The sequence below is a fragment of the Haliotis cracherodii genome, unplaced genomic scaffold (assembly GCF_022045235.1).
Source record: "Haliotis cracherodii isolate W230 unplaced genomic scaffold, xgHalCrac1.p SCAF_7, whole genome shotgun sequence".
Taxonomy (NCBI): Eukaryota; Metazoa; Mollusca; class Gastropoda; order Lepetellida; family Haliotidae; genus Haliotis; species Haliotis cracherodii.
Window position 1 is genome coordinate 29,802,186 of NW_027266330.1, and position 72,089 is coordinate 29,874,274.

At 41.2% G+C, this 72,089-nt stretch overlaps 2 protein-coding genes across 2 annotated transcripts; one reads left to right on the forward strand and one right to left on the reverse strand.

Annotated features, from left to right (window-relative positions):
• Positions 1 to 486: 486 nt before the first annotated feature.
• Positions 487 to 31,037, reverse strand: LOC139447179 (UV radiation resistance-associated protein-like). The gene is made up of 16 exons (XM_071228385.1): positions 30,882 to 31,037; positions 24,067 to 24,187; positions 23,416 to 23,450; positions 22,605 to 22,668; positions 21,321 to 21,418; positions 20,904 to 21,014; positions 19,832 to 19,938; positions 19,611 to 19,716; positions 17,999 to 18,125; positions 17,173 to 17,257; positions 16,468 to 16,558; positions 15,430 to 15,490; positions 11,790 to 11,955; positions 8,757 to 8,835; positions 7,559 to 7,650; positions 487 to 6,307 (listed from the first exon to the last, which is right to left on the reverse strand). The coding sequence occupies exons 1-16, from the start codon at positions 30,939 to 30,941 to the stop codon at positions 5,515 to 5,517; spliced, it is 2,196 nt and encodes a 731-aa protein (XP_071084486.1). The 5' UTR covers positions 30,942 to 31,037; the 3' UTR covers positions 487 to 5,514.
• Positions 31,038 to 31,262: 225 nt separating this feature from the next.
• LOC139447438 (ragulator complex protein LAMTOR4-like) lies at positions 31,263 to 39,608 on the forward strand. Its single transcript, XM_071228784.1, has 4 exons — positions 31,263 to 31,423; positions 34,835 to 34,912; positions 36,083 to 36,200; positions 37,674 to 39,608. The coding sequence occupies exons 2-4, from the start codon at positions 34,835 to 34,837 to the stop codon at positions 37,769 to 37,771; spliced, it is 294 nt and encodes a 97-aa protein (XP_071084885.1). The 5' UTR covers positions 31,263 to 31,423; the 3' UTR covers positions 37,772 to 39,608.
• The last annotated feature ends 32,481 nt before the right edge of the window (positions 39,609 to 72,089 follow it).

Here is a 72,089-nt window from a genome sequence, read left to right on the forward strand (position 1 = left end):
GTTTACCACTTGTGAAACCCACGAGCACGGATATGGAGCTGACAAATCTAGAAACATAATCAGGGCGAACCGGGATTCGAACCCACAGTTATAGGGTTCTGGCATGCCCAAAGGACGCAACTCTGCACAGCGAATCGTGGCGCCTTGGACCCCTCTCGCTTAAGAGTGTAATCTGATTGGATGGCTATTTTTAAAAAAGAAGAAGATGGAGCAGCAAGTCCATGGTAGTTATCACAAATATGACACCGTTTTTAGCAATATTCCAGCGATATCAGACATCAAAAATGAGCTTCACACATGTACCCATGAGGGAAACGAACTGGGACTTCGGCATTTCTAGCGAACACTTTAACCACTAGGCTACACAACCGTCCCTATACAAGGGAGATAATATGGACATAATCAAGGATGAAGACAGCATTGCAATGTCTTTTCAAAGGAATACTAGTTACAAACTGAAGTTCATAAATATTGATAATATTGGAAAATGTACAAAGATATGTTTATTGAAATATGCATCAAATGCAAAAAGGAATACATTAAAATCATAATCTATCTTGTCCCAAATGAACTTTGTGTAGAATTAAATTAATATTATCATAATTCTAATAAATAACTGGTCAATCTAGAAATAAAATAGGAACAAACACATCATATTTGTATGTGTCACAGACAGTATTGCACACTTGTGTGAAAAATTTTATCCACTGGACTGGTTTGGTACAAGCAATATATGTATCTAGTGTTAGGATATTATCCATAGTAAACGAAACTTAGAAAAATAACACTTTACACTCAGTTACAGATGCTCCTACCATTGTGTGATGTCAAAGTTTCATTCAAATGGGGATTTTTTTCTCTTGCCGAGGATAGTAATTCGATCTGACTATACATTACATATGAATATTTGACAATATATTTTAATCATTTTTATTGCCTTGAAATAATTTCAGTTTGTAAATATGGATATACCCCACCAAATCATCCGCAAAGGCAGATTTCCAGATTAAAAGGGTTCAAAGTGGCTGAATATTCATCTTAAACAAAATCAATGCCAATCTTCATATAATTATTAAACACATCTGAAAGGTAGACATGTTTATCCAACAAACTTGATGCATTCTTTATATCATTATTAAGAATCAACCTCAGGAAATCTATTACAAAAATTCCCCCATGTATGGTACCCCACAACAAACAATCCACATTTCTCCCATAGCACACTGACAATGAGAAAAAGAAGCATACCGTATCTGACGTAATAAGCCCCCTCAAAATTAAAAATAAGGGGGCTCTTTTTTTAATGTAATTTTGGTGAGAATTTTTTTTGTAAATATCAAGGTTTATGCTGACAGCCTGAAATGATACAAAAGAAAGGTCTGTGCGTATTATACACGACAGATTTATTTTCCAGAACTCAATTGCACATAATTAAGGGTGAATATAACACACGAGTGTGTATTATATCTTGTGTACATTGATCAATTGGAAGGGGTGATCATTGGGATTGTTCACTAGCCAACATATTAGCAAATATCGCCGTGGGCTCTTATTAGAGCAGGGCGCTTATTATGTCGAATACGGTAATAGTAGAATATCAAGATACAGTTGCCACAAATATTTCACAGCCATTCCCAACTGTACTTTATCAAATCAAGCACTCCCAGATTCATAGAATATACTACTCAAAACAAGTGAAAAAACACCTGATACTGTTACATGACTACAGTTAATATGTAATGGCTTGTTGGTCCCGCAACACAAAGCCTTCCCATTGTGGGTGTTGTTTAACTTGTTTTGAGTAATATATATATAGGTTTTTAACTAGTGCACATAGAGAACCTCCCATGGTGGCTGCCTCTCTCTCAATTGATCTGGGCGATCTTAGCGCCATGCCTGTCATTAGTCTAGGTTGAAGAATGGAAGTTAAGAATTGCCTAAGCACTAAGATCACTTTGTGGAACAAGTCCCTTTTGTATAAAAATCTTAAATATTTTTATGTATTCTGATTCTGTTTAATGATCAGTCGTATCTACCAGAAGCAAAATTACCTCACAGGAAAATGGGCTGTATTCTGAGTTTCTAAAATAGTATGACAAGAATGCCGTGTTCGATACACCAGGGACAGCTAACCGAGTTCTGATTATAAATAATGAAATTGTATGCCTCTTGCTAGGAAAATACTCTCTATTTATTTTAATTAGAACTTCGACTTCCTGTGTGCCAACTAGGCAAAATTGTAATGTCATTATGCCATGACAGTGAGTGAGTGAGTGAGTTGGGTTTAACACCGTTTTTAACAGTATTCCAGTTATATCACGGCGTGTCAGCTTAATGTGGGAGGAAAGCCCGAAGTGATGCAGGTCTTAGACGTTTACCACTTCGGTGAAACCTACGAACACAGGTATGGTGTGACAAACCTAGAAACATAATCGGGGTGAACTGGGATTCGAACACACAATAGGTTTCTAGCATGCCCAAGGGACGCAACTCTGCACAGCGAATCGCGGCGCCTTAGACGACTGGGCCACCCGTGCCCCCTATGCCATGACAGATTAACTATAGTAAAATGAAAGAATAGGCTGGTCCTTAAGTTCTTTTGAGTAGTTTATATTCAAGGACAATATAAGTGAGTGAGTGAGTGAGGTTTTACGCCGCTTTTAACACTAGTCCAGCAATATCACGGCGGGGACACCAGAAATGGGCTTCACACATTGTACCCCTGTCAGGAATCGAACCCGGGTCTTCTGTGTGACGAGCGAACGCTATAAGCACTAGGCTACTGGACCGCCCCAGGAACAATATAAACACAACTTGTGATGGTACAATGTACGATAGACATATCCTTGTATTTTCCTAAAATATCAACTTGAGTGTTTCAGAAGTCAAGAGTTTTAATAATTAAATCTGTTTTAAAGTGTATTGTGATAACAAATTTGTTTCTTTAACCCCACCACCCACACACACTCCAAACATAGGACAAGGCATCTTATAAACGTGGGATAGACACGACCACTAGTCCGCTAGTCCGAGACCAATAACAATCTAGACTGACTAGTTCCATCCCCAAATCTAGTTATTTTAAATAACCACTAGTCTGTTAGTCTGAGACTAGTAACAATCTAGACGGACTAGTTTCATCCCAAAATCTAGTTATTTTGAATAACCACTAGTCCGTAAGTCTGAGACTAGTAACAATCTAGATGGACTAGTTTCATCCCAAAATCTAGTTAATTTACATAACCACTTGTCTGATATGAGCTGCGGACTGGTTGGATATAACCAATGGTGTCTCCTCCTGCACACATTCATACAGACCGGTGAAGATCTGGGTTAGAATTTATCTTCAGCAACCCATGTTTGCCTGAGCATGGTAAGAGGCGCTTAACAGGATCGGGTAGTCAGGCTCGCTGACTTGGTTGATGCATGTCATCGTATCCCAAATGCGCTGATCGATGCTCAAGATGTCAATCACTGGATTGTCTGGTCCAGACTCAATTAATTACAGACCCCCGTCATACAGCTGGAATATTGCCAAGTACATCGTTAAACAACAAACGAACAAACTAAACAAAACATACATACAGTTTGTTGTGGCCTTGCTTACTAACAGATTACAACACACTTACCTGCCTACATAATTTCTGTGGATGTCTTCTGTAAAAACTCTGGAAGTCAACTGAGCTAGTATTTGGGGCCTATCATGTATAAATAATTTGTTTCAGAAAATATTTTTTAAACATCTTGCCTCACGTTTAAACAAAATATAAAAATTTCAGTGGACAAGATGGATGTCTGGGAAACTGTGTTGTTGAACATGTTGAAAAGTACACAAAATTCGGCCACACTCCGGCACATTGGTGACTCAGCATAACACCACTGCCAGAGACTAATTTGCATATCACGTGACCAGACTTTTCTCTTGTTTGTAAACAAACACACTTTTTCAAAAATCAGTATAGAACGGACTAATGGAAGTATTTGGGGCACTTTACATGTTTTGCATAAAAGACTTGTCGAACATGAAATGGATGAAAAGCACATGCAATATCTTGAATGGACTGAGAAAGATGTGACGAATCGTCACATGGCGCTGGCCTGTGGCAGAGGTACTAATTTGGCTGCTGACTGCAAGGAACTCTGGGTATGAGAGTGGGAATTCGGCCTCAGAGAAAAAATGATATGTCTTGAAGCAGTGACCAAATAATTAGTGTTTTGTATAGATTCCAGAACTGCTGCGGGAATATGAAGGCTTCTGACACACGGACAAATCCACATACTGACTGACACATTCACACACCACATGGGAGGGATCTCAGGAACAAACAGCAGATAACATAACATCATGGAGGCTGGTAAAGAGCTTGTTATCACAACAACCTTGTCATTATGGTAACACATCTTGGAAATATCACTAATACACTCTAACCATCTACATAAAATTATGGCAATTTGGCTAAATTTAACCTCGAAGAAAGAGGATTCAAAATAAATCTGAAGCTAGACAAGACGGTTTTCTCAAACCAAATACTGTTTGCGTTATAAACATGATATCTGTATAAAATAGAAGTACACAGACATTCATTTGTGTATCGTAGTGATCATATGAAACGTGAATTAGAATTTATTCCAGGTGCACAGAGTACATGGTATACGATAAATCATGGTTCTTTCTTACAAGCATAAGGTATGTATCACGATTTGATTTTTACGGGTCGGTATACCGGGCAATTTCAAGTATCAATTTTGATAATGTGTCTACAAAGTAATTTGTTTTCCAGTGAGAACATTGTCAGTTCATAGTTAGATCCCTTTGGTGCACTTATTTTATTTCATTCATTTCTGTCAAGCACATGTCATAATCTGAATTTCATAAAATATATCAATCATACTTGTTCTACACCAGGTTCAAGGTCATCACGGATGCCATGGTTACAACTCCCACTTCAAAATAGACATCTGTTAGCCATTGACGAGTGTTATGTCTTTAAGTACACTCAATGTAGTTGTCTATGGGAGATAACTCCGGACAGCTTAATGTGTTCATGGTATGGTCTAGGGGAGATAACTCCGGACAGCTTATGTTATAAAAATGTACTCTTCAGTGAGTGAGTAGAAAGTGAGTGAGTGAATATGGTTTTACGCTGCTTTTAGCAATATTCCAGCAATATCACGGCGGGGGACACCAGAAATGGCTTCACACATAGTACCCATGTCGGGAATCGAACCCGGGTCTTCGGCATGACCAGCGAACGCTTTAACCACCAGGCTACCGACCGCCCAGGAGTAGAAAGAATTGAGTTCCAATGTGTCTGCCTGCATGTATGCCATGTGCTCTGTGTGAATTAAAACCCTTGTTCTACATTTCCTGAATCCATAATACAACCCCAAGACTGCTGTGTGAACATGGCCTAGAGTGCTGAGAAAGACCCTTCCTCTAGCACCAGAATCAGCCTGTGATAATTCCAAGATGTAATACCATCGCCACAGGACCGGAATTAGCACTAGGGATCATTATGACACAACCTTCGCAGTATTCAGATAATCCTCCGTCAAGTTGGTGTCAGGAGAAGACTCGCGTTCAATCCCCACCAAAGTCCGAAATGCCCCTGTTTTGAACGTCGATACTGGGGGAAGGTCTGTGAGAGTTGTGTCACTGTTCTCCGTGAACTGTTTATCACAATCACTTCCCACTTGTTCCATCTGGTCTGCAAGTACCTGGTCTCCATGCTTACGATGTTGTAAGCGTTCTTCACCCGAGGAAATGTCCCCCTCGTCGTACGACACGCTGGGACTGGACGTGCTGTCACTGTTATCAAAGTGTATATGAAGTGTGGCCTTGAGAGCTTCCATATCATTCAACTTGTGGTCTTGGTCGATCAATGCATCACTGCCTTGCAAGTCAATCACTGCCTTATCAAAATCCTTCACTGACGAGTTCACATTAATGTTACCCCCAGATGGCGCTGAGGGGCTAATCTTGAAGAAATCATCGTCATTTGCCTCAAATAAAGTGTCTGTTTCATCAAATTCCTGTTTCCTGACCTTGTTGACTCTGTCCTCGAGGTCGGAGGTGTTGGTGGTGTCATTGTTGTCTCTGTTCTCCTTGTCCTCGAGGTCGGAGGTGTTGGTGGTGTCATTGTTGGAACTGTCGTACTGTTGGGAGGAGATCACCTCTTCCTTGCGGGCCAGACTGGATGCGGAGCTGGAGCCTGCGATACTCCTCGTACTATCCCGTGCCGTGGAGCTGGTGATACTATTCCCAGTACCACTGGTTGGAGTCAGGGACCGAGTGGAAGGTCCGTCCCTAACAAAAAAAAAATAGCATCTGTAGAGCTTCTTGGGTTTTTTGTAAGATAAGTAGTGAATAATTAAACCATTTACCAACACAATCAATTTTATGCCCTGGGCAAAACATAAGTTTTATTTTATCAGTGAGCGTGGTTTCACGCCCCTTTTAGCAATATACCAGCAATATCACGGCAGGGGACACCAGAAATGGGCTTCACACATTGTACCCATGTCGGGAATCGAACCCGGGTCTTCGGTGTGACGAGCGAACGCTTTAACCACTTTGCTAACTGACATCCCCTTATTTCATTAGAAAGAACCATTTTTACTGTGCTCCAATCTATACTTGGAAAGATGAAAATAACATATATTCAACCACATAATAGGATAGTCTTGGTTCTCAGGTACTGCCCACATCATCAGAAAGTCGGCCGCTTGTTTTGTTTTAAAAAAATCCTAATACTTAAAAACAATGTGATCCAAAATAGCACGCAGTTACTTCCCTTTACATGGGCACTGCCTTATTGCCCATAGTGTGTTATGGCAATGGAGGCAATAGTTTGTATGCTTGTTTATGTAGGGAGGCCCTTCTCTGGTTGATGGGACACAACTGTTTATTTGGTTACATACAAGTTTCAACCCTCCCCCCACCCCACAAAAAAAAAACCCACCGCCCCCCGCACTATACTTTCAAAAGTTATTGCCTGAGAACCAATTCTTTTATTTTTTTAAGACATAGAAATACTCTTTACATGAATGATTAGGTGGTTTATCTTCAGACAATGACAACACGCAGTGACCTTTCTGATTATGAACAATCTATAATGGGAAGTCTTTGAATGGCAATTACCCATAATGTGGATTAGCAATATTATTGCTCAAAAGTAGATGCAGCAGAATTTATAATAGAAACATTTTGTGATCAGCAGATCTTTAAACAAGTAATGAAATACCAGTGTTTTTGGTTTGTTTAACGCCGCACTCAGCAATATCCCAGCTATATGACGGCGGTTTGGAAAATAATGGAGTCTGTACCAGACAATCCAGTGATTGACATGATGAGCATCGATCCACGCAATTGGGAAAGATGATAGCATCAACCAAGTCAGCAAGCCTGACCACCAGATCCCGTTAGTCGCCTCTTACGACAAGAATAGTCGGGTTGGGTATGGGTTGCTGAAGATCTTCACGGGTCGAAATACCAGTGAGTGTGTTGGGTTCAGATGCAGGTGTTCGAAACAAAGTACCGAATGCCTTATCAACTTACAGTTTAACTCCCAGTCTGAGTTCCAGTAGAGTCCTGAAGTTGGGCAACGTCAGTCGCAGGTCAGTCGTACCGAGGCCACAGCAGAACCGGATCTGAACAAACAAACACGAGACCCTCATTCAACACATACATCATCACAGTTAGCCCAATCAATATACCACCCTCTGGGGGGTGTTGCACAAAGGAGGAGTTATATGATTTGTTTGTTTGTTTGTTGTTTAACGCCACACTCAACAATATTCCAGCTATATGACGGCAGTCTGTAAATAATCCAGTCTGGACTAGACAATCCAGTGATTGAGATCGTGAGCATCGATCCACACAATTGGGATACGATGATATGCATCAACCAAGTCAGCTAGCCTGACCACATGATCCTATAAGTCGCCTCTTATCAGGTGTGTGAGAGTTGGGTGTAACACTGCTTGGAACAGTAGTCCAGTCATAACACGTGTCAAGCTTAATGTGGGAGGAAAGCCCTCGGTGATGCAGGTCTCAGACGTTTACCATTTTGGTGAAACCCAAGAGCAGGTGTGCCCAAGGGACACAACTCTGCACAGAGAATTGCGGAGCCTTACACATCTTGGCCCCTGTCAATCAGGATGTTGACGGAGGAACTGTCACTTGGGTTGTTTATAGAAGAACTAGCTAACCAGAAAGACTGAGGTTTCTTATGTTGTAAGGCTGTTACATTTACAAGAATGTCCTGCTCATAGCTGATCATATTCAGTATAAGGGCCCTTTCTGCCCACAGGAAATGGCAAATGTTAAATTGTTAAACTCTTGGTGAGGTGAAATGAGGTTTAACGTCGTGTCCAAGATTATTTCACTTATATAGCGACGTGCATGTACGTGTGTGTGTTTGTGTGGCTGCTTGTACTAGGCCGGACTGATGCCGATTTATAGTGCTAGCTCACTGAGTTACCATGCCGCAGTTTAACATGAATACCCCACTCAGACACAGTATACTGACTCTGAGCCGACCAGTCCTTGTTTCAGCCCCTTAATGTCGAGTGCCAGACAGGGTAACAACAAGTACCATCTTTGAACGTCTATTGGTATGACGCGGCTGGGGATTGAACCCCGGACCTTCCGCTCTCCGGGCGGACGCTCTACCACTAGACCATGGAGGCGGTCGTTGTTAAACTCTTGAATAATGGTACTAAAAGGATCAGATATGTTCTGCATGTCAACTCACTTGACTGATGTTTTTATTGAGAAGAAAGACGCCGTAGTTGAACTGAAACTTCTCCTTCCCCTTGCTGTAGAGCGGGAAGCTGAAACACAGACATCATAAAACAATCACCTAGACTCGCCAGTAATACACACCATCAAACAATCACCTAGACTCGCCAGTAATACACACCATCAAACAATTACCTAGACTCGCCAGTAATACACACAATCAAACAATTACCTAGACTTGCCAGTAATACACACCATCAAACAATCACCTAGACTCGCCAGTTATACACACCATCAAACAATTACCTAGACTCGCCAGTAATACATACCATCAAACACTTACCTAGACTTGCCAGTAATACACACCATCAAACAATTACCTAGACTCGCCAGTAATACACACCATCAAACAATTACCTAGACTCGCCAGTTATACACACCATCAAACAATTACCTAGACTCGCCAGTAACACATACCATCAAACAATTACCTAGACTTGCCAGTAATACACACCATCAAACAATTACCTAAACTCGCCAGTAATACACACCATCAAACAATCACCTAGACTCGCCAGTTATACACACCATCAAACAATTACCTAGACTCGCCAGTAATACACACCATCAAACAATTACCTAGACTCGCCAGTCATACACACCATCAAACAATCACCTAGACTTGCCAGTAATACACACAATCAAACAATTACCTAGACTCGCCAGTAATACACACCATCAAACAATTACCTAGACTTGCCAGTAATACACACCATCAAACAATTACCTAGACTCGCCAGTAATACACACCATCAAACAATTACCTAGACTAATTAAGCATTTATTTTGTTTGTTGTTTAACACCGCAGTAAGCAATATTCCAACTAGTTGCTTGGTTTGTTGTTTAACGCTACACTCAGCAATATATACACAATATATGATGGCGGTCTGTAAAACAATCCAGTCTGGACCAGACAATCCAGTGATTAATATCATGAGCATCAATCCTAGCAAATGGGATTGATGACATGCATCAACCAAGTCAGCAAGCCTGACCAACCGATCCTGGTTGTCGCCTTTTACGACAATCGCAGTCGCCTTTTACGGCAAGCATGGGTTGCTGAAGACATATTCTACCCCGGATCTTCACGGGTCTATTCTAAATAGTGGTTGATAGCATGAACAACAATCCCTTTTGGAATGTCGCAAGCTTTCAGCCTGGTCAAAGGATTTTTATAGGAGTGCAAACTAAGTGCCTTTTACAAGGAAATTTGAAAAATATAGTTATTTTGACAAAATGTGTCATGTTTTTAGAGTTTTTATTTTTCATAATTTGAAAGGTGTTTTAACATTGGTGTTTAACATTGCTTTCGAAGTAAAAAGTAAGACTACGCATTAAAGCCTCATTACTGGTCCTGTTATTAGTGAAATACAAGTCACCGATGAACAAGTCCCATTAATAACAACAATGGGAATTGGAAAAGTGCCTCCTGATTTGGGTCCGAATATTTGTCAAATATAGATAAATCTCTGAGGTCACCTGGCTGCTGTTGTACAAAGCAATCTTAACGCAAAGGTGACCGTAACTTCTATACTTTAACATAGACTTACGACAGTCGTAGCGCTAAGGTGACCGTAACTCCTATACTTTAACATAGACTTACGACAGTCGCAGTGCTAAGGTGACTGAAACTCCTATACTTTAACATAGACTTACGACATTCGCAGTGCCAAGGTGACCGTAAAACCTATACTTTAACATAGACTTACGACAGTCGCAGTGCTAAGGTGACCGTAACTCCTATACTTTAACATAGACTTACGACAGTCGTAGTGCTAAGGTGACCGTAACTCCTATACTTTAACATAGACTTACAACAGTCGCAGTGCCAAGGTGACCGTAACTCCCATACTTTAACATAGACTTACGACAGTCGCAGTGCTAAGTTGACCGTAACTCCCATACTTTAACATAGACTTACGACATTCGCAGTGCTAAGGTGACCGTAACTCCTATACTTTAACATAGACTTACGACATTCGCAGTGCCAAGGTGACCGTAACTCCCATACTTTAACATAGACTTACGACAGTCGCAGTGCTAAGGTGACCGTAACTCCCATACTTTAACATAGACTTACGACAGTCGCAGTGCTAAGGTGACCGTAACTCCCATACTTTAACATAGACTTACGACAGTCGCAGTGCTAAGGTGACCGTAACTCCCATACTTTAACATAGACTTACGACAGTCGCAGTGCTAAGGTGACCGTAACTCCTATACTTTAACATAGACTTACGACAGTTGCAGTGCTAAGGTGACCGTAACTCCTATACTTTAACACAGACTTACGACAGTCGCAGTGCTAAGGTGACCGTAACTCCTATACTTTAACACAGACTTACGACAGTCGCAGTGCTAAGGTGACCGTAAAACCTATACTTTAACATAGACTTACGACAGTCGCAGTGCTAAGGTGACCGTAACTCCTATACTTTAACATAGACTTACGACAGTTGCAGTGCTAAGGTGACCGTAACTCCTATACTTTAACATAGACTTACGACAGTCGCAGTGCTAAGGTGACCGTAACTCCTATACTTTAACATAGACTTACGACAGTCGCAGTGCTAAGGTGACCGTAACTCCTATACTTTAACACAGACTTACGACAGTCGCAGTGCTAAGGTGACCGTAACTCCTATACTTTAACATAGACTTACGACAGTCGTAGTGCTAAGGTGATCATAACTCCTATACTTTAACATAGACTTACAACAGTCGTAGCGCTAAGGTGACCGTAACTCCTATACTTTAACATAGACTTACAACAGTCGCAGTGCTAAGGTGACCCTAACTCCTATACTTTAACATAGACTTACGACAGTCGTAGTGCTCAGGTTGTTTTGTACAACGGCACCATGATCGTAATATTAAACTTACTTGACACTCATTAACAGAAGAAAATTGGAAAACAGAAAAGTAATTCATTATTCATTGAAACTACTCAATGTATTTTACAAGATGAACATGCTTTCAACATACTCTCTGTCCTTATCCGAGAGCTTCGTGTGTATGTGATCTTTGATCTGTGACCTTGAACCCCGATGCACCATCATGTATCGCAATGGAAGGTCAAGGAACTGCGACACCATCATGGTCAGGTGACTAGTGTAGCCGAGGCCGACAGCTACCATCGTCTCGTCCTGACCTGCATTGAGTAAAATGTTATAGTGTCTTGTCCTCTGTTTGTTGTTTACCGCCACAGTTTTGTTTGTTTGTTTGTTTGTTGTTAAACGCCGCACACAGTAATATTCCAGCTATATGACAACTGTCTGTAAATAATTGAGTCTGGACCAGAAACCCAGTGATTGACAACATGAGCATGGATCTACACAATTGGGATAGATGACATGCATCAACCAATTCAGCGAGCCTGACCGTTAGTAGCCTCTTACAACAAGCATAGTCGCCTTTTATGGCAAGCATGGCTTGCTGAAGACCTATTCTCCCCTGGATCTTCACGGGTCGTTACCGCCACAGTAAGCAATATTCCAGCTATATGATGGTGTCCTGTAAATACTCAAGTCTGGAGAGGCGAGGAGTGAGGAGGTGAAGTGAGGAGAGGAGATGTGATGTGAGGTTTGGTGAGGAGAGGCAACGCGAGGAGAGGCGAGGCGAGGAGTGGAGAGGCGAGGAGAGAGGCAAGGCGAGGCAAGGAGAGGTGAGGAGAGGTGAAGCGATGAGAGGTGATGTGATGTGAGGTTTGGTGAGGAGAGGCAAGGCGAGGAGAGGCGAGGAGAGGAGTGGAGAGGCGAGGAGAGAGGCAAGGCGAGGTGAGGAGAGGTGAAGCGATGAGAGGTGATGTGATGTGAGGTTTGGTGAGGAGAGGCAAGGCGAGGAGAGGATTGGAGAGGCGAGGAGAGAGGCAAGGCGAGGCAAGGAGAGGCGAGGAGAAGAGAGGCAAGGTGAGGAGTGGAGAAGAGAGGCAAGGAGAGGAGAGGAGAGGAGAGGAGAGGTAAGGTGTGTTGAGGTCAGGTGAGATGAGGTGAGGTGAGGTGAGGTCATGTGAGGTTTGGTGAGGTGAAGTGAAGTGACATGGGCTTTAACGTTACTTTCACAATTCTTGCCTTCATATAGCACTCTACATGTGTGTGACTGTACGAGTTGTACTATGCCAGTATTATAGTGCTCGCCCACTGAGACAATATGCCACAATTTTATCCCACTCAAGACATGGTATTCTGACTCGGAGCAAACCAGTCTTTGTTTTTTCCCCTTAATGCGGAGCACCAGTCAGGATTGCAATGGCTACCATCTAACATCTATGGTATGAGCAGTTGCTCTATCCACTACAGCACAGAGGGGGTCAGGAGACCTTCCACTCTCCGGGCAGATGCCGACTCCACTACACCACAGAGGCGGTCAGGAGACCTTCCACTCTCCGGGCAGATGCCGACTCCACTACACCACAGAGGGGGTCAGGAGACCTTCCACTCTCCGGGCAGATGCCGACTCCACTACACCACAGAGGCGGTCAGGAGACCTTCCACTCTCCGGGCAGATGCCAAATCCACTACACCACAGAGGTGGTCAGGAGACCTTCCACTCTCCGGGCAGATGCCAAATCCACTACACCACAGAGGCGGTCAGGAGACCTTCCACTCTCCGGGCAGATGCCAAATCCACTACACCACAGAGGTGGTCAGGAGACCTTCCACTCTCCGGGCAGATGCCAAATCCACTACACCACAGAGGCAGTCAGGAGACCTTCCACTCTCCAGGCAGATGCCAAATCCACTACCCCACAGAGGGGGTCAGGAGACCTTCCACTCTCCGGGCAGATGCCAAATCCACTACCCCACAGAGGGGGTCAGGAGACTTTCCACTCTCCGGGCAGATGCCGACTCCACTACACCACAGAGGCGGTCAGGAGACCTTCCACTCTCCGGGCAGATGCCAAATCCACTACACCACAGAGGTGGTCAGGAGACCTTCCACTCTCCGGGCAGATGCCAAATCCACTACACCACAGAGGCGGTCAGGAGACCTTCCACTCTCCGGGCAGATGCCAAATCCACTACACCACAGAGGTGGTCAGGAGACCTTCCACTCTCCGGGCAGATGCCAAATCCACTACACCACAGAGGCAGTCAGGAGACCTTCCACTCTCCAGGCAGATGCCAAATCCACTACCCCACAGAGGGGGTCAGGAGACCTTCCACTCTCCGGGCAGATGCCAAATCCACTACCCCACAGAGGGGGTCAGGAGACCTTCCACTCTCCGGGCAGATGCCGACTCCACTACACCACTACACCAATGATGAGACAGGTCACACTGTCTAACCATTCCTTAACCAAGGAAATTATGTGAGGGCTTGTGTGTAGAGGGAGGCAGGCAAGTTTACACAGACATCTTCCTGAGGCAAGAGAGTTAACTGACTATTAAAGTCCAGTTTCCACCTGTTCCGGTATCATGAAGTTACATTTTGTCTGGACTAATGAGTCTATACATACAGTTCAATCAAAATCGCGTAACGAAATCGAAATCCGGTTCGTAAACTGTAATGCACATTTCGGTCAATTGCAGGATTTGCAAAGCATGTGCACTGCCAACTCATTGTCAACAGATATTTTCCAAATCTTTTCATGTTTTTCATCAAGGTGCTCACATGATTTGATGCACTTTGCGATATAAGACCTGATTTATCACAATATAGATCTTGATTATTGATCAGATCGTCTTGAATGGACGCCGCCATTTTGTTTGAAGCAAATGCAAGTGATACAAGAGGTGGAATCTGATTGATCCATAGGAGAGGCTTAGAAGGGATATAACTCTTAATAGCCACTGGTGGCGCTATGATCGAGCCCAGGAATTCCAGCCTAGTTCGGCAAGGGTGGAAACTGGACTTTTAAAGTCAGTTAACTCTCTTGCCTCGAGAAGATGTACACATACAACACTGTCAATGTGGATAACGCTGTCGTTATTTCATTCGGAAATTTACGTTCACAATTCTTGTTATCTTGTTTACAATCACCAGTAAAATGTAAAATGTGAGGGTTGATTGATAAGCTCTTAGCTTCACATAGAAGGAATTGTGTAATACTCAAATCTGATCCAGTTCCACAAGTTGTCCATTTTCTAAAGGTCACAGACCCTGCTTATTATACTGACTTGTCACAGCGAAACAATTTGCTAAACTGACTCACATTTTTGTGGATGTACCTCTTTGACGTCATGTCCACAACAACAGATTTCACTATTAGTGAGTGAGTGAGTTGGGTTTAACGCCGCTTTTAACAGTATTCCAGTTATATCACGGCGTGTCAGCTTAATGTGGGAGGAAAGCCTGAAGTGATGCAGGTCTCAGACGTTTACCACTTCGGTGAAACCCACGAGCACGGGTATGCTGCTGACAAACCTAGAAACATAATCAGGGCGAACCGGGATTCAAACACACAATCATAGGTTTCTGGCGTGCCCAAGGGATGCAACTCAGCACAGCGAATAGGGGCGCCTTAGACGACTTGGCCACCCCTGCCCCCTATTTCACTATTAAGCAATTCCTTCTTCTTGAGACTGAGAACTTATCTATTAACCCTGGTATGATCTGCTGCAAGGTTATATTTACTACACTATTAACAGGCAGGGAAACACGGCTTATCCCAGGTCGGTTCTCACCTTGGTAATCCTCAGCATTAGGCAGCCACACGCCACATATACAAATATGCTTCTTCTTGTTCTGTAACCATTACAACAACTCATTAACACACACCTTCATAACCATGTCATTTACTTCAATTTCTGCTTTTCTTGTCCTGTAGGTTGGAAATAGGAGCATTTTGTTAAAAAATTATAAAATTATGTATTACAAATAACAGAAAAATTACATGTAGCATTGTTATGTGGCTTACCTCTGCTAAGGGATATACGTACATGACCTACCACAGCTATGGGATAAATGTACATGACCTACCTCTGCTATGGGATATACGTACATGACCTACCTCAGCTATAGGATATATGTACATGACCTACCTCTGCTATGGGATATACGTACAAGTCCTACATCCGCTTAGGGATATATGTAATGACCTACCTCTGCTATGGGATATACGTACATCACCTACCCCTGCTATGGGAAATACCTACATGACCTACCTCTGCAATGGGATATACGTACATGACCTACCTCTGCTATGGGATATACGTACATCACCTACCTCGTCTATGGGATATACATACATCACCTACCCCTGATATGGGAAATACCTACATGACCTACCTCTGCTCTGGGATATACGTACATGACCTACCTCGTCTATGGGATATATGTACATCACCTACCTCGTCTATGGGATATATGTACATCACCTACCTCTGCTATGGGAAATACCTACATGACCTACCTCTGCTATGGGATATACGTACATGACCTACCTCTGCTATGGGATATACGTACATGACCTACCTCTGCTATGGGATATACGTACATGACCTACCTCTGCTATGGGATATATGTACATGACCTACCTCTGCTATGGGATATACGTACATGACCTACCTCTGCTATGGGATATACGTACATGACCTACCTCTGCTAGGGGATATACGTACATGACCTATCTCTGCTATGGGATATACAGACATCACCTACCTCTGCTAGGGGATATATGTACATGACCTACCTCTGCTATGGGATATACGTACATGACCTACCTCTGCTATGGGATATATGTACGTGGCCATCTCTCCCACCAACTGCTTCCTCCGTATCAGCAGCTGTGCATTCTCCTTCACCAGCGTCTCCCTGCGACAGAAGAATCACCATCACCGTCACCATCAGTACCAGAACAGAGTCACTCTTCGGAACATTACACATCACATCTGTTTCATGGCCTGAACACTTCACCATGCTTTTCTTCTGCATACTCTCTGATTCTGATACTTCGAGTCCAATTCAAACATTAGGTGAGGTGAGGTGAAATGGGGTTTAATGTCCCGTCCAAGATTATTGCACTTATATAGCGACGTGCATGTACGTGTGTGTGTTTGTGTGGCTGCTTGTACTAGGCCGGACTGATGCCGATTTATAGTGCTGGCTCACTGAGATACCATGCCGCAGTTTAACATGAATACCCCACTCAGACACCGTATGCTGACTCCGAGCCGACCAGTCCTTGTTTTAGCCCCTTAATGCCGATTGCAAGACAGGGTAACAAGTACCATCGTTTAACGTCTTTAGGTATGACGCGGCCAGGGATCGAACCCCGGACCTTCCGCTCTCCGGGCGGATGCTCTACCATTAGACCACGGAGGCGGTCCAATTCAAACATAAACATTAACCCCTGTACCACTTACCATAATAATACCATCAAAAAAATTGTAATGAGATGATGAGATTCAAATTGGTTTCTCACTGACCTTGTTTGTACATAGGCCTTCTTCTTTTCTTCGTGGTGAGTCTTGCTTTTCTCTAGGTCGGATTCCTGAACATGGAAATCTTGTTCTGGGAGAGAGAACAAGACCCATGAGTCAGTGAGTGGGTTAAGTTTAACGTCACTGTCAACAGTTTTTTAGTTATTTGACTATATTGATTTGATATAGGAGGAAAACCTGAAATGATGAAGGTCTTAGATGTTTACCACTTTGGTGAAACCCAAAAACTTAAAACATAATCCAATTTGAACCAATGATCATAGGTTTCTGGCACACCTAAGGGAGGCAACTCTGCTTAGTTAATGGCAACGGTTTAGAGTTTAGATGACTGGGTCATTCTTGCCCCTCAAGAAGCAAGAGGCAGTGGCAGCAAGATGCAGAAATATGATGTATTCTTCCCTGAAATGTACTGTTATTGTGGCCATTTTAAAAGACAAAGCTGAAGGAAATGCAGACAGTGTTAAGTTGGTTAGTGAGTATGGTTTTACGCTGTATAGCAGTATTCCAGCAATATCACAGCGGGGGGCACCAGAAATGGGCTTCACACATTGTACCCATGTCGGGAATTGAACCTGACGATAGTCTCAGAGTTTCGCTCACAATTGTCAGATACCCCAATTGTCAGACGTGCCAATCTTCGGACAGGTCAGTGAAGTGTGGCCAGTATTACTGCCTACTCTTACCTACTTAATTAATGAGCATCTCCAAATGAGCTCAGTAAGATACTCCAACAGGTCAGCTAATGAACCCGATTATGATTGTGTGGATTAATTACATCACAGCCCTGTGCAGGAGTTAAAGTAGGACCAACCTCTCCGAAAGCTCTCCCCTCTCTGTCTGTTGTACTTGTCCTTCTCCAGCTGCAGCTGGTTCATCTGCCACGTCAGCTCACTGCGCAGCTGAGACACCTTCACCAGCAACTCCTCCCGCCGTGACAGCTGCAACATCACACCCACACACACACACATATACCCAGGGTCATATCTGTTTCTTGTGACATCATCACTTATCTGATGCGTTCGTACTTCACATTTCTGGGGTCCTGCAGTCCCAAATCTAGGTGTAGCACTACACTATACGATACTATGGTTGTGATACTATTTGTATCCCATTGCAGAACTTTTATTTCCTAAGTTGATATTATTTTTTTTTTTTTGCAGGTGAATCAAGGCTTATGACATGACAAGCTCAACCAAAGTCTTTAATGTTGTCATTAGAAAGATGTTAAGAGGACATCACCAAAGTGCAATCACTGATTTACAGTTCAATAACTATCTGATTAACAACTACATACACCAATATAACTTGTAATGTATTGTATGTATAGTAATACAAGGATTGTAAATTGATGGATTGTATTGTGAGCCTCGTATCGTTACACCACTCCCCACAATCAAAATGATATGCTTTGGTGACAGGGCACCCCACAATAAACAAAATACAGCCGACATAAACATAAAAATGTTGTTATGAATTCAAGCACAGTTCCTCATCTACTTGGGGAATATAACAGATAGTACCCACCTTTTGGGGGAATATAACAGACAGTACCCACCTACTTGGGGAATATAACAGACAGTTCCCATCTTCTGGAGGAATATAACAGATAGTACCCACCTACTTGGGGAATATAACAGACAGTACCCACCTTCTGGGGGAATATAACAGACAGTACCCAACTCCTGGGGGAACATAACAGACAGTACCCACCTACTGGGGGAATATAACAGACAGTACCCACCTTCTGGGGGAATATAACAGACAGTACCCAACTCCTGGGGGAACATAACAGACAGTACCCACCTTCTGGGGGAATATAACAGACAGTACCCAACTCCTGGGGGAACATAACAGACAGAACCCACCTACTGAAGGAATATAACAGACAGAGCAGACCTTCTGGGGGAATATAACAGACAGTACCCACCTACTGGGGGAACATAACAGACAGTACCCACCTACTGAAGGAATATAACAGACAGAGCAGACCTTCTGGGGGAATATAACAGACAGTACCCACCTACTGGGGGAACATAACAGAGAGAACCCACCTACTGAAGGAATATAACAGACAGAGCAGACCTACTGGGGGAATATAACAGACAGTACCCACCTACTGGGGGAATATAACAGAGAGAACCCACCTACTGGAGGAACATAACAGACAGTACCCACCTACTGGGGGAATATAACAGAGAGAACCCACCTACTGGAGGAACATAACAGACAGAACCCACCTCCTGGAGGAATATAACAGATAGTACCCACATACTGGGGGAATATAACATAGAGTACCCACCTACTGGAGGAACATAACAGACAGTACTCGACTACTTGGGGAATATAACAGACAGTACCCACCTTCTGGAGGAATATAACCATCAGTACCCACCTCCTGGGGGAATATAACAGATAGTACCCACCTTCTGGCCAGTTTCCTGAGATGACAATAAGCGATCTTCTATGGAGCTATGGATTCTGTTCACAGTGGCCTGAGTTTGTTGTGTGGCTCGCAATATTGTCTGAATACTGAAAGAAAAGAATGCACAAAATTGAAAGTTTTACTGAAAACTAAGAAAGAGTGTCTGACAGAAATATGTCTAAATACTCCAACCACAAGACTGACAGTGTCTGATCAACCTACCGTGAGACAGAGTTGGATGTGTATGCACCTCGTATCATGGTCTGGTCTACTTTAAACACAAAACTCGGCCCCTCAGGATTGGGAAGATTGGTTTGTATCTCAGACATCTGCAACATATGGCAAAGTCACTCCATGAATGTAACAGCATACATGTACATCAGCAGTTGTGCTGACTCGGCATATACCTTAACACAACTATACTCACCTCTAAGAGAAACGCGAACCGTAGAAACATATAGTCATGTATATACGTTAAGATTGGTTGGTTTGTTGTTTAACGCCGCACTCAGCAATATTCCAGCTATATGACAGCGGTCTGTAAATAATTGAGTCTGGACCAGACAATCCAATGATTGACATCATGAGCACTGATCCACTCAATTAGGATCGATGACATGCATCAACCAAGTCAGCGAGCCTGACAACCCGATCCCATTAGTCGCCTTTTACGGCAGGCATGGTTTACTGAAGAGCTATGCTACCCCGCATCTTCACGGGACGTATGTTAAGAAGAGATGTTTACAATGTGCACCACTCAATGACAAAACTAGCAGTCAGTCAAGTGTTACCACAGTGTGTTTATTCTTATCACGATATGCTGCACGTGATTTCCAAACTTCACACGCTAATCATGCACGAGACAGATGGTGGATCTCAAGTTAGTGGTCTATGGCGTCACGTGTGATACTTTCATGAGAGTGGATTCACACAAGATACCAGTAGGTTCGTTTGTGCGTTGAACCAATCTAGTATCTCTTGAATATGAGTAATTCTTGGTCTATTAACCAACATGTATGGTAAACAAAACAAAAACACACCACACACACAGTCACCTCACCCCACCCCACAGTCACCCCACCCCACAGTCACCTCACCCCACCCCACAGTCACCCCACCCCACAGTCACCTCACCCCACCCCACAGTCACCCCACCCCACAGTCCCCTCATCCCACATTCACCCCACCCCACAGTCACCCCACCCCACAGTTCCCTCACCCCACCCAACCACACAGTCCCACATCAGAGTTCAATGTTAGGTCAGTGGAGAGACAAGAAACACAAGTATATCACCTGTCTTTGTAGTTCAGGCGAGGCCTTGGACTCATCAGCAGAGACAAAGTACTTGTCAAACATGCCGAAGATGACGGTGTTTGGATTGTACTTGACGCCACTGTGCTGCAGCTGTAATTGTAGAAAGTAACCATGATAGATCAAATGGCAGAATAATGATTTAGAAATATATACATCATTTTTGCATACTCATGAATAACCAGAAACCAGTTAAGCAGTGCCTCAAGAACTCACATTGCGATAGAGAGAGAGTGGGGAGTGATAGGAATGGGCTCCATGTAATGAATCAGTCTAGGAATAGAACCCAGACTTCTATGTTACAGGCAAACACATGCACCTGGTACTTCTGACATCTGATCATGGTGATTGACACAGATTTAACAACGGAGATTAGGTTAAGATCAATGGTTCACATACCTTCTCGGCAAAGAAGGCCAGACCGGCAAGGTGGATGGTGAGGTCTATCAGCAGGGTGAACCGATCGTCCTGACACACCCACACCCTCACCACAACAGCTGGCAAAGGTCAAGGTGGATAACCAACACTCAGATAAGCACAGCCAGCAGGCATCTCATCCCCACAAAACAGTCCCCCTCATCCCAAACAACAGTCTCCTCACTTTACAGTCCCCCCCCCCCCCATCCCACCCCACAGAACCGTTCTCTCTCACCCCACTCCACAGTCTCACCACCCTACAGCCGTCTCCTCACTTCACTGTCCCCCCACCCCACAGAACTGTTCCCCTCACCCCACCCTAAAGTCTCCTCACCCCACAGTCGTCTCCTCATTTCACAGTCCCACCACCCCACAGAACCGTTCTCCCTCACCCCACCCCACCCCACTGAATGGTCCCCCTCACCCCACAGTCGTCTCCTCACTTCACAGTCCCCCCACCCCACAGAACTGTTCCCCTCACCCCACCCTACAATCTCCTCACCCCACAGTCGTCTCCTCACTTCACAGTCCTACCACCCCACAGAACCGTTCTCCCTCACCCCAGCCCACAGTCTCCTCACCCCACAGTCCCCCCACCTCACTGAATGGTCCCCCTCACCCCACAGTCGTCTCCTCACTTCACAGTCCCCCCACCCCACAGAACCGTTCTCCCTCACCATACCCCACAGTCTCCTCACCCCACAGTCCCCCCACCCCACTGAATGGTCCCCCTCACCCCACACAACAGTCTCCTCACCCCACAGACATGATTATTAACAGGATGTCCATTAACATCCCTGTATGATAAAGCAAGGCCAATTTAAAGCTTGCAGCTTAACACCATGTACCAACACAACATCCAACACCCATTGTCGCCATAGTGACCAGATGTTTCAGGATTTTTCTATTTTAGCTACTTGTCTATTTTAAGCTTCTGGTCTATTTCTGTATATCAGCTACTCATCTATTTCTGTATTTCATCTATTGTCTCCCTATTAAGACCTGGGTTAGAATAGGTCTTCAGCAACCCATGCTTGTCGTAAGAGGTGAGTAAAGGGATCAGGTGGTCAGGCTCGCTGACTTGGTTGATGCAAGTCATAGTATCCCAATTGCTTTGATCAATGCTCATGATATCAATCACTGGATTGTGTGGCCCAGACTCGATTATTTACAGACTGACGTCATACAGCTGGAATATTGTTGAGTGCAGAATTAAACAACACACAAACAAACCACAACTGGTAATATTGTCTCTGACAAGGATACATTTGGATTTCAAATTGACATCTTTTTCATATCTGCTGATGTCAAAGCTCTTCCATGTAGGATTCTGGAAATAAGCAAATATTACTGAATACCATGTGTAAAATATCTACAAATGTAAGAATGAGGTTGGTCTGTGGTCTAACCCCTGCTGTGTTTTTACTTGGCTAGCTCGCAGTACAACATTTTAATCATGAGACGATGTAGAAGTACTTCTGTTTAACAACAGCAGACGTATGGTCCTCAAACACATGACCTCAAAAAGCTATCATGGTGCCGTTGTACAAAACAACCTCATCACTACGACTGTCGTAAGTCTATGTTAAGGTATGGGAGTTATAATCATCTTAGCGCTAAAATCTATTTGTACAACTGCACCCTTATCACAAAACCCTCTGGTCCAAAACTGGTTTAACCCTGCTTTTAACAGTATTCCAGATATATCACTGCGTATCAGCTTAATGTGGGAGCAAAGCCCGAAGTGATGCAGGTCTCAGACATTTACCAATTTAGTGAAACCCACGGGCACGGGTATGGTGGTAATAAACCTAGAAACATAATCGGGGCGAATCAGGATTCGAACCCACAATCATAGGTTTCTGGTGTGCCCAAGGGACGCAACTCTGCACAGCTAATTCGGGCGCCATAGACGACTGGGCCACCCATGCCCCTCATAACAAATTACCAATGAAAGCAAACATGCAATATATTGTGGTATCAACAAATCACGAAATTGCAATACGAAAGTCAGGCCAATAACCTTCCTTATTTTCAAACTTTCAGTTTTATATTTCACAAGGAAAACTCTGCTTACCACTGAGCCAACAGCTTTCTCGCTTGTGTAAAATGCTGAAAAACAGATGCAAAAATAACATAAACAATTTATACCAGTGATAGAAACTAACATTATTAGTCTACTAGTCCTCATAAGATAACATACATGTATAGCAAAGCCCTTAAAAATGGCAAATTTCTATTAGACCTTATGACACCTCAACTATGGGGTTGTTAGGCAAGCGCTTTAGGACTAAATAATTTGCCAATATCTATCATGATCTATTGCTGTATACTCCCTCAAACATGCCTCTTAACATCATTGTCAGTAGATTTTAGTGTTATTATATGGTCTTTATTAGCTAAGCTTCGTAAACAGATTTTTACTAGATTCAGGCTTGAGATTAGTGGCTAAAGTCACCTACAGCCACCATGACCATAACAAAAGATGTGCAGTAAAGCAGTGCTCATGTAAAGGGAAGTAACTGCATGCAATATTGGACCATATTGTGTTTTAGTATTAGGATTTAAAAAAATTTAAAAATGGAAATAAAAATGAAACATGCGGCAGACTTTATGATGATGCTAGCGGTGCCTGAGAACCATGAATATTATCTTTTGTAGCCTTAGATCTCCACACGACCCCCCTTATCATGCTTATAGAACCACTGGCTGGAGGAGCTCTTCTCACCTGAAGAGGTTGTGTCGCGATGCAGCGTGAAGAAGGTCTGCATCTTCATCACCTCGATACCACGGTAGGTGTTGCATACCAAGTTCCTCACAGCAACACTTCGGAGATGACGAATTCGTTTCTGAGGAAAACAAAAAGAATATACACTGCAAATGATTCTTGTAGAGTGGGAAATGTGCCAAACCTTTTTTGGTCACATAATACACCATGTACACTTCTAATTTGACATTATACAGCCATGAAGCAAAAATAAAAACATAAAGAATAGATACATACAGTAAGTTTGTTTGTTTGTTGTTTAATGCCACATTCAGCAATATTCCAGCTATATGACGGCAGTCTGTAAATAATCAAGTCTGGAACAGACAATCCAGTGATTGACACCATGAGCATCGATCCACACAATTCGGATACGATGACCTGCATCAACCAAGACTGCGTGCCTGATCACCCGATCCTGTTAGTCGCCTCTTACAACAAACATAAGATGTGTCGATGGTTGGTGCATGTCATCGTATCCGAATCACGTGGATCCATGCTCATGATGTCAATCACTGGATTATCTGGTCCAGAGTTGATTATTTACAGACCGCCATCATATAGCTGGAATATTGCTGCATGCGGCGTTAAATAACAAACAAACAAACAAAACCAGAAGATACTTTCATTATTTGTCAAACTTTCAAAACAAATCATTTGAAATCAAAACATGACTGTGTTGTTATCATGAGCAAAAGTTTTTCTTGTTCCTGTGCTGTGACAAATCGTAAAAAAACCTCTCCTTCAAACAGAAACACGCTGTTTCCTTTTCCGGACTAACAATCAAGTCTTTGAATGGCATAGAAGCATAAGGAAGAGTGAGTGAGTGAGTGAGTATGGTTTTACGCCGCTTTTAGCAATATTCCAGCAATATCATGGCGGGGGACACCAGAAATAGGCTTCACACCATGTACCCATGTCGGGAGTCGAACCCGGGTTTTCGGCGTCACAAGCGAACGCCTTAACCACAAGGCTACCAGACCGCCCCACATAAGGAAGAGAATCTATGGAGTCTTCTTTATTGAGGAACAAAACGTTTTGGAGTTTATCAGCATTCCCGTTTACCGGTAATAACCCGCTTTTTACCAGTAAAATAGGCTTGGACTGGTAATTCATGTGACTGCGTCGTGTGAACCAGCAAATAAAGTACCTTATAAATCTTTGTTGTTGAACAAAACATCGGTGATATTCATACACAAGTACATCTTTGAAACAAAGTCAGCTTGTTTATTACCATCAAGTTTCTCCTCGTCTAGGTTAAATATCCATTTGTAGCGACTTCGTCTCGAAATATTAAAATAGAAGAGAAAAATGTGACTAAAGTTCGTGTGAATGACGTATAGATCTAACAAAGTTACTTCAGAGATGTCATCTTTGCATAAAACATGATGTTAAAAGCATAAGAACCAAATAATTTTCATACGTTTTTTTACTTGTTGAATGTGGTACTGGCTAAAATTAGGGGGGATTGGTAATTTTTAGTTTCAGTTTCAAAAGCCAGCAGGAACACTGTATATTCTTATTCCTTCATCAGTAGTTTCAGATCAGTTTCCTATTTAGTTTCGGGGTCACTGTACAGCTGCCTTCATTATTTCTGTCATGCATATTTGTTGAAAATAAAAAAAATTAGTCTCATATTTCATGAGGTTTTCATGAAATTACATATTTTTGAATATATGTAAACATTTTTTCAGTCTGCAATTTCAGCCATTGGTCTGAAGCCTAAGTACAGTAAAATTATCAGATAATTATAGAACATATTCCACTACATTTTACTGAAAATGATGCTAAGAGCCAAGTTGGGTCATCTTCCCGAGGCAAGAGAGTTAACTGACTATAAAAGTCCAGTTTCCACCCTTGCCAAACTAGGTTGGTATTAATTTATTATGGAGTTACATTTTGGCTGGACTAAGGAGTTTATGCATAGTGCAATCAATATCGCGCGACGAAATCGAATTCTGGTTAGTAAACTGTCGTGTAGATTTCGGTCGATTGGAGGATTGGCAAAGCATGTACACTGCCAACTCGTTGTCAACACATATTTTCCAAATCTTTTCATGTTTTTAATGAAGGTGCTCACGCAGTTTGAGTCACTTCACGAAATAAGACCCGTTTTATCATTATCACAGTATTTAACTTGATTATCGATCAGATTGTCTTGACAGGGCGTCGCAATTATGTTTGACACAAATGCAAGTGATACGAGTGGTGGAATCTGATTGGTCAGTAGGAGAGGTTTAGAAGGGACATGACTCGTAATAGCCCAGGAATTCCAGCCTAGATCAGCAAGGGTTGAAACTGGACTTTTATAGTCAGTTAACTCCCTTGCCTCAGGAAGATGAGTTGGGCTGGTAGTCTCAAACATTTTGGGCACAGACTATTATTTTGTGTACAGAGATACATGTATTTAGTGACTATTTACTATAACATACAGGTGTAAAATACTGGTAATTTCATTTTAGGAATCTAGTCAAAAGTGTAACTCAAATTGCAGCTTAACATGGGAGGAACGCACAAAGTGATACTGAATGGGTCGATGTTCATGTTGTTACAAACAACTACAGGAATGTACCCTAGCCAAAATCACAACACAGAAATTACCTCTATCAGCAATAGAATCTAACATGTTAAGTCCACTAGTCCTTATAATGATAACATACAATGATGTAGCAAAACCCTTAAAAAGGGCAGTTTTCTTCTAGTCCTTTTGACACTTCCTTGATGGGCATTTAGAAGTTGGAGTACTAAGTAAGGTTAAGATTTATGCATGAACAACTTCTATATTACAATTAAGAGCGTCGTTTCAGTGTAGGTTCTATCACCGTTATCAAGCAAGTGATATACAGAGTGTGGTTGACAAGTATATATACAGGTAGGAGGCAATGTTTATACAGAAGAGTAGATATCAGATATAGTTATACTGGATTGGGGAATCCTATTATGTACACAAAAGGGGTAGTTAAGACATTACTGGTGAAGTCAGTAACATAAACAAAAAGAGTGAAGCCAGAAATAATAAACAACAACAGGATGACACCTTAACTATTGGGCAATTTGGCAAGGACTATAGGACTAGTGCCAGTTTCTACCAGAGCTCCAGATAACATTTTGAGCAATTGAGTTTTTACTCGAAGGTTTCTATTTAATTGGGTTATTACATTTTTCATTGTGTAACCAATATTTTTTCACGCAACTATCCATCATTCTACTGGGTTTTTCCAAAATGAGTAAGCATTTTGAGATTTTAAAAAAAATATGAAATAATATTTTAGATGTATAGAACGGTTCTAAATATAGGCTTGACTCCAAAAGTAAATTAGCTCATAATTGTGTTTTGGAAATTATCTCCTTTGTTCGCATGCTGAACAAGCTTCACTGGGTATTAACGCGTGCTGTTTTCAAACAACTGAGTTTTTAATTTCATGCATGCGTGTCTGTATGCAAATTAATTGAAAGTAATTGGGTTTTGAATATTTTGGGGGTTATTTTACTCAAATATGCAGCTTATCTGTAGCTATGTTCCACCACTGTCTGTTCAACAGTACCTTAAACCATGTATCCTACAATGGCTCCTTCAGTCAAAGTTTTTAACAAGACATTTACCAATTCCTGTGCTTACAATCAAGGAGTCATATTACAGGCGAATCTTGGATTCAGACCCTGATCATAGGATCCTGGCAAGACAAAGTGCCGTAACTCTACACAGCAAATTGTAGTGCTGGGACTAATGTTGGGAATCAGTCAGAATTTTATCACAGAGCATTAATGATAAATTGTTTGTTCCAACTGATTAATCTTGGATAATTCCTGACATTGTTTGCACCCTCTGCCTCTGGTTGGTATGTTCCAGAAATTGTATGTCAAACATTTCAATTTGAAATCTTGAGAATGGTACACATGCATTTCAGCGGGGGATTAAGCTGAAAGTAAGCATATAAAAATTACTATGCTTGCATTTTTGATGGCTAAAGATGATTAGACCTTGAAATGGAATATAAAAGTAATTCGTCAAAGTAAAACATTGGAAATCATTGAAAAAGTACTTAAACAAAAACGTGCATAATGGCATGTGACAACCTCATCAGTCACATCCATCAGGGACACATTTAAACAAAGATGTACTATTCAATAGCTTTGGTCACTAAAAATTACATTTACTTATGGAAGAATTCAATTCATACCATTGTGTGGGGGCCAACCCCTGCAAAACTATCTGTTATTTTAGCTGTAAGCAATGGCATCTGAAAAACTTAGAAAACGTAACTTATGAAGGACCATGTGCATATTCCTTACCAGATGGCAGATGGTGTTTAGTAAAAAACATTCATGCCCATAAATGAATAATACTTTATTGGCTGCACATTGAGGATAAATGAGTTGATGTGCAATTAATTACAGGTCAATGGAATGACTATTAATTTACAATTGATCACTGCACTGATACCAGATAATCAATTAAAGGGGCACTGATCTAACGCAATTTCCCGGACTGGTTGTTGCCTTTGTTATTGTTTTTTTCCCCCGTGAGTACCCGGATGATACGCAATGCAACTGAGCGTGACCAGAGACTGGGCTACCGTCTGCAAGGACAGATAAATAAACTTGAAGGCTGGAGGCAATATTTGTTTTATGCATTTTTGCATAAACACTGATTGGTTAACTGTGATCTATAAAGATTTTGACAAAGGGCGCATATTACTTAATTTCTTCAGCCTAAACAAACAGACAAAAAGAACGGCGGAGCTCATCGGATGTCGTCATTTGGAAATACCCCAGATGGTTATATTTTAATACTAAAAAAAGTATCCATCCAGTGAAAGCATTTTCGGATTGCGTCGATAATACGATTACTACTCCCTTGTTGTCATCCACGTTTTCTCGTACACTAGTGTATTTGTTGTCATTCATTTGATGCTCAGTTAATGAATTTATTACAGGTACAATAAGTGGTAGCACCACCTAGATTACCTGACAAAGGTTCCCATTTGGCATTTATTGTGTCTGGGGTAATTATTCAAGAGTGGGGATATGTCAAGAGTGAGCGTTTACATGTCTAGGTTTACTAAAACAAAGGGAATACACTCATATCATGGCGTGAAGTGCCGATGTAAAAACAACATACTTTGTTCAAAGGGTTAACTGATAATACGTTGATTGATTGCTCATTGTTATCTATCACTCAATGGATTTTTTAGGAACCGTGGACGTTATGAAAATAGTTGTCACGTGGGCTTTCTCAGCCGACCCTTGAGACTTGACACCTATGTGAAACACCTGAAACAATCCAAGTGATCAGTTGAGAAACGAACACGGGTTATAATATCCCGAAACGATATATATCTTTTAAAATATTTGATTGTTACAGAGACACATGACATCTAATAAGTTTCTTTGTACAGCTGCAGACGAGAGGGATATTGTTCCTTTGTGTGGATATTCACGGATACATTCCTCGAACAAGGAAGTTGCCTAAAATCTATACACATAAATTTGGTAGGTTGTAATTATGGTATTTGCATTTTGTTTTCCTTCATTTGAACCGATAACTCGTTCTTGTTTCTCTACGTCTTGGTTGGGAAATTCTTCAATGCGCAATAGACGTTGTTTTCACAGGTCTTTTCCTTTGTAAGCGTGTATATATTACCGTCAATTGTTAAAATGTGATTCTCTCAGGCAATTTATAAAATGTGTAAATATTTCAGTCATTTTGACTAAAAAATGTGTCCAGATTGATTAAGAATATCAAAAGGGCTTACAAACATCACAACAGATCATGTAGGATTAGAAGCCAAACAACATAGAAATGTACTTTTCAACGTAACATTTACAGTCTCTTGGTGATGACATTAAACATCAAAATGTTTGGAATTCGTTATCATGATAATAGAGATGGAAATGTTTTTCAGTCAATTTGTAAAATAACTGAATATTTAGACGTTTAATAAATATGTTACACATTTTGACAGTAAAATAATATACACCCTATAAAAAAAGCGATGCTCAGGTGAAATATTTACTTTGTGTTGCAAGTCAAAATAGTATAAACGAAAATCGCAAAATTACCAAGCAAGTGACTTATCAAAACTTCGTCACCATTACCGATGCTACCCACAAAGAAGATACCTACATTTCCTTATTATCTCAATAACCGTATTTCATTTTGTTGATCAATGTGACCATACGCCCTTATTACTACCGGTATCCATAAAAGTGACTAATGCGCTTACGAATGGCGCAGCAGAGGTCGCGAACTAGTCTAGATTTCTGCTATACATCCGGGTACTCACTGGGAAAAAACAATAACAAAGGCAACAACCAGTCCCGGGGAATTGCGTTAGATCAGTGCCCCTTTAACCATTGTAATTTGTCATTACCAGGCCTCGTCAAACCAAACGATCACTAAATACATGTATGTGAACTGAAGAGTGATAGATTCAGCCTGTGCATTTTTTACCTGATGTCACAGAGTGACATACTTAGGCAAGTACCAAGGTTATGGTAGATTTACAGGAATGTCTTGCTCAGTATGTGATCTGTGTTAGATCAACAGCTGATCAAAGGACAGTCAAACATAACTAATCAAACATACGAAGTGTATCACAGCTTCTTGTTAAGTAAAGTGTCATCTATCACGGTCCTTGAAACTGAAGTTTCGGCAGAGAATGAACAGTTGTATTTCATTTCCACATTATACCACTACACACTGCTGCACAGTTACAGACGCCTGTCAACCTGTCACTCATTTTTCAGAAATTAACATCTAGCAATCTAATCACCTGGTATGTTGGCAAGTCGAACGGGTTCGTAACACGTTGAAAACCTCCACCCGATGCCATGTCTTGATACTTCGTTATTTGCAGAGTTTTACATAATAATGAAACCTCAATATTTAACAGAAGACTTCTGTCGACTTTAGGGAAGTACCCTACGTCGCCATCTTGATTCTCGTATTAGTATCACGTGACTGTTTGATTAGAGTTGAATATTTCGTATCAATTGTGATTCAGCAGGCCCACAAGCTAAGTGGAAGTTATTGAAAACACCTCCGTTCGTTTATGTCAGTATTCTGACGTTTGACAAGTTCCTGAACATGAACAAATAGGAAAAATCGTTATTTCCGATCTCGCGAGATTATGTGTACACGCCAGTCATGTGACTCTAAGAGCCGACAGAATCAAAACATTTCTTTTTCGTGTGTTAGACTTTGGTCATCCTTGGCATAAAAAGACATACAATCGTTTTGATTGCGTGACAGTTAGCACGCCGAAGACCACGGCTATTTGACTGAAGCGATTTTCACCAGAGACCAGGCAAGCAGGTATAATAAGCATTGGAATCAACACCATTTCTTACCAAATGCAGATCAGACATTAATATTGTCAACATTGCCAGTGACATCATATAGAGTCTACCCAAGGACGTATCCTGGTTTCCAAACAAACTGCCCTTAGGAAAAAAAGACTGTACGTTTTTTCAGAATTGGGGATTGTTGTTAAAAGTCCATAAAAGTTTATATTTCATTCTGTTCAATAATGTCAAACTAGGGTCTAAATATAAAGCCCCTTCTTTGAATACACAATGCCATTCAGAAAGTGGTCAAATGTAACAAATGTTTTATTTGGGATAACACTTTCTTAGTAAAGTACAGATTCCAATACTTTTTTTTGGTTGAGTCCCGTCTAGGATTTGGACCCACACTGGCAGAGAAGGTTACCTTATCGCCAGCACACAAAGTCAGCGATCTAACCTCAAGCCTTTACTGAGAAAGTGTCATCCCAAATACATTTGTTACATTCAACCACTTACTAAATGGCATTGTGTATTCATAGCTTTCGGCCATGAGAGCTGTGCCAATTTACACTTGTCAGAGGGGTACACAAAGTACGTGATCTAGCATGCTAGACTACCAGTTGTCAGACTTTCATTTTTGTGAAGCCTCGAAGGCTGAGTGGGTAAGATCACTGACTTTTTGTGCTTGCGATAAGGTGCCTCACTCTGGCAGTGTGGGTTCGAATCCCGGACAGGACTCAACCCCAAAAAGTTCAAGAATCTGTACTTTACTAAGAAAGTGTTATCTCAAATGTAACATTTGTGACAAGCCTCTTCTTGTTGAATACATGACACTATTTTATGGAAAGCAACTTCTTTTATTCTTTGTACGACGTTTCAGAGCAACTTCTTGCTCCTTCATCAGGTGAATCTTGCTTATTATCAAACATTATCAAACACGGTGAAATGCAAGTCACATCTTCAAAGCAATAACATTAATTATTACAAAACAACATGACCTGGCAAATATTTAATTCCAATTTTGGAATCTTTGCTGGTATTTTCCTCAGACATGGGGAGGGATATTGGCCTATGAGCAGGTCTAGTGAATAGTGATACTCCAATGATAAAATGGCTTTTTGTCATCCCTATCTAAAGAAATCAGATCCAGACAATCATTGCAGATCATATATTGTTTGACCATCTGTATCTCAAGATTTGTAAACTTAAAATCCAGTGTTGGAAGGGACAACATGTTATTCATTGTCATTTTAATTATGTACCTACAGTGGAAGATGTACATCATTTTACCAGGCACAGTTTTGGATTTGAAGTAGCACTGTGTGGAGGATCAAATTTGCATTGCCAGCTTGAAGCTAAGCTAATTGGCCAACACTTCACCGTAGGACCACAAATGATTTGCACTTTTTTTACCTGTTAATCAGCACCAGATGTGTGCTATCTTTTTTGTCTGTGAAATTTGATATAATTGAGTGGATTTTTCCCAAACTTACAATGGATTAATTCGTTAAAAGAAGTGTGTTAGCTAGCACTAACCCTATAAACATGATAAACTGCACTGGTTAGGCCATCATAAATTCATTGCAAAATTATCATCCACTTTTTTTCAAATGTGGGGAGGAAAGCTTTTTATTTTGTATTTTTATTTAAAGTCGTGAAGTTGAAGACTGGAAACATTGTTAGGAACAATAGATGACTGAAATAACAAAGATTATAAATAAACATTGATTTCAACAATAGCAGTCGGATGTATCTTTGTTCAACCTAGTTTTGTTTTCCCTGTCCCAACTTGTACAGTTCTACTTGTGCTTATGAATATATCCTCAATTGACGTTAACTTATCAAGTTCTCTGCATGCAAACTTGTTGAAGATTTCCATAAGAGTCATAGACTCTGGCAAAGGACAGGCATACCAGTCTTTAATGGTTTGGACCCTCTCATATTTTCAAAATAGCTAGAACCATCTTACTCTCATCTTACCATTTGCTTACCGAGGGGGCACGGGTGGCCCAGTCGTCTAAGGCGCCGTGATTCGCTGTGCAGAGTTGCGTCCCTTGGACACACCAGAAACCTATGATTGTGGGTTCGAATCCTGGTTCGCCCCAATTATGTTTCTAGGTTTGTCAGCACCATACCCGTGCTCGTGGGTTTCACCGAAGTGCTAAACGTCTGAGACCTGCATCACTTCGGGCTTTCCTCCCACATTAAGCTGACAGGCCGTGATATAACTGGAATACTGTTAAAAGCGGTGTTAAACCCAACTCACTCACTAACTCATCTTACCGAGGTAAGGGAGTTAACTGACTCTAAAAGTTCAGTTTCTACCCTTGCCGAACTAGGCTGGATTTATGGAGTTATATTTTGGCGGGTCGATGCATAGTCCAATCAAAATCGTGCAACAAATGTTGTTCATAAACAACATGGCAACTGCTGTGCAGATTTCAGTCGACTGCAGGATTTGCAGAGCATGTGTTCCGTCAGCTGGGCGTTGACAGATGTTTTCCAAATCCTATCATGTATTTAATCAAAGTGCTCGATTGATTTGATGTATTTCACGAGGTAGGACACATTTTATTTCTATAAAGATCTTGATTATCGATCAGATCGTCTTGTCTGGGCGCCACCATTTTGTTTGAAGCAATTGCAAGTGAAAGGAGAGGTGGAATCTGATTGGTCAGAAGGAGGGACATAACTCATAATTGCCACTGATGGTGCTACGATCAAGCCACAAAATTCCAACCTAGTTCGGCAAGGGTGGAAACTTGACTTTTTACACTCATTTAATTCCCTTGCCTCGGGAAGATGGCATCATCTTGACAGCTGACAGCAAGCAGACGATAGGCAGTCGTCGCAAAGAGTTTGTTGTATGCACATTTATGCCATGTCATAAAGTTGACTGATTGCTAACTAAAAGGTCCACCAGGCTTATTTCATATTTAAGTTTAATTTTAACATGAGAGGGACATTTGACAGTTGATGTTCTTACAGTGCTTTAAACATTTCAGACCGCCTCCGTGGTCTAGTGGTAGAGCGTCCGCCCGGAGAGCGGAAGGTCCGGGGTTCGATTCCCGATCGCGTCATACCAAAAGACGTTAAAAGATGGTACTTGTTGTTACCCTGTCTGGGGCTCGGCATTAAGGGGCTAAAACAAGGACTGGTCGGCTCGGAGTCAGTATTCTGTGTCTGAGTGGGGTATTCATGTTAAACTGCGGCATGGTATCTCAGTGGGCTAGCACTATAAATCGGCATCAGTCTGGTCTAGTACAAGCAGCCACACACACACGTGCAATGATCTTGGACGCGTCTTTATGCGTCACCTCACATCTGCATCAATCTATGTTGTAATCACATTGTTTGTTAATAAGAACAGGTTACTAGATGAAGGAGAATCCTTTGTGTCATATTTCCAGCATAAAATGAAACAGATTGATAATTTCAGATGGCATCCCAAGGAATAGATCGAATCCCGGATTCACTCGGCTATCTGGTGTTGACTGAGGATGGAGCAGTAGTGAGTGTAAGTTTGTTTGCATCAACGATGTTTGTTAGCATCACTTTATGATACTAATTGCGTGGAATGATGTTCATGATGTCAATCACACGATTGTCTCGTCCAGACTCAATTACTTACAGACTGGCCTCATTTAGGTGGAATATTGCTGAGTGCGGCAATAAACAACAGAAGAGATTGTTGTAATTTTTTGTGTTGTCATTGTCAGTGGTAGCAAATGACTGAAATATTTGTAAAATATCAAGTTACCAAAGTTGACAAAGCAAGATTGTAACAGGCTGTGCGATTTAGAGATATCTCCCTTGGTTGTTGACAAAGCAAGATTGTAACAGGCAGTGTGATTTAGAGTTACCTCCCTTGGTTGTTGACAAAGCAAGATTGTAACAGGCAGTGTGATTTAGAGTTACCTCCCTTGGTTGTTGACATGATCCGCCATGCTGAATGGTTTTAACAAGTGATAATTGTTGCTGAGGCTGTCAGAGCTACATCCACTTGAACGTGGATTGATGCTCATGGTATCAATCACAGGATTGTCTGGTCCAGACTCGATTATTTACAGACCACCGTCATACAGCTGGAATATTTTTGAGTGCAGAATTAAACAACAAACAAACAAACCACTACTGGTAATATAGTCTCTGACAAGGATATATTATACTCACCGCCAAAAGAAATGCGAACCATAGAAACATATAGAGAAGTTTATATGTTAAGAAAAGATGTTTCTGATGTGTACCACTTAATGACAGTCAGTCAAGTTTTACCACAGAGTGTTTTTGTTCTTATCACAATATTCATGTGATTTCCAAACTTCACATGCTATTCCTGCACAAGACAAATGGTCTATATCAAGTGAATAGGTCTTCACCAACCCATGCTTGCCGTAAAAGGCGACTATACTTGTCGTAAGGGGCAACTAACGGGATCGGGTGGTCAGACTCGCTGACTTGGTTGATGCATGTCATCGTATCCCAATTGCGTGGATTGATGCTCATGATATCAATCACAGGATTGTCTGGTCCAGACTCGATTGTTTACAGACCGCTGTCATATAGCTGGAATATTGCTGAGTGTGGCGTTAAAAACAATCAGTCAAATCAGTATTATCATTAAACCTAACTCACTCACTCACTCACTCACTCACTCACTCACTCACTTACTCACTCTGCGTTGCAGTCGGGTGGGGAACTGGAGAACGACGAGGACACTGCGGGCAAGATCACAAAGCTTGTGTACACTGCAGCCAAAATACCCATCACGTCGGACAAGAGAGACACGTTCAAACGGATATCAGGTAAACCTCGATGTCTACAGAGGTTCTGCTTTAAACTTGTACTGCATTTGGGTATGGACCTGTGAAGATCTGGGGTAGAATAGGTCTTCATTAACTTATACTTGCCTTAAAAAGCGACTATGCTTGTCGTAAGAGACGACTAACGCCATAAGGTGGTCAGACTCGCTGACTTCATTGTATCCAAAGTGCATAGATTGATGTTCATGATGTCAGTTACTGGATTGTCTGGTCCAGACTTGATTATTTACAGACCGACATCGTATAGCTGGAGTATTGCTGAGTGTGGCGTTGAACAACAAACAAGAAAACACATTTCCTGACAGAGATCAGACCATTCAGAGACAATCATGAATATCTCAGTTTCATTCATCTAGACATATGTTTACCGCCTCCATGGCGGAGTGGATAGAATGTCTGCCTGGAGATCGGAAGGTTGGTGATTCGATCTCCTAGCTACATCATACCAAGAGATGTTAAAAGATGGCACTTGTTGTCAGTGTGTTAAATAGTCTCGAAATATTCCATTAGCTAGTGGGTTGGGACATTTCAGAATCTTTACTTGTTGTTACCCTGCCTGGTGCTCAGCATAAAGGGAATAGAACAAGGACTGTTCAGTATGCTGTGTATTAGTTGGGATATTCATGTTAAACTGTGGTATGGTATCTCCGTGGGCTAGCACTAAAAAACAGGCATTATTCTGGACGAGTACAAGCACACCCACACACGCACATGCACTCACGCACACTCACACTCACACACACACTCAGCCTGCGTGCACCTCGCTATGTAAATGCAATAATATTAATCGTGGCATTAAACACCTTTTCAACTCACCTCAAGACTATAAACTGTAACACGACTGTGGAACATAGAGGTCGTTCTAAACATACCCATCTTCCCGAGGCAAGGGAACTGACTATAAAAGTCCAGTTTCCACCCTTGCCGAACTAGGCGGGAATTATGAAATTATAATTTGGCTGGACTAACAAGTCTATGCATAGTCCAATCAAAATTATGTAACAAAATCTACATCCGGTTAGTCAACTGCCATGTAGAGTTTGGTCGATTGGCAGATTTGCAGAGCATGTATACCATCAACTTAGTGTCAACATATATTTTCCAAATCTTTTCATGTTTTAATCAAAGTGCTCATGTGATTTGATGATCTTTGTGCAGTAAGACCTGTTTTGTTACAAAATAGATATGATCGATCTGATCATATTCACTGGGCAAAACCATTGTATTTGAAGCAAATGCAAGTGATATGATAGGTTGAATCTGATTGTTCAATAGGAGGGAAATAGAAGGGACATAACTCATAATAGCCACTGGTGGTGCTACAATTGAGCCTAGAAATTCCAACCTTATTCTGCAAGGTGGAAACTGGATTTTTACAGCCAGGTAACTCACTCCCTTGCCTCAGGAAGATGTAACAAACCTCACTCACTCATCATTCAACCTTTTTCATTTCAGTTGTGTGGGACGACAGCATGTATGTGATAACAGTTTCGAATCATAAAATATTCGCAAGTAAACGGAAGTATGTCCCCCAAGACCCTGTCTCAACATGAAGGAATACTGGAAGAGATTCGGAGAAGGATTCAGGATGAAGTGTGTGTTACTTGAAGACATGGAAGAAGACTTAGTGCTGATCACACACATCTGCTTATTGTTCCCACATCCTGATCCAGCGATGGACTGACAATTCATATACAGACTTTGTTGACGCTTGTTGTTTATTCATGTTTAAAGAGGAGTAGACACAGCCAAGTTGGCCCTTTATGCAAGTTTGATTCAGGCAATTTTAATTTCTCTTATTGAAATTTCTTCTGGATAATACTTGCCGTTATTAAATACATAACAAGGTTTTGCTTTTATTTGGTTAAAAGATAATTGTACAGAAATGTTGTTTCTTATAAGCCATAATCACCAAATAAAATCTTACTTTTGAATTAAAAGGAACAAGGTTTTTTTTTGTTGCAAATAATGTGTTTCGGTTTCGGTTTACTTCTTATATCTACTTCCTCAACACAAACTTTGGACAATCAGTAATATGTTGCTGTTCAATTTGTTCAATCAATTGCTATAAATGAAGAATGTCAAAATTTATGGAGGAGTAGTTTGTTTCGTTTTTGTTTGTTGTTTAACCAGTGTTTGAAATAAAAAAATCATTTCCAGGCTGTCAACAGGACCCACAGGCTTTAGAAGCTGCAGGCCCTGACTTAAATCCTCAGGCCCACAATATTTGAGTCAAAGTTTAATGAAACTTAAAATATAAACTAAAGAATAGAAATGAAATTCCTGAACATTTTTTTTACTCAATGAAGTGATTATTCAATTTCACTGATTGTGTGACTCACTGCTGACAGACATTCCCACTCGAGTGAGTAGGAAAAAAAGAACCAGAAAAACATTAAAAAACTGCAGCTTATCGTAACAAATAGGGCTAGGACGGGTAACTCGGGTACCCGGGTCGGGGGGATACTGAGTAGGACCCGAGTACCTATGGGACTACCCAGACCTGTGGTTAGTCATGTGATATATAGTTTAATGACAAAAATTATCTAGAACTCTATGGTTACACTACAAGTCACTAATGTTCGCATTTCCCTCCGACTATGCACCCATTCCTTCTGACTTTTCATATGGTTGAATAAAGATATAACTTAAGTCAGCTTCAGTGTATGCATGACCAGATCGTTTAATACATGTATCTTAATACGTTTTGCAAGAACTATGGTAAAAAAATGCCCGATGGATATTTTGTACCTATCTCTTGAGACCTACAGTGGGTACCCGGGTAGGGTCGGGTAATAGAGGGGTGGGTACCCGGGTAGTAAATGTGGACTTGTCCCGGCCCTAGTATCAAATATATTGAAATGTTAATTTACTGTAGGCTATAAGGACCCATGCAGTTTTGAAACTAGGGGACCGACATGATATTATCTGCCACGGGCCTACAGGCCAATGCTTAGTTTAAAAACTGTGTTTACTCCCTCAGATACTTTTTTGCACTTGTAAGTTTTTTAGGGTTGGCGAATCATGTTTTTGTTTATTTGTTTGTTTGTTTAACACTGCACTCAGTAATATGGCGGCAGTCTGTAAATAATCGTGTCTGGACCAGACAATCCAGTGATTGATATCATGAAACTTGATCTACGCAATTGGGATATGATGACATGCAATAACCGAGTCAGTCATTGTGTTAGTGATATGATGCTAATAGGCTCAGATAATACCAGTCCTTAAAGTATTCTGAGTACAGGTATTCTTATTAATGCTAGGTCCAAATATATTTACGAATCTTTTTGATATCACATCTAGTGCATTGTGTTATGTCTGAATGTGAGCTTACCAAATTGTATTTTAATTGTAATGTCAGTTGTTGCTTTGTTATGACCTTGATAAACAAAACAAATTCATTCCTATTACTTGTCTGTGTTTGTTATTCTTTTGTGGGGCAGGGCATGGGTGGTCCAGTCGTCTAAGGCGCCACAATTCACTGTGCAGAGTTGCATCCTTTGGGCGCGCCAGAAACCTATGGTTGTGGGTTAGAATCCTGGTTTGCCCCGATTATGTTTCTAGGTTTGTCAGCACCATACCCGTGCTCGTGGGTTTCACTGAAGTGGTAAACTTCTGAGACCTGCATCACTTCGGGCTTTCCTCCCACACTAAGCTGACATGCAGCAATATAACTGGAATACTGTTAAAAGCAGCGTTAAACCCAACACACTCACTCACTCACTCACTCACTCTGTGGGCCAATTCCGTGGTCTAGTGGATGGAATGTCTGTCCAGAGGGTGAAAGGTCGGGAGTTCAATCCCATGCTATGTCATACCAAAAGACGTTTAAAGATGGTTGTTAATGTTTGACTTGGCATTAAGGGGCCAAAACAATGACTGGTCGACTCGGTTTCTGAATACTGTGTCTGGATGCATCTTCCCGAAGCAAGGGTGATAACATACTGTAAAAGTCCAGTTTCCACCCTTGCCGAACTAGGCTGCAATTATGGAGTTATATTTTCGCTGGACTAACGTAGTCCAATCAAAATTGCGTAACGAAATCGAAATCCCTTGCCTCGGGAAGATGGTCTGAATGAGTGTCCATCTAAAACTGCGGCTTGGTATATAAGTTATATCTCACTGGGCTAGCATTGTAACGGGCAATAGTCCGGACTCACACACACGCAAACGTTAAACTACATTTCACCCGACATCGTGATTTCAATGGGTCCTATGAGACTGAAATGTAATACTAAGACAAGGATATTTTACGTACGCGTTGCATTAATCACGACTTACCTCCCTTTGATTATTGGTCGCTCAAAGGAAACATCGGACAGTACACAAGCTTGTATGCAACCATTCGTCTTTTTATAAAAAAAACAAAAACAACCACGAGTGGTCATATATTGAAACATATATATTTCTTAATACACGTTTTTGTAGATAGAGAATTTTTTTAAATTCTTGTTCGGATTTCTGCACACGTTTACTGTTACATGTCAAAGATACCAGAGGAAGCACTTTAGAAATACAATATAAATATTTTGTATTTTAATATTTTATTTAAACGTTTGAATCGTTATCTGTCCTGTAGTTGTCCGATTTTCTATCACGAACGTTGATACTACTTAATTTCGTTGATCCGACATAATCACATGCAGCCGGCCATGTCGGATTAACGGGTCTTGACAGAACATGCAACTCGTTGCTGAGAAGGCAACATGTTTTCCTATTAACTACTCGCTAACACTCACAGCTAGGAAAACCTGACAAAATACAGAGCAGGTATGTTAATAGACTAACATCTAGTCTCTGAAATGAATATATTTTACAGACAAAACAGTTGTTTTAAAATATAATAAAAAGGAGCCCAGAGACTTTCTTCTTTTTCAGACCTGATCCTGCAGTAATCTAGACTTGCCAAACATTATAGACTTGCATGGGCTGTATTGGATATATTTGTTTCAGGGTCTTTATGACAGACTAGTATGTTTACCGCAGTCCACGACCACACGTGAGGTGTTGACAGAACGAGAATCCTATTCGAACCAACGATCAGCAGATCCTGGGGAGACTGCTGGCAGGTAACTCTGCACTGTCCACTGTGCTACAGTGCTCTTGCCTTGCCTTATCGAGCGGATAACACTTATCCCAGACTGGTCCCATGCTAACTGAGCATTGCTAACACAAGCACCTGGGAAAAGGTCTCCTTCCTTTCCGTATTTCCATATTCCGATCACCAATGTATTTTTCAGAAATATATACATGCCAAGTTGCTTCGACATTGATTGATTTATATATACATCTCAGGTACCATCGATCCCAGATTGACATAATGGGGCGGTTGGGTAGCCTAGTGGCTAATGCGTTTGCTCGTCACACCGAAGGCCTGGGTTCCATTCCCCATAAGGGTACAATGTGTGAAGCCCATTTCTGGTGTCCCTCGCCATGATGTTGCTGGAATATTGCTAAAAGCGACGTAAAACAAAACTCACTCACTTGTTGACACATAAGTTAGTTTGTTTGATAATGCCGCACTAACAGCAAAAACCAAGCTATATGAGGGCGGTCAATAAATATCAGTGATTGATAGTATCAACAACGACCCACGCCGTCGGAGAACGCTGACACGCTATGAATACGAAGTCACCGATCTATTGATCGCCTCTGACGACCAACATAGGTTGCTGGTGATCAATTCTGACACGGAATCCACTGTAGGCTTCTCCAGATGGTCACGCCATATCATATGATGCAATGAGACAGGGCAAGAAAACATGGTCCAGTTAAATAATCATTGCAATTTGGCAGTTAAAATACAGTTTCATATGGATGATCGAATAGATCGAACCACCGACCTTTCGCTCTTCGGGCTTACGTTCTATCCATGAGACCACGGAGTCGATCTGCACTGGGAAATAGAAAATTTAAGGGTCATTGTACAATGCATGGTGCACATTGTTGACAGTGTTTGTTTGTTTGTTTGTTTGAACGCTCCGGTTCACAAGTCGAGAAATGCACAGGACGCCATATGTGAATGTGGATTCGAACAATTAAATCACCAACCCTACAGCCCAGACTTAGCCCCCAGTGACTATTTCCTGTTCCGGCAAATGAAATCTGCCCTACGTGAAAGACGCTCCCAGGATGACGAGGACATAAAGGCTGCCTCAGAGGCGTGGTTAGAGGGCCAATCTGCGGATTTCTATAAAAGTGGTATTGAAAGTTTGAAGGACAAATGGAATAAGTGTATTGAGGTGAATGGAGATTATATTGAAAAATAAAAGTACAAAAGATATTCTGCGACTTGGTCTTATATTGAAGTTGCAAAGTTAAGCTAACACGCCGTGGTATAACAATATATACATTCAACAAATAGTCACGAAAACTATAAATCCTCCGGGGATACCGAGACTGACTTGACGCCCCCCGGTGCCGTGTTGTGGCTGGACTATCATTAAAGCAGCTCACTCACTCACTCACTCAATCACTCAGATCATATATTTAGTCATCTGTATCACTGTTTCTAAAATTCGTTCATATTGGAGAATATGACAAAACATCAATCTTTTTAAGTCAAATGAAATATCAAAATTCGGGCCCAAAAAGAGAGTGTATTTTCGAGTAGGAATAGATGACAACGCGGTGTTAATAAAGCTTGTTTCGTCCGTCTTGTTATATAACTACTTGTTTGTAAACCTTCTTTGTTGTGATCACGTAAGTGTATATTCGGAGTAAAACAGTGTTTTTCAGAAAACATTTTTCAGTGTATTATGATCGTCGGAATCTGTAAACAGAATAAGCCTCGTCTGCAAAAACGTAGTGAGTGAGTGAGTGAGTTGGGTTTAACAGTATTCCAGTTATATCACGGTGTGTCAGCTTAATGTGGGAGGAAAGCCCGAAGTGATGCAGGTCTCGGACGTTTACCACTTCGGTGAAACCTACGAGCACGGGTATGGTGCTGACAAACCTGACAGACTGGGCCACCCGTGCCCCCAGAAAAACGCAGTGATCAGTGATATAGATAGTGTATCTAGATAGACTCCATCGTCCGCGCTCACTGACAAAACACCTTCCTTCAGACCTAGATTATTTATCACATGGTGTGTGTGGTAGGATAGACTAACATCTAGTCTCTGAAATGAAGATATTTTACAGAAAAACACAGTTGTTAAATAATAGTTATAACATATAATAAAAAAGAGCCCAGATACTGCAGTAATCTAGACTTGCCAAACATTATAGACTTGCATGGTCTGTATTGGATATATTTGTTTCAGTGGTGGAGGTCCATTCGATATAGGATGAAGGAGATTGCGAAATGAACACTGATGCTGGTGCCTTACCTAGAATATCACACGCGAGCACCTGCAAATTGAATGAATCGACTATTGAATCCGTGCAACAGAAAGTATACACTTGTAAACTGGATGTACACCCCAAATGACAACGTTATCAAAACGTTACTACACTGAAAAAAATCGTCGAAAGACGGCAACCTTAAAGGGAACCAATGCTCTCATTAGCCGTCGGGGGCGGTCGGGTAGACTAGTGGTTAAAGCATTCGCTCATGACTCCGAAAAAACCCGGTCTCGATTCCCGACATGGGTACAATGTGTGAAGCCCATTTCTGGTATCCCCCGCCGTGATATTGCAGGAATAGTGCTAAAAGCGGCGTAAAATCAAACTCACTCATTCATTAGCCGTCGCTGTTATGATTAGCCCACGTTGTCACCGGATACCACAAACAGGGTAACAGCTTTATACCGTACATAAAACCTTTGTCGGTTGTAACAACGATATTTGCATTTAGTTTTAATACATTTTCTGTATCACGAACGTGGGAAGCATCAACGATACTGATCAAATTATTCCATGCGTAAAAAATATTCAACAACACCATCAGTTCTTCCAAACTGCTTCGCTTTTTATTGTTTTAAATATATGTGGTAATAGCTGCAACTAAAATAACTCGATATTGGAATATATAACAATAGTTTCAGATACAATTAATCTCACCAATGCATCAAAATTCTTTGAAGTTATATTACTGTTTGATTTTTAACCGCTTCTCCGGTAGTTTGGTAGAACATGTGTGTACAGCTTGCTGTTATTTCCGGCTTAGTTTACGAGACAATATACAAGGTAATCTATATTTCTGCACATATAACAACGCCTTGTAGAACAGACAATACAATTTAAATAGTATATCATCATGTCTAGCGGTAAATTTCACATATTTATTGACCAACTCTGTTTTCGCCTGTTCGTTCACCTGAATTCTCTGATGTTCGTTTTGTTAGCTTGTTTGTTGTTTAACGACGCACTCAGCAATAGTCCAGCTATATGACGGCGGTCTGTAAATAATCAAGTCTGGATCAGACAATCCAGTGACTGACATCATGAACCTTGATCCACGCAATTGGGATACGATGATGATTAAAAGTGGATATTTTTACTCATAACAAAACATTTCCGGAGAACACTTTGCAGTGTCTGTTTTTCAAACCAATCGTATATTTGCAATTAATTTTATACGATAGGCAATTTGATATTTTACATCTCTGCGTAATGTAATTTAGTGAGTGGTATATCCAATGCTGCGTGACCGCAATTATCGCAAAACGTGACTTCTAAGGTCTTACGAAAATGTGCGTCAGGAAAAACTAACAGGAAAAAACTAACAGGTATTCAGGAATAAAACAAATTCATCCGCAGTTGCATAATAATGCAACCCTAGTGCAACCCTAGTGCAACCAAGAATCTGCCACGTCAGGGCAAGCGTGGAAATGGATTCAAGGTGAATTCTTCGGGTCTTTTTGCCTCAGATGAAGCATATGAATTATTTGGAAAAATATGTTAAAGAACTTCAATCTCTCAGCAAATATTTACTGTCCACAAGACCGATTTCGAACCCTATTTCAAAAAGCATAACTACAAATCATAATCTACCTGGCTGTTTAAACAGGCTGTTGGCAAGGGATCCCAAGAGAAAATGGAACTTGAACATGACATAAATCACTAGCTGTTGCCGAATAATTCCATTATATTTTTTGTTGTGAGGTATTCAAAAAAGACATTAATCTGAACATATATAAACAGTACTTATGTTGGCAAAACGCCAATTTTGTACATGCAATTGGAAAGAAATGAGATCTTTATCTAAGTTTATGTCAATTATATGCTCGAAAATAAGCCATCTTGTTGTCAAAATAATATGTAAAATATGTAACACATTGCTCTTGTAGCATGGAGCAAAAATGATATAAGAATGTGATTCTGCACTCTGCTCTCCGCCCGTGTAAGCAGGGTCGGTGTTGCTAAGGAAGCCAGCCTGCAACACCAGGGCCAAATGGGTTTTATTTAAAGTAGTCGAAAAAAGTAAATTATCATCGAAATTTCTTGGAGAAAATATTCATGCTTCGGGTTGTTTAAAACAAAAAGTAATTGCCTGCGACAAAAAAAACCCAAAAAAAAAACCAAAAAAAACACCAAAAAACAAAGAAAAAACAACAACGCCAAAACACAAACCCAAAAAACAAAAAACAAAACAAACTTTACAAAAATTCAGGCTCATAGTTCTTAAAAAATGACAAACACAGGTCTCAGACGTCTACCACTTTGTCACGGGGGTAATGCTGACAATCCAAGAAGCAGGATCAGGCCGATTCTGTGATTGGAACAGACGATCATAGGTAAAACGCACAAGCCACCAGACCCTCTCCCCCCCCCACACCCCCCCCCACACCCCCACCCCACCTCCGTTACGTTATACTCTCGGTAATAGATTTCTACCGCAATATAAACATTTCCTTTTATAAGTAACATTAAGTGTCATTAACTATCATAATATTCCAGAGTTAATTAAGTGCGATAACAAGTCACTTTTATGACTGCCCGAAAGAAAAGCATAACCGTTTCACAGCAGCGAGAGCAATAAAATATTAATATACATATATTTGTGTCTCTATCATCATAAAACTAACTTCCCCATGGATACTGATCGGAACCTGAACGCATACACATTGCACTCTTCATCTAATAAAGTATTTTATCGACGAGTAGCAAGTGTAACTAATTTGAGATATGAGAGTGTATACACGAATGTAAATCCGAAACATGGTATAACATGTTATGTTGAGCTCGTTCCGCGGATGCGGCATTTACTGTTAACGTCCAGGGCCCACTTGCACAAAGTGATCTTAGTGCTAAGACTATCGCCCTGGATTTATACCCTTTTACTAAGTATCCCGATTTTCGGGCTAACGAGAATTCACTGCGTAGTTTTGTATTTATAGCTAATATATTGAGGAAATTTGTTTATTTCTTGTCAAAACAGAAACACAAAAAACCCGGACATTTTGTATCTCATTCAGTGACAAAGCTGATATTTTCACGAGTGACACGAGCTTTGTTTGTTTGGTTGTTTGTTTGTTGTTTAACGCCGCACTCAGCAATATTCCAGCTATATGACGACGGTCTGTAAATTATCGAGTCTGGACCAGACAATCTAGTGATTGACATCATGAGCATCGATCCACGCAATTGGGATCGATGACATGCATCAACCAAGTCAGCGAGCCTGACCACCCGATCCTGTTAGTCGCCTCTTGCGACAAGCATAGTCGTCTTTTACAGCAAGCATGGGTTGCTGAAGACCTATTCTACCCCGGAATCTTCACACGAGCTTTGGATTAGATGAACAGAATAAAAGGGCACTGTCTGAATACAAGGGTATATAGTCCACCGTTTAAAGCGTTCGGTCGTCACGCCGAAGGTCCGGGTTCGATTCCATACATGGATGAATGAGTGAAGCCCATTTCTGGTGTCTCTCGCCGTGATATTGATGGAATATGTCGATAAGCTACGTAAAACCATACTCATTCTCTCATGAAGCGAGACCCTGTCCACACGCAGGATGTTCGAGGACGCGTTTCTTCCCGTTAAGGAGTAAATGGTTCAGGAACACAAGTACTTATAAATAAGCCTTCAGGTATATGTGTTCATCAATACGGACCACTCTCGTGAGTTTTCGATTGCCGAAGAACTTCAAACATGTCCAAAGAAAGGCAATGGTTTGATTAAGACGCCTCATCATTTCCAGATATAGATTTGTCAATTGCCGACATGGCCTCGAGGTTACCGGCATTGACATCGAATGTTCTGTGACAATGGTTGGCCCATTTGTAAACGCACCTTATAAGGAGATCAATATCTTCCATTTTACAGAGGTTAATTTGCCTGGGGGTAGACGTAGCATGGTTCCCTACTCACTGTCGGGAAGGTGGGGTATCCCTGTGTATAGCGGTGGTCTCCCTGTGTATAACGGTGGTCTCCCTGTGTATAACGGTGGTCGCCCCGTGTATAGCGGTGGTCTCCCTGTGTATAGCGGTGGTCTCCCTGTGTATAACGGTGGTCGCCCTGTGTATCGTGGTGGGTCTCCCTCCCTGTGTATAACGATAATCTCCCTGTATATATAACGATAGTCTCCCTCCCTGTGTATAGCGGTGGGTCTCCCTGTGTATAACGGTGGTCTCCCCGTGTATAACGGTGGTCGCCCCGTGTATAACGGTGGGTCTCCTTGTGTATAACGATAGTCTCCCTGTATATATAACGGTGGTCGCCCCGTGTATAACGGTGGGTCTCCTTGTGTATAACGATAGTCTCCCTGTATATATAACGGTGGTCTCCCCGTGTATAACGGTGGTCGCCCCGTGTATAACGGTGGGTCTCCTTGTGTATAACGATAGTCTCCCTGTATATATAACGGTGGTCGCCCCGTGTATAACGATGGGTCTCCCTGTGTATAACGATGGCCTCACTGTGTATAACGATGGTCTCACTGTGTATAACGGTGGTCTCCCTGTGTAAAACGTGATACATTTCACGATAAACCATAGTTCTCTCATGACGTCATTTCTGGAGATTCGAATATGTGCTCGCAACTTGTTAACGTCATATCTTGGACGACGATATTTTTGAGAGGCACGTGTCAACAGAGAGTCTCACCCTCGTGTCTTTTAATATCAAATATATCAACATGAGTTGATAAATCAGAGACTTGCCAATATCATCCTGAAATCGAAATACGCGAAAAAACAATATCAGTGATTCATAAAAACGATATCTACAATGTAGATATCACTTGATCTCACGTAAACGATATTTCCTTTGAGAACCAGTTTTAGATGATAAAGTAGCTGTTCCCCATAGATATATTTGGGCTACGCAGATAATATAAACGCAGTGGCGGAACTATCGCTTCCAGAGAGATAATGAGATAACGAGAAAAGGTACAGATAATCGACGTGAGGATTGTGAGAATATGCGGGAAATACCATCGGATTCTATACAGGGAGTCATCATTATTAAAATTGGGTAAATATTTCAAAAGCTTGGACATTTTATCAACCCCAAAGCGGCTGTACATAATGTTAATATCTCATACAAGAGTCGCCCTGTGGGTGCGCTCTTCATGTTTATTTTCTCCCTGCAGTGTTTTATTGTACAATAAACAACTCCAACTCGTTGTTTATTTCTTAAATAACAGTCAATATTTTCAACTTGAAACATCTGCTCCCATCATGCAACTTTGCACAATCTACTTATTGTGAATTCATGCTATCTTTTTGATAAATGATAAATGTTAAACGAATGACAGCACGATAGCGGGTTAGGACAGGGCGTCGGGAGATAGTCAAATAGTCAAATTAAATTACTCCCATGAGCTAGATATATTGCATGCGGGTATGTATGTATGGGGTAAGGGGTGGGGTGGGGTGGGGTGGGTGTGTACGTATATTAGACGTAGGTATGTATGTATGCATGCATGTGTGTGTGTGTGTGTGTGTGTGTGTGTGTGTGTGTGTGCATGCGGGAGGGGGGGGGGGGGGGTAGGTATGTGGGGCTTATAGGGTTTTGTATTTTATTAGTATATTCTGTTCATGGGGGGGGGGGGGGGGGGTGTGCATGCGGGGTGGGGTTGTGCATGCGGGGTGGGGTAGGTAGGTGGGGTTTGTACGGACGGGTTTGTGTTTTATCTGTATATTCTGTATAAGGTTAGCGATAACAGGGATGAGTGCGATGACGTCATGACGAGTAGATATAATCGAGGGTGGCACGTGAGATCCCGAGTCTCGTTCGTGAAATAAAATCTCGTCTTAGTCGCCGTGAATATCTGTAAATTGCTGATGCCGCGCAAGGCAATGTTCCTTGCTCACTCGTCTGTGAGACACACTTTACCTGACAAGCAAAACAGAACTACTTTTCAAGTGCATTCTTAGAAATGTCTGTGAATATCTCATGGAAATGAAATGAAATATAAAACCACGTACGGTACTCCTGTGAAACTACCATGATGCGCCATTGCAAATGAAAGACACCAGAACTTCCGGAATGAGAGTTATCTCCCTTACATCATTAGACTGACCTTGGCAATGAGGCTGACGATACTGAAAAGTCTAGACTTTGTCAATCTTTTTGGGACACCAAAAAGATTTTTGTGACATTGTTTGAGATAATGTCAAACATTTATTTATTTTCATTACAGTGAAGTAGATAAACGATCCAGTCTACACACAGACGTGACTGGATTTCAGTTTGCTCATCACAGTTTGTCACGGGATACCTGAGGCGGAGGTGGTTCCTCAAAACTCTCTGAATGCTCTGTTGAAAAAAGGTTCCACCGACGCACTGTTTAGTTTCAAGTTGGTAAGGAGGCTGTTTCAAAGATCTGCTGATGTTCTGCGGAGGTTCTGTCGACGATCTGTCGAGGTTCCACTGAGACTCGGGAGGTGGGGTCGTCTGTTTGTACACGACGCCGAAGACCCGGATTTGATTTCCCCCTTGGGTACAATGTGAGGATCCCATCACTGATGTCCATCGCCGTGGTGTTGCCGGAATGTTGTTAAAAGCAGCGTAAAACCCTCTCACTTGTTGTAAGCTGGTGAGGCGGATAAGGAATATACCTTCAGTTTCTTTGAGTTCATTGGACTATGAACCTTAATAGAGTGAGGCCAAACTGTATGAACGTCGGAGCTTGCGACATATTCCAATGAACTCACACAAAGTGAAAGTCAATTCTTATATTTTATTATCAGAATTTTTTGCCTCAAAGAACTTTGGCCTGGATTTCTTGAGAGGAGGCTTGGTTGGGTACTGGGGATTAATAAAAAAAGGATGCCTTGAGAGAAGGCTGGGTGGGGTACTTGGGCTTAATGCATAAGGATGTCTTGAGAGAAGGCTGGGTTGGGAACGGGGCTTAATGCACAAGGATGTCTTGAGAAAAGGCTGGATAGGGTTCTGGGGCTTAATGCATAAGGATGTCTTGAGAGAAGGCTGGGTGGGATTCTGGGGGTTAATAAAGAAGGATGTCATGAGTGAAGCCTGGCTGGGGTTGTGGGGTTTAATAAAGAAGGATGTCTTGGGGTGGGGTTCTAGGGGTCAATAAAGAAGGATGCCATGAGTGAAGGCTTGGTGGGGTCCTTGGGGTTTAATAAAGAAGGATGTCATGAGTGAAGGCTGGGTGGGGTTCTGGGGTTTAATGAAGAAGGATGTCATGAGTGAAGGCTTGGTGGGGTCCTTGGGGTTTAATAAAGAAGGATGCCATGAGTGAAGGCTTGGTGGGGTTCTTGGGGTTTAAAAAAGAAGGATGTCTTAAGAGGAGACTTTATAGCGCTCTAGGGGTTATTTTAAGAAGATTCCGTGAGAGAAGGACGTATGGGATTCTGGGGGGTAAAAAAGAAGGATGGCGTGTGAGTAGGTTGGATTGGGTTCTTTGGGTTAATAGATACGTTTGCCAAAGAAGGCTGTGGGAGTATTAGGCTGTTTTACAGAAAACCCAACCAACTAACATTCTCACGTTCATGAAGCCCCTTCGTCATCACCTTCCGCACAAGAACATGAAACCACTCCTTCTACCGCTGTCCATAACTAAACCACTCACTCACTCACTCAATCACTCACCCTTTCATTTACAGAGACAACACATCTTCCACTGCTACCCGTTCAGACATTATGGAAGAGCGCCTCTTATACTCAAGAATTTCTACAAATCCAATTTCCAAACTTTAAAAGGAACTCCCGTGTTTCAAAACTACAAAATGTACTTGGAGGTGATTTTGTAAATCTCATTTAAAAGCAATGAAAATACATCGCATTCCGTTTGGAAAACATTCAACTAAAAACGTCACCAACATTGCAATAACTGTATGAGATTTGACAGGAACAAGACAAGATGTTTTTGTGGCGAGCGGGGAACCTGGGAATCGCGTGTTCTACTCCACGCAGATAATGGGCGTGATCTGCCACAGCATGATTTGATGATGAATGTTTTATCAGAAATATGGGGGTTACCGCGATGTTTTACGTATGAATACCGGCGCCAAGCTGTTTAAGGAGAGAACACAAGTGACACCTCTACGATAAACGGCAGTCGGTGTACTGGGAAGATTTACCTGCTAGCAGATAATGTCCGCCGGTTTTTATGGTCCAAGGACAGTGCTTCCCAGGTTATATCGTCCTGGTGCATGGACGGCTAGGTAAAACGTGTGATGTCCGGACAATCTACAGTAAACTACGGTTATAACGAACACGCTTATAACGAACTGACGGATATAACGAACTACTTTTTTGGTCCCGACTATTTGCTGTAGTTATGCTGTATATATGCTTATAACGAACTACGGTTAAAACGAACTAAAATTTCATGTCCGTTTGAGTTCGTTATAACCGTACTTTACTGTAATTCATTTGAAGATTATTTTGTTCTTCTTTTGAGTGAATTGGGTTTATCGTCGATTTGAACAGACTAAAACCTATTAAAAATGTTAGCGCCAGAGAATATAGTCAGTCTCGGTTATCAGCCGAAAAAGATTCCATTGGGCGAAAAGAAAAATATACGTGATGAACATTAATTGTATGAATGGATCATTGAAAAGCCAGTGAAGACACCAGGTGTTCGCGAAAAGGGTAAGCGTGTTCCGCACTACCGTAAGTCTTTGCTTGTTGCCAGACGCTGCACAGCAATACTCCCGGCATACGACGGGGGCCTATTAACGGTCAAGTGTGGACCAGACAATCCAGTGATCAGTATTGTGAGCAATGATCCACATTGCAGTGGAACAATGCCATGCTGCAGACCAAGTCACCAAACATGACAACCCAACCATTACTATGGAATACTACAAGGGACATTGTCGCGTTGTCGCGTTGTCTGCCGCATTGTCGCCCTTGCAACAAAGCAAAGCAAAAAGTCCGACATTTTGGCCATTTGTCGCATTGTCGCTTTGTTGCGCAATTGAACGCCTTTTTTTACACTTTTTTGATGAGGCGACCTTGAAAATTGTCGCGTTGCCGCATTGTTTGTTTGTTTGTTGTTTAACGCCACACTCAGCAATATTCAAGCTATATGACGGCGGTCTGCAAATAATCGAGTCTGGACCAGACAATACAGGGATTTACATCATAAGCATCGATCCTCACAATTGGGCGTTGTCGCATTGTCGCGCTTTGGTAAAATAAAAAAGATTGCGACAATGCGACAATTGGCCAAAATGTTGCGTTGTCGCATTGTCGCGATTTGGCTAATTATGACACTTTTTGCTTGTCAAATATCCCTGCATCGTTTTTTAAGAAAGATTTTCCCAACTAAAATTTACAAACCTATCCCCCTTCAAGTCTCCTCCAATCCTATATTGAGATCCATTCCAAGAAGCTAACACTATCGCCATTACAACATTAAACGTATTCCACATTAACAGCCGCCACAAAGAGTTATCTCCCCTGAAGCCATGTAAACCACTGGATGATGGTGGGACATCTGTCGATGACAAAAAGGTTTAATTCACTAGTTAAGTCACTATTGCTTGTTTCGTTTTTATTTGTTTGTTGTTTAACGCCGCACTCAGCAATATTCCAGCTACATGACGGCGGCCTGTAAATAATCGAGTCTGGACCAGACAATCCAGTGATTGATATCACGGGCATCGATCTACGCAATTGTTGTTGTTGGTTTTGTTGTTTAACGCAGCACTCAGCAATATTCCAGCTATATTACGATGGTCTGTAAATAATCGAATCTGGACCACACAATCTAGTGATTGATATCATGAGCATCGATCTACGCAATTGTTGTTGGTTGTTTTGTTGTTTAACGCCACACTTGGCAATATTCCACCTATATGACGGCGGTCTGTAAATAATCGAGTCTGGACAACACAATCCAGTGACTGATATCATGAGCATCCATCTACGCAATTGGCATACGATGACATGCATCAAGGGTTGCTGAAGACGAATTCCCAGGGCAGGTCCCTCTTGTGTGCCTTGTGTGCCTTGTGTGCCTCTTGTGTGCCTTGTGCCTCTTGTGTGCCTCATGTGTGCCTCTTGTGTGCCTTGTGTGCCTCTTGTGTGCCTCTTGTATGCCTTGTGTGCCTCTTGTGTGCCTTGTGTGCCTCTTGTGTGCCTCATGTGTGCCTTGTGTGCCTTGAGTGCCTCATGTGTGCCTTGTGTGCCTCTTGTGTGCCTCTTGTATGCCTTGTGTGCCTCTTGTGTGCCTTGTGTGCCTCTTGTGTGCCTCATGTGTGCCTTGTGTGCCTTGAGTGCCTCATGTGTGCCTTGTGTGCCTCATGTGTGCTTTGTGTGCCTCTTGTGTGCCTCTTGTGTGCCTCATGTGTGCCTTGTGTGCCTTGAGTGCCTTGTGTGCCTTGTGTGCCTTGTGTGCCTCTTGTGTGCCTCTTGTGTGCCTTGTGTGCCTCTTGTGTGCCTTGTGTGCCTCTTGTGTGCCTCTTGTGTGCCTCTTGTGTGCCTCTTGTGTGCCTCTTGTATGCCTTGTGTGCCTCTTGTGTGCCTCTTGTGTGCCTTGTGTGCCTTGTGTGCCTCTTGTGTGCCTTGTGTGCCTCTTGTGTGCCTCTTGTGTGCCTCTTGTGTGTCTCATGTGTGCCTTGTGTGCCTCTTGTGTGCCTTGTGTGCCTCTTGTGTGCCTCTTGTGTAGATTATAGCCAATGTGAAGAATACAGTTCACTGTAAAACGACAAGAGAACAACTTTGCACAGAACATGTAACCGACATTATCAATCAGGTAATTTCCTAATTCATGATACGAGGCCCATAGTACAGTTGACAGATTATATTAGTCACGTGTCTAGTGTGTTACAACTTTCCCGATCCAATATCAAATATAATTAAACATACAAAGCTATCAAATGTAGAACATTAATATCACATGAGTTTTACATTTGTAAACGCAATTCTACTTTATAATATGAGCTAAGAAAATAATTTCTAAAACAAGACCTGGTATTCATCTTCTCCGAAGTAAAGGTCACAGTCGTCATGATCACAAGCAACTTCTGTATCAGATATATTTATCGTTGACATTTTACGAACGATGATGACTCGAAGGATGTACACACTGCTCTAACTAATCGTTTGTCTTTGAGTAGTTATATATCATTCAAGAAATTTTATAAGAAATAATTCACTAAAAACGTAGAAGACTCCAAACGTTGGTACAATGTTTGGAAATGAATATCTGTTAAGCGTCTCAACGTGCAGACAAAAACATGTTCTAATCACCAACATCTTGGTATGACCACACATACGCAATACAACACGGTGTCAATTCTTTAAGCATAATATAACTTTGGAAGGGGTATCGACTTGCATTCATTCTCAAAAGCTTCACCCAGTACTTAATTAGTCTTTTTTGCGTACTTATTAACATACAACGACGCCCAGTTTCACCCAGAATAGCTTTGTATACTGCATATTTACCCATGCCAAGAAAACGTTCAAAATTCGCATGCTTTTATCTTTTCAATTGCGTCATGATATATAATACCCCATATTTCAGAACCATACATTAATATGAGGAGCGAGTTTACCGACACATGTTTTGCAAGCAGTCGAGAAATCCATAATTCTGTTATTACCGAACAAATGGAAAACTGGACCCATTACCGTGCGTGCTTTCATAAGCGTTTCACACGTTTAGACCACATGAACCGTCAGAAGAACATAATTCCCAGATAATTATAGTAAGTTTCAGCCGTTATCTTCACATTATCCAGAGTCGACAAAACGAAACAAGGTAACAATTCGAACTTATTTCGGCAAAATTCAACTGTTTTAATTTGTGGAAAAGGTTCCAAGCCGCAGAGGTCTACACGCATATGGAAAGTGATCCCGCTTGGCTCGTGCCCTCACCAAATTGTTTCGCAATTTATATCTCCAAAGTTGCCCAAATTTGAAAAATGCCTTAGTTACGCCACAGTTAAGACACTGATTTTCAGTATATTAGACTATTCTTTTGATAATGATAGCAATTATCCCTGTAGTTTATCCAGATTCCCGATGGTTAATTCTGACTCGATTGCCGAAGGGCGACGCCATGTTTGTTTATAAGTAGTGAAAGCAGTCCCTACTTGACCTTTGATATTTGCATCTTTATCAGCATATGACCCCAACGGATATCGTTTTTACCCGTTGGCTTTATCCTGCCGAGAAATCTACCCATTATATGATAAACAAATATACCGGGATCACAAGCAGCATACATTTCTATGACAAGCTCATTAATAAAGAATATAAACAGGACAGGGCTCAAAACGCAACCTTGTCTTACACCACCCGATGTCTTAAAAAAAGAAGTTTTACAGCAATCAACGTTTACACCCCCTTTTTCTGATGCATACATATTTCTTAACATATGGTACATTTTACCATGACACCCTTTTCATAAGGGTAAATATAACATTTATTTCGCTGTTAATATAATCAAACGCCTTTTCTAAAATCAATGAATACACATTATAATCTGCCTTTTGGCTTAATGAGATATTTTGAACATGTTGCCTGCAAAGTGAAAATATGACCAATGGTGGAATCTTGAGAACGGACATCTGCTTGAGATTCCGGAATATGATCATCTTCCTTAACAGATTCTGAGGTTGTTTTTTCTAGAATAGACGAGAAAACCTTACAAAAGATATTCAAATAAAATATACCTCTGTTATTGTTAGGATCCGTTTTAACCCCACTGGACCGCCTCCGTGGTCTAGTGGTAGAGCGTCTGCCCGGAAGGTCCGGGGTTCGATCCCCGGCCGCGTCATACCAAAAGACGTTAACAGATGGTACTTGTCTGGCGCTCGGCATTAAGGGGCTAAAACAAGGACTTGTCGGCTCGGAGTCAGTATACTTTGTCTAAGTGGCGTATTCAAGTTCGACTACGGCAGCTAGCACTTAGTGACTTAGCACTATAAATCGGCATCAGTCCGGACAAGTACAAGCAACCACACACACACACACGTGCAGGCACGTCGCTATATAAGTGCAATAATCTTGGACGCGACGTTAAACCCCATTTCGCCTCACCTTTTGTATAACGGTATTGTAATACCTGGATTTGATACTTCAGGAAACTCTCGCTATCAAGAACTTTGTTAAAAAAAAGGACAAGACATGGTCTAAAGTATTTATTAGACAGTTTTAATAATTCAGACGGAGTGCCGTCCTCCCCTGCTGCTTTTTATCTTCAGTTGTCAAATAAACTCTTTTTTTGTTTGCAGCAATATTTAAAGTTGGATTTGGCCGATATATAATCGTTGATGTCTTTTGCACTTAAATTATCTGCGTTCTGTGAAAAAGTGAAGCTGTTATAACAAACTTGTCAGCAGCAAAATACAAATAATTCTCTTAAAATAACAACTGCAGCATTGTACATCATCAGTTAAAAAAATAACATCATATACTCGACCATCATCAAACACAAAGAGTTGGTTGAAATTAAGATACTAGTATTAAACGTCTAGGAAGAATCAGCTTGCAGTTTAACTCTTGAGACTTTCTAAACAAGACTACTAGTATTCACTAAATTACTATCACAACTTATATTCCAGCAGTACATGACCAGACTCTGTTCGCGGCAGTACAATCCTATTCTGGACATTCTAGATGAGGCAGTGCTAATGATAAATCGGAAGCACTAGTTCCTGTACTGGATATAAAAGTAAAGTTACTTGGAGTGTGTCCGTCTGTTCGGCCATGCATTGTCATAGCTTGCACAAAGCATGAAGTTGTTTTCCATTATTGTGAGGTGAAATGGAGTTTAACGTCGCGTCCAAGATTATTGCACTTATATAGCGATGTGCATGCACGTGTATGTGTGTGTGGCTGCTTGTACTAGTACGGACTGATGCCGATTTATAGTGCTAGCTCACTGAGATACCATGCCGCAGTTTAACATGAATACCCCACTCAGACACAATATACTGACTCCGAGCCGACCAGTCCTTGTTTTAGCCCCTTAATGCCGAGCGCCAGACAGGGTAACAACATGTACAATCTTTTAACGTCTTTTGGTATGACGCGGCTGGGGATCGAACCCCGGACCTTCCGCTCTTCGGGCGGACGCTCTACCACTAGACCACGTAGGCGGTCTCCATTATTGTGACTACATTACTACAAGATAGTCTTAGTTTAGCGAATGAATCACCATGGTATAAGATTATATTTTCTTGTTCACATTTGGTGTCTTCGTTCAGAATAAAGTCAAGTTCAGAGGCTGTTCTTAAGGTGGCCGAGAGGAGATATATCGCTTTATCGACTTTTACGGCCGCGAAAAAGCGATAACACGAGACGAGAAAGCAATAGTGCATTGAAGTCTCCTCATATGATAAACGTCCAGTCAACCCCATATTCATGCGTTTATTCTATATTGAAACACATCTGTGACGTCATTCTGTTGTTTGAACGCTCCATTATTTTTCAGGAATGGAGAGTTGCTTGTCAACTGTACATTATCTTGAAGCAGCATTTGAATTTTTCAAATATTTTCAACTACAGAATATTTTGTCAAAGTGTAAAAGTAGGGATCAGTTTTAAGTAGGGGAATAACTCGTAACTCTCCATTCCTTAAAAATAATGGGCCTCGGCCCCTGCGGGGCCTCTGCTCCATTATTTTTAAGGAATGGACAGTTACTCGGACATTCCCCTCTACATAGGTCGACACAGCTGTCTTCATGCTCCATCGACCCCAAAGAGTGTGTACAGAAGAATGGAGGAAACACTGGATGGAATTATTAATATAAAGTGATGGAAAACTGACAGTTTCCCCAGTTACATTTAATTCTCTTGAAATGTGATTTTAATGCGTTCCTCATAATTTCAAAAAATCCCCCTGGAAGTTGTTTCTGGTCCTGTCCGCGTTTTGCCTCTTCAGATGGTCATGTGAGTGTTAACCTTCCAGCGCCTCACTGTCCGCGTGGATTGTAGACTCCTTGATCTAAGATTTGTTTGTTGAAGTGTTTCTCACCACATGTAAAGATCTTCCCCTACGTATGCCGTAGGATAATTACGACTAGTTGTACAACGTCAGTTACAATCCAGACACCATTTTGGTTTTGGTTTGTTGTTTTACGCCGCACTCAACAATATTCCAGCTATATGACGTCGGTCTGCAAATAATCGAGTCTGGACCAAACAATCTAGTGATTCCAAGAAGCTAACACTATCGCCATTACAACATTAAACGTATTCCACATGAACAGCTGCCACAAAGAGTTATCTCCCCTGAAGCCATGTAAACCACTGGTTGATGGTGGGATATCTGTCTATGACAAAAAGGTTGAATTCACTGGTTAAGTCACTATTGCTTGTTTCGTTTTATTTGTTTGTTGTTTAACGCCGCACTCAGCAATATTCCAGCTATATGACGACGGTATGTGAATAATCGAGTCTGGACCAGACAATCTAGTGATTTACATTATGAACATCGATCTTAGCAATTGGGATCGATTTCATCCATCATTCAAATCTGAGAGCTTGACCACCCGATCCCGTTAGTCGTCTTTACGGCAAGCATTGGTTGCTGAAGACCATACAGCATTTAAATGCACGTACTGTGTATCATCAAGCGAGCAAACGTTTCCTCCTAGCTAGGGCTGCCATTGCCCTGCGTCGCTTCACCACAGGGCATCAATTTGATTACATCAGATTGATTTCTTGAAATGTCTGGATGACTTTAATTATTATTGATAGATTACTTTAATTTGTCTAGACGCAATTTGTCAGCGTTCATTGTTTGACCTTCAAAGTCGATTTAAAACAAAGATGCTGCTATAAACACGTCTTCTTCTGTAATTTGATTTTTTAATCAATCGTATACTGGGGGCAGGTGGCCCAGTCGTCTAAGGCGCCGCGTTTCGCTGTGCAGAGTTGCGTCCCTTGGGCACGCCAGAAACCTATGATTGTGGGTTCGAATCCCGGTTCTCCCCGATTATGTTTCTAGGTTTGTCAGCAGCATACCCGTGCTCTTGGGTTTCACCGAAGTGGTAAACGTCTGACATGCCGCGATATAAATGGAATACGTTTAAAAGCGTCGTTAAACCCAACTCACTCACTCATCGCGATGTACAGAAGGGAACAGTCCACGCCTTGACCTCAGCTACCACAGACACACATAACAAGACGACATCATTAAAAGTCCCCTGAGCCTATCGTTGATAAGATAAAGCTAATTGGTTGGGACAGTGAGTGAGTTTGGTTTTACGCCGCTTTTAGAAATATTGCAATATCACGGCGGGGGACACCAGAAATGGGCTTCACACATTGTACCCATGTCGGGATTCGAACCTGGGACTTCGGCGTGACGATCGGACGCTTTAACCACTAGGCTACCTGACCGCCCCTGGTTGGTACAGCCCTGTAATGGTTCCGTCCTTCCCGCAAGGGATACTGACACAAATGAGATGCGCTGTCAGATTCTGTTGTTCGTACATCATTCTTATGTTTGGCATCCTCTGGCATCCTGTACAAAAATCAAATATTTACTGGACGCAGTGATGTAGCTGCGTATTACTGACTGCGGCGTAAACCAATATCCACTCCCCCATCCTCATCACCAGTCTTTCACTTTGAACTGGACCCGTGAAGGTCCGGGGTCCATGCTTGCCGTAAAAGGCGACTATACTTGTCATAAGAGGCGACTAACGGGATCGGGTGGTCAGGCTCGCTGACTTGGTTGATGCATGTCATCGTATCCCAATTGCGTTGATCGATGCGCATGATGTCAATCACTGGATTGTCTGATCCAGACTCGATTATTTACAGGCCACCGTCATATAGCTGGAATATTGCTGAGTGCGGCGTTAAACAACAAACAAACAAACAAACAACTTTGAACTGCACCGTAGATGAAACGCGCAGATATCACATTGAATTCTGTGTTTCACAAAGTCCGGAAAACGTAATGTAATCCGTTGGGCAAATAAATACTACCGTATTCGACATAATAAGCGCCCCGCTCTAATAAGCGCCCACGGCGATATTCGCTAATATATTGGCTAGTGAACAAAACCAATTAGCACCCCTTCCGATTGAAGACTTATTTATGCATCCTTAATTGTGGGCAATTAAATTCTGGAAAAATACATGGGTCGTATATAAACATTTTAGGCTGTCAGCATAAACCACGAAATATATTTTTCAACTTTTTTCCACCAAAATAGTATTTTAATAAGAGCCCCCTATTTCTAATTCTGAGAGAGCCCTGGGCGCTTATTACGTCGAATACGGTATATGTCGGCAATTAATATATTTTAGTGTTGCCGAACAATGACAGCTAACTTTAACAATAGAGTTTCAGTTAAAGGTTTGAGTTATCTGTAATGACTAGCGCTGTCGTGTGTTTTTCAACTCTGTTTAGGAACTTAATGATAATTATTGTTGTAAAACGTTACTGACTGTTCAATAGCGCCTGTAATCACCAAACAACAGCATGATAGTCATGTTATCTCGAGCCTAACGTCCATCTGTTAATGAATAATCGTTTTGAGCGGCCTGTCAAATCACGGCAACTTCCGACAGGAGAAGCAATTATCCCCACTTCGATGAGCAGTTTCGAACACCCACGGGGGTATCAATGGACAAGTAGAAATGCTTTTCATGTTTGATTGTGCTCTTTTTAGATATTTGAATATTAATGCAATAGAATGAATCGAGTTGTTTGTGCAGCAATCAAAAACCAATAAAAAACACGGACCTGGTAAAAAACAAATCGCAGTGGATAAATCATGATTCACTTGTGCCGTCATTCAAAACGTATCGAGTGCTTGCCCTGAATGTGGAAGGTCGGTGGTTCGATCCCCCGCCGCGTCATATCAAAATGTGTTAAACGACGGCACTTTTTCTACCCTGCTTGGCACACACACACACACACACACACACACACACACACACACACACACACACACACACACACACACACACACACACACACACACACACACACAAAACAACAACAAACAACAAAAACACACACACACGCGTGTAATGATATTACCTTTTACCTTAGCGACCGCAGCCTGCTTTGTGTTTTTTCTTGTTTGCTTGAGATAAATCTATGACACCTCAATAATATTCACGCTGGACATCTCAGTGAAATGCATGTATTAAGTTAACACTAGAAACTTCAATGCAATATTAACGCTGGAATCTTCAATAATATTGCCCCAAGAACTTCAATAATATTAACACTAGATATTTTTATGTAATATTAACTCTAGACACTTCAATATAATATCCACGCCAGACACTTCACAAAGATTACCTCTAGATACATGTACTTCATGATTTATTAACGCCTGACACTTCGATAATATTAACTTCAAGCTGACATGGCGTGATAAAACTGAAATACGGTATTTTTCAAATCAGGTGGTGGGTGGTGGGGGTGGTGGTGCACAATTAAGATCTATTTATTGTCTTTGCTGGTATCCGCCCATGCCCTGACATGTCTGTGCAGAAGGAACTACTTTACGTCGCACTGTAGCGGAGTGTTCACGCTGTTGATTACGGGGAGTGCACTCACTATGTGCGAACGACACTGGCGATTACTCCTTGCAGGGTGCTGGGAATTATTGCGCTACTGTGAGGAGGCTGTACTTCAGGAACTGTTGGTACGTTATAAACATTTGGTACGTCATCAGCAACACTGTTATAAACATTTGGTACGTCATCAGCAACACTATTATAAACATTTGGTACGTCATCAGCAACACTGTTATAACTTCTGGTACGTCATCAGCAACATTGCTATAACTTCTGGTACATCATTAGCAACACTGTTATAACTTCTGGTACGTCATCAGCAACACTGTTATAACTTCTGGTACGCCATCAGCAACACTGTTATAACTTCTGGTACATCATCAGCAAGACTGTTATAACTTCTGGTACGTCATCAGCAACACTTTTTTAAACATCGTACGTCATCAGCAACACTTTTATAAACATGTTGTACGTCATCAGCAACACTGTTATAACTTCTGATGCGTCATCAGCAACATTTATACTCTTCTGGTGCGTCATTAGCTATACTATTATAAACGCCTGGTACGTCATCGGCAACACTGTTATAAACATCTGGTGCGTCATCAGCAACACTATCACGAACATCTGGTACGTCATAAGCAACACTGATGCAAATTTCTGGTACGTCATAAGCAACTATGTTATAAACTTTTGGTACGTCATCAGCAACACTGTTATAACTTCTATTTCGTCATCAGCAACACTGTTACGACTTCTATTTCGTCATCAGCAACACTGTTATTAACTTTCGCTACATCTTAACAAACACTTATATAAACGTCAATCATATGGAAGTGCTTCATTATCGTGTTGTTTTGGACTTCCAGTCTTGACACAGAGACACAATGAGAGACAAACAGACATTGACACAATGAAAGACACACAAACACAAATTGCCACAACGAGAGACAAACAGACAGACACTATGAGACACTCAGCCGTTGACACAATGCGATACGCGCAAAAAACAGATGGACCCAGAGAGACCCAGCCATGGACACAACGAGAGACACACAGATAACCACAGTGATCGCCGCATAGATAAACACAATGAAAAACACACAGCCATAGACAATGAGAGACACACAAACAGACTAAAACAAAGAGAGACACAATGAGAGACACAGTCATAGAAACAATGAGAGGGACACAGACATAGACCACGGAGAGACACAAACACTGATAGACACAATGAGAGACACACAGCCATAGGCACAACGAAAGACACACAAAAACAGATAGACACAAGGAGAGAAACACAAAGACCGAGAGAGACAGGCTTATACACAATGAGAGACACACAGTCATATGAACAATGAGAGACACCAACACACAAATAGACACAATGAGAGACACAAACACAGATGACATAATGAGAGATACGCTGATTGATACAAAGAGAGACACAAAGAGAGACACAAAAACACTATGAGAAGCACACAGGTATATACACAATGATATACACTGATAGACACAATGAGAGACACACAGACACAATGAGACACACAGTCATATACACAATGAGAGACACCCAAACACAAATAGACACAATGACAAACACAAAAACACAGATGACATAATGAGAGATACGCTGATAGACACAAAGCGAGATATACAGACACTATGAGAGGCACACAGGTATATACACAGTGAGATACACTGATAGACACAATGGGAGACACACAGACACAATGAGACACACAGTCATATACACAGATGACATAATGAGAGATACGCTGATAGACACAAAGAGAGATATACAGACACTATGAGAGGCACACAGTGAGATACACTGATAGACACAATGAGAGACACACAGACTCAATGAGACACACAGTCATATACACAATGAGAGACACCCAAACACAAATAGACACAATGACAAACACACAAACACAGATGACACAGTGAGAGATACACTGATAAACACGAAGAGAGATATACAGACATTATGAGAGACAGACATATACAAATGAGAGACACACAAACATAGATGGTCACAAAGAGAGATACACCGATAGACACAAAGAGAGATACACAGGTACAATGAGAGACAGCCAAATACACAATGAGAGACACAGTTGGAAACCCACGCGTTGACACACAAACACCCACGTTGTGTTTCGTAGAACATCCCTATGTATTAATTTCGTTGCTGTTCCACTGACAAACGTATTGTTTGGTTTCGCGCAATTGGTAATAGATATCAACAAGGAAAACACTTAGTCGACACTGGAAGGGGATACATTCCCACACGCAGTTTCCGTTTTTTTAAAATTACCGATCAGATATCAATTTTGAAAAAAATACGTCAGTTAATATTTTGTCGGATTTCAAGCACCGAACCTGTTTTTGATAGCATCCGTACACGTATTTATTTGGTTTGATTATAGGTGTTGCCACGCAACAGAAACACATGCAGTAGACAGACAAACAGTAGGGCAGAATCGTTGACGTCATTTGTAAAAAAACACACCTCATTGAGCGACACTAAATCGCCATTAACTGCAACAGACACATCAACTTTAATACAAGACTGGTATTTTTGGCGTTCCGCGCATCCGTTACGGAAACCGGAGCATATCATGTGGACATTCAGAAGTGCGTGACTTCAACAATAACGGCGTCTGGAGTAACGAGCACTGACGGTCGAGAGGAAATAAACAGCGAATTGACGACCAGTGATAAGGTCGTGTTTATCTCACATATTTATTTGAAGGGAGAGTCTCTTTCTTTTCGAGAATATCCGGGAAGTGATTGTTTTTAAAAACAACAACATAAATGGGCGACATACTGAAAATAATATCACACAAATATGTAGATATATCAATGATAAAACTAAACGTAAAGAAACTTTTACACTTCTAAAGAAAAAGAAAGAAAATATCCACTGTTTGCAAGATGTGCATTTGACAAAAACTATGGGAAATTATATTAAAGAAGAATGGGGAAACAAAGATTGCTATTTCAGCCATTATAAGAGTAATTCTAGAGGTGTAGCCATACACTTTGACTGTAAGATCGGAAACGAAATATGGGATGTAAATGGCAATAAGCTCTTTGTAAAAATGGACATTAACGATTAGAAGCTAGATATTGTCACTATTTATTGACCAAATATAGACGATGTGGATCTCTCGACAATTAGATCTCTCGAAAGTGACCATATTGTTTTGTGTGGAGACTGGAATATTATACTAAATGATGCATTCAATTAAAACAATGTAAATAACCCAAAAGCTAGAAATAGAATTCTACAACTTAAGGACGAATTGGATTTAGTAGATGTATGGCGTGAACATAACCCCTACAACCATAGATATACATGGCGACAACCCACCCCTCTGAAACAAGCGCGCTTGGACTATTTCTTAATTTATTCACACAATATGCTGCCTTCCGTTATGAAAACGGAAATAGAACCTACTTTCAGATCGGACCACTCACCAATATCATTGACCTTTAAACCTACAGATCTTAAAAGGCGCAAGGGTTTATAGAAGTTCAATAATTCTCCATTAAAAGACGAAACTTATGTAACACTCGTCAAGACTACCATTGAAGAAACAAGGGTTTTTAGAAGTTCAATGATTCTCTATTAAATGGCGAAACTTATGTAACACTCGTTAAGACTACCATTGAAGAAACAAAGCACCAGTATAAAAATGAATATAATAACATAGAAACCGAATTTAATATAGACTATCAACTTTTATGGGTAACATTGCTTCTTACGATAAGAGCTAAGACAAAACAATATTCATCCTACAAAAAAAAAAAAGCAACATATACGGGAAAGAAAGACTCAATAATAGTTAACTCTTCTGGCTAAACAATTAGATGAATCCCCGCAGCAAACAGTGAAAGGGGAACTTCTGGCAGAGATTAAAATAGTCAATACAGAATTAGGAGAAATCATAAAGCATAAAACAAAAGGGTTAATGGTACGGGCAAAGGCACAATGGATGGACCAAGGGGAAAAACCAACAAAGAACAGGAAGAAGGCAGAATGCTTAAATCACAAGCTGATATACCAAAAGAAGGAAAAGTCTTTTTTTCGAAACTATACTCAAAGCATGATTTTTTCAAAAATAGACCTCATGTCGCTACTAAAATAATACGATATTCCTGAACAATCTCATGAAATAGCCCAGAAGTTGAGTTGACCTACAATGAGGTACAAGAAGCTGTTAAAGACTTAGAAAATGACAAGAGTCCAGGGCCTGATGGATATACAGCGGAATTTATCAAATTTGTCTGGAATGACCTTCGGAAATATCTGATAAAACCCTTAAATGACGCTTATAATAAAGGACAGTTATCAATATCACAAAGACTAGGACCAATAACGTGTATCCCCAAAGGAAATAAACCAAGGAACATTTGAAAAACTGGCGACCAATGAGCTTTCTATCAGTATTCTATAAAATCGCATCAATAGCAATATCACAAAAGGTAAAATCTATTTTAAACCTCCCGATTAACGAGGATAAAAAAAGGATTTATGGCTGGAAGATACAATGGTGAAATAACAATATAAAGCTATGATCTACTGGACAACATCAATAAAATTACCTATCAGATATCAGGTTTATTATTACTTGTAGATTTTGGAAAGGAATTCATTCGGTACAGTCGATTGGGAATTTATAGACGAAACACTCAATCTTTTTGGATTTGGAAATTCAATAAGAAGATGGATAAAAACATTTTACAACGAAATCCAATCATGTGTACTGGTTGATGGCTTTGGATTCCAATTTTTCAAAATATATAGAGGGTGCAGACAAGGTGATCCTTTGTCTCCCTATATCTTTATACTATGTGCCGAAATACTAGCAATAATGATAAGAAACAACAATAACATAAAAGAAATTAAGATTGGTAATATTGAATATTTACTCTCATAATTTGCGGAGTACACAACTCTGCAGAGTACGGACTTGTCCTCTAGACCCTTAAGAACGATGCCTCTATAATGTACTACATGTTCTCAGTGTGTATGCTAGTTTTTCTGGCTCAAAAGTTAACATAGACAAAACAAGGATACTATGGATAGGATCGAAAAAACGCTCTAGAAAAAAAATAATGTCAAAAATTGAACCTGGACTGGAGGCAAGATCCTTTCGATCTACGTGGAATTAAATTCAGTACTGATCTCGACGAAGTGATTAGCTTGAATTATGATAATGCATTTAGAACATGTAAAACACTCATGTCCACTTGGTCTTCAAAAAACCTTACTCCCTTAGGGAGGAATACCGTGGTTAAATCACTAATTCCACTAAAATGTTACCATTTATTTTCATCTCTACCAGATCCTCCAGATACTAAGTTTAAACGTTTTTAAAAAAAAATGGTGTATTATTACCTTATTCACATGGGGAGGTAAACTCGACAAAGTAATGAGAAGTCAAATATATGTGAAACATCAGATGGAGGTATACAATGCCCTAAGTACTAGAATTAATACATGCGAAAAACATATCAATGGTATGTAGAGCATCAAAATCGAAATCAAAGTGGTTTGGATGATTCCTCTTAAATATACGTCTTTCTGGACCCTTTAATGCATTCGAAATAACACGCAAGACATTAAGATTACAAATGTTTACCAAGACAAATGCATGTTCTTAGACAGAATGATAAATGTGTGTTATCAGACAGAATGTTAAAAGTGTGTTCTCAGACAGAACGATACATGTGTGTTCTCAGACAGAATGACAAAGTGCGATCTGATACAAAATGACAAATTTGTGTTCTCAGAAAGAATGACAAATGTGTGTTCTCAGACAGAATGTTAAACGTGTGTTCTCAGACGGAATGACATTGTACTTGCCCACTCAGATCACGCTAGTACAATCAGACAGAAAGATACACACACACACACAAACACACACACACACACAAACACACACACACACACACACAAACACACACACACACACAAACACACACACACACACACACACACACACACACACACACACACACACACACACACACACACACACACACACAGACACACAGACACACACACACAGACACACACAGACACAGATAGAGACTGGTACAATGAACCACACACACACACACACACACTAAAAAACAAACACACACACACAAACACACGCACACACAGACTGGTACAATCAGCTACACACGCACACACACACAAACCTGCATACGCAGAGAGACTGGTGCAAACAGCTACACACACGCGCGCGCGCACACCCACACATACGCACGCACATACGCACGCACACACACACGCACGCACACACGCGCACGCACACACACACACACACGCACGCACACACACGCGCACGCACGCACACACACGCATGCACGCACGCACGCACGCACGCACACACACACACACACACGCACACACACATAATCTTGAACGCAACGTTAAACCCATTTCACCCCACCTTTTCTCCACTCATTCACTCATCTACATTCGCGCAGACAAATCCATCCATCAACCAACTTGACTTTTTATTTCATTACGGGCACCTGTAGACGATATGTCTCCCACTGTGGTGCCATCCTGCTTTGGTCTATGCCAAACATCCGCTCCTTTCGGCTGATAAAGGAGTAACATCCGGGTTCTCGACCAACCAATCGAAAGAGTTCTGCCACATCCGGGTCTAATTCCAGTCACAGGGTAGACAGCATGTCCAAGATACACACGGATTTGCCTAGTTGATCGAGTATCTCCAGAACGCAATCCGAGACAAGAGATACGAGAACATATATCTAACCCAAACACTCGAGTACATTCAGCGTATTCCGCTACCTACCTAATACCGCATTCGTCACCACTCGCCCCTTTCTGTAACCTGCAAGAAGATCGGCTTGTCCCGGAATTACACGAATTGGTCTAGAATGAATACCTCGGGCAACACAGTGTAGTGATATTGCACACTAAACCATGTCACGACAGATCCCGCCGCATATAGTTCAATATTCATGGCGGACGCTTACATGCCGAGCCAAGTGCTGTCACAATCCTCTCCGGGGCGGTCGGGTAGCCCAGTGGTTAAAGCGTTCGCTCGTCCCACCGAAGACCCGGGTTCGATTCCCGACATGGGTACAACGTGTGAAGCCCATTTCTGGTGTCCCCCGCCATGATATTGCTAGAATATTGCATAAAGCGGCGTTAACCAGACTCACTCACTCACTCACAATCCTCTCCAATTTCACTTACATCACAGAGTCAGCTTATTGTGGGATGATGAAAACCTAAAGGGACGCAGGTCATGGACGATTAGCAAGTGTATGATGCTAAAAAAAAACCGATTAAGTCATTCGAACAACCCGAATTCCAGCGACATTGGCTTCAGACCTACTTAAACTGATGAAAGATGTCTGCCGAAATATCGTAAAATTCAGAATTTCACTTATAACTTCTCCATCCCAACTTTCTCCATCCAAAAGTCTTACCTAAAACTAGGGAGCATGTACCTTGTAATGTAAAATCGGAAATCATGTTCTAAGTTGCGTATTTAAAGATGGAAAAAATGAGATCACTGCTAACTCAGCTTCCGCATCTCAAACAACGCAGCGTTATCACAAAACACATTCTCCAAACCTATTGGGCCTTTTCTTTTCAAGTGATTAGAAGCTATAAACAATATTGTTTTCTTACAGCGCAGTAAAAGTTTGATTTGAAAAACTCCAAAACGGTTTCCATGGATAAAATATTTACGAAATTTGTTTGATAATTTAAACAACCACTGTTACATCGCGTCTTGATCATGCAAGATCTTCACGTTTTTTACGTAAAACCACTTTCCTGATTCCTATTGATTTAATAACGACAGATCTTCACTTCTCTAGGGGTGAAAGTATTAAAAAATAATTCCTTCCTGCATATTGATTTAATAACGCTAACACTTTTGATTTAAGAGATTTCTTTTTCTACGATGCATATCTGTTACGTAAATATATCACGTTAGTGGGTAAAGGATAGCTGTCAGTTTCTTTGTATGGGAAAAGTGTTGACGTGCAATATGTCATGTTCAAATACGATGACGCAAGGATTGGGACACTTGTAGGATATTAATATCCTTGTATAAGAACGAAGGCGTTATGTTTGGAAATTGTGTTTCGCGTCGCTTTCCAAATTGAAACAGAATTGCATAAAAGAATTCAGTGTGAAACCAACAAACAACAAAGAAATGGTATACAATTAATAATTGTATCATAAAATTAAGTAGGTTAACAAATAAATACAACTTACTGGACACACGGCAATTACAATGGTGGCACACACTAGAGTGAGTGAGTGTGGTTTAACGCAGCTTTTAGCAATATTCCAGCGATATCACGGCTGGGGACACCTTAAATGGGCTTCACACATTGTACCCCTGTCGGGAATCGAACACGGGTCTTCGGCGTGACGAGCGAACGCTTTAACCACTAGGCTGCCCGACCTCCTCGGTACACGCTAGAATGGTAGTAAATTCAATGGCAGTACAATTACAATGGCAATATAGTACATAAAAGGAGTAGTAATAATATGCACATGGCCGCAACAGTAGCCACACTTCCAAAATAGGCCTAGGCTCGATATCCAGGGTGAAAATAAGTATCTTCACACAACCGTTGGTCTTGATGTAATGTAAGATGAGAGAGTCATGCAATTGCCCACTTATATATAGTCTAAATCCTTTTAGAAGTTCCATACAGTACTGGATTACTCCAGCTGTTCTAAAAGATTCCAGAGTACACTTGACTCCAAAAGCAACTATGTAGAATAGCTTCCATACCACTGCTTACATTAGAGAGTAATACATTCCTGACAACTAATTATTGTCAAAACACAATGCTATGAACTTATAATGAGTCTTAGTAAAACAATGTAATACAATTACAACATTGTTTAACGATAAATTACACTGCTATATAACAATTGGATTTTAGCAATACCCCATCCATGTCATGGCGGGAGACATATGGGCTTCACTTCAAAGGAGTCAAACCTAGGCCTTCTGGGTGATGAGCGAACGCTTTAACCACGAGACTATCCTACCGTGTTTGTGATATTGCTGTTCATATAAATGACGTCATGCTTCTGATAGTTTGTTTGTTTGTTGGTATAACGCCGCAATATTCGAATTCCTGCTATTCGACAGGGGTATGTAAATAATCGAATGGGCCACACAATCCAGTGACTGCGATCCACGCAATTGGGATACGATGACATGCATTAACAAAGTCAGCGAGCCTGATCACCCGATCCCGTTAGTCGCCTCTTACGACAAGCATGGGTTGCTGAAGACCAATTCTAACCCGGATCTGCACGGGTCCATATATATATATATATATATATATATATATATATATGTACACTTTCAACAGTTGTATTTGCCTTCATATGGTGCTATATTCACTGAAGATATGTTCGTCCACAAACACATCCTATGAAATAATTGTAGATAAATATTTGACACTTTCTGACGACCAGGAATAGCAGATATTAATATTTCGCCTCAACAATGAATATATAATACATTCCTAAATCTAGCAATTGATATTTCATAATACAGCACAAATTAATGTTTGGGTAAACATTATAGGATATTTTAGGATATAAAATAACAGTGGGAAAATAACACTTGTACACTTGTAGAAGGTTAGCATACATTCCAGTAGTTACAACACTGTGTTTCATGTCTTTTCGCGGTATTTGAGTGGAACTCGGCATTTCACAGAGCAACATGATAATGTCACTGAGTTCATAATTATTTTTTGCGTTTTAAGGTCACAGTGTCATGCTGACATTGGGAATGTCACAGTCTGTTATGGGCTCTCAGTATCAAAGTACAGTGAAACCTCGTTAACCCGAACACTGTAAATCCAGACATTTTTTCTTTAAGGGCACTGGGTCCCTTTCCCCAAACAATCGTAGCTCTTAGATGATCGTAACACCCGTAGACTTACGACAGTCTTAGCCCTACTATGGCTTTATGGAACGGAGCCTTTTTCCACAAAACTGTCTTCAGT

What these genes read in the sequence shown, in the direction of transcription:
- LOC139447438 (XM_071228784.1), top strand. Translation starts at nt 34,835, where the DNA reads ATGGCATCCCAAGGAATAGATCGAATCCCGGATTCACTCGGCTATCTG. An exon ending in AGGATGGAGCAGTAGTGAGT is followed by an intron (nt 34,913 to 36,082) that starts GTAAGTTTGTTT and finishes TCTGCGTTGCAG; the next exon opens with TCGGGTGGGGAACTGGAGAA. An exon ending in CACGTTCAAACGGATATCAG is followed by an intron (nt 36,201 to 37,673) that starts GTAAACCTCGAT and finishes TTTTCATTTCAG; the next exon opens with TTGTGTGGGACGACAGCATG.
- LOC139447179 (XM_071228385.1), bottom strand. Translation starts at nt 30,941, where the DNA reads ATGGCATCGGGTGGAGGTTTTCAACGTGTTACGAACCCGTTCGACTTG. An exon ending in TGTCAATTTGAAATCCAAAT is followed by an intron (nt 21,419 to 22,604) that starts GTATCCTTGTCA and finishes GACCTTTGCCAG; the next exon opens with CTGTTGTGGTGAGGGTGTGG. An exon ending in CTCAGGAAACTGGCCAGAAG is followed by an intron (nt 18,126 to 19,610) that starts GTGGGTACTATC and finishes GTGATGTTGCAG; the next exon opens with CTGTCACGGCGGGAGGAGTT.